The 64,574-nt window shown below is 35.2% G+C and overlaps 1 protein-coding gene across 3 annotated transcripts; it reads right to left on the reverse strand.

Annotated features, from left to right (window-relative positions):
• Positions 1 to 36,334: 36,334 nt before the first annotated feature.
• On the reverse strand, positions 36,335 to 59,310 carry LOC129270688 (hydroxymethylglutaryl-CoA synthase 1-like). 3 transcript variants are annotated; one of them, XR_010295067.1, is made up of 12 exons: positions 59,193 to 59,310; positions 54,347 to 54,640; positions 53,876 to 54,050; positions 50,771 to 50,896; positions 49,054 to 49,218; positions 47,979 to 48,150; positions 47,156 to 47,326; positions 46,530 to 46,762; positions 45,785 to 45,924; positions 39,177 to 41,563; positions 37,855 to 38,855; positions 36,335 to 37,569 (listed from the first exon to the last, which is right to left on the reverse strand). XR_010295067.1 is itself a non-coding variant. In XM_054908004.2 (10 exons), the coding sequence occupies exons 2-10, from the start codon at positions 54,620 to 54,622 to the stop codon at positions 41,498 to 41,500; spliced, it is 1,524 nt and encodes a 507-aa protein (XP_054763979.2). In that variant the 5' UTR covers positions 54,623 to 54,640; positions 59,193 to 59,310; the 3' UTR covers positions 36,335 to 41,497. The 3 variants fall into 3 exon arrangements, 2 of the variants coding, with proteins under 2 accessions (XP_054763979.2, XP_063962497.1); XM_054908004.2 differs by having other exon boundaries at positions 36,335 to 41,563; XM_064106427.1 differs by lacking the exon at positions 59,193 to 59,310 and adding an exon at positions 54,890 to 55,232 and having other exon boundaries at positions 36,335 to 41,563.
• Between the last annotated feature and the right edge of the window lie 5,264 nt (positions 59,311 to 64,574).

Raw genomic sequence — 64,574 nt, forward strand, 5'->3', positions numbered from 1 at the left:
TTGATTTATTACCACAATGAACATCCTTTCCCTCAAAGTATGCTCTAATTCAGAAGAAAATCACAAAGACTATTTAAAATCCAGCTTCTTATCTTCTATCCCCGATATCACTACCCCTCTACGATTTACTCGGCCCATTTTTGTTTTGCTTATACGCAGTATAAAATTCGATTCGTTATTCTTTTATAATGATGTATTTTATTCTGATCATTAAATGTTCAGAAAAAATAATGAAAGCAATGTCAAATCTCATAATTATTTACTAAAAGCCACTTGATTCTAAAATTGAGTGCATTATGTACATGAGGATGATAAGAATGAATTCTGTCAAAAATAATAAATATATTGTCTATCTTGTCATTTGTCTAACCTAGTTTACTTCCATTGCAATTCCACATTATTATACTAAAGATATAGACATCTAAGGGACTATTTTTTTGTGTGTTGCACTTACTATTTATATCAGACATTGAGGACGTTCGAATTTGTATCACACCAAATTATGCTCCTTTAAATTCAATGTTGTCGTAAAGGCCATTGCCAAGGCAACGCCAACAAAACCGATGGATGAAATTCATCTAAAGCATAGCAACCTGGTAAACCTGTTCTAAAGACCGGAAGTCGTTCCCACCTGTTCTTCAATTCTGGTTTTCTTTCTCAAATTCCCTCTCGTCTCAACAAAATCAGATAAAAATTAACGCCTCTGCTATTCTCGCCCTCTCTTATTCGGTGTCGAATGAACAGCCATTCGTGACTTGAAGACTTTATGTTTTCATACGATCTGAATATTAGCATTATTAGTGCAGTGTTATCCCTGAATGTCGTCGATACTGTCATGACTGCTGAAGGTTCAGAGATAATCAGAGTCTTCTTCTAATCCTTGATGATTTAGCAGGTGTTCCTATAGATCTTACACTAAGTATGCTAAGGGATTGAATAGAGCTATGATAACCACCGGAATAGTGTAGTGCTGGAAAAGCAATAAACCATAAAGACACCAACTGATTTAGTGTAATGAACAATGAATGCTACATTGGAATCAGTATCATTATAAATCCGCTGTTACCGGTTTCACAATTTCATTAACTGTTATTTAAAGTACATGTATATTAGCTCGAGCTGTTTAAAGTTGTCATGTTGCATAGCCTATGGGAATGTCAAGCAGTTCTATTTGAAGTAGTAAACAGATCCAGACCGTTGTTCTTCATTATACGTAGGTAAGTATTAAAGACATGTGTGTCTTTCTAATCAAATGCTCTGAACTGTTTTTCAGTGTGATCGTGCCATCTTACTCAAACAGCTTTCAATTATTGGAGACATTGGAAGACGCAAGGTTTTTTTCATTCAGGAATTTATATATTTTAAGAAATTTTAAGTTGCTGTTGGCATTGTTGAGACTCTCTTTGAATTGGATGTGACAGAATTAAGGTAAATGAATAGGCGAAAGGAAATCCATATCATTTCAGAAGAAAAGGTAGTTTAAGTAAAACGTCAATTTGGAATCAATGCTATGCACTTAGAAAAATTGAAACTACGGAAATATTCTATTAGCCTCTGAGCACATCATAAAGTAATTGGTCTTGATAGATTTAACAGTGAGGAAATTCCCATGACCTTATCCACGTGCAAATTTTCTCCAGGATATAATGAAGACTGGGATTTTTTTTTAGTTTTAACATTTTTAAATACTTATTTTAATCATTTTGTACATATTGTACGGTTATTTAATAAATGTTGGTGTGTTCAGGCTCTAATAAGTGTGTTGCCAAGGTGACAGAAAACACCAACTTTCTCTCATGAACGTACCAATATTTTTTTTGCGGGGGGGGGCAGGACGCGTAATTTTTTTGGGGGGGAAACTCGAAAGCGAGGGAGTAAAGCGACCGAACTTTCCATTTGGGAGCTTTTGAATTTCGTGAAGTGAAATTGAAGGATTTCGTATATACTTTTGGTGGATTTTGTGAAAATTTTCTGTAAAACAATGTGAGTTTTCAAAATGTCTCCCCCCCCCGCTGTGTTCGGCCATGATTTCTCTGAAAAAAACATAATTTCATTCCCATCGTGACGAAAAGCAAAAGTATTTACAATCAGAGCAGCGTCGGAGTATTTTCCTTTTTTCTCATAATGCACATGAATCACTTGATGAAGACGTCATTGCCCTCGCGTTCACTTTACTCTCATCGTCGCTGTCCAAGCTCTCATGCAGACTTGGAGCTGTCAATCTAGGCGAGCCGAAGCATCGTGTGGGCCGTCTTCGGTAAAACCGCATCATAAACATTTACGCTCTCACCTACTTCAAGTGATCATTGTGTATGCAGCCAAGACAAACTCGCGCTCAATCGAACATCAAGAGAAGATAAAAGAAAAGGAGGTTGGAATAGAAATCCAAAGAGGATGATTAAGATGTGAGAGATGGATGGACACGATGATGAGGTATCCACAAGTGGATGAAATGCCTTATTATCTTGACAATTTGATGAGGCTCTTTGCGGCATCTCGTCAAACACAAAACAAAATATCTGAAGCAACTTCGAAAAGACGTCAATACGCTTTGACAAACGCAGTGAGACGATGTAACGATTTTTATGTCACTTTCTATTCCATACTTGATTAACCTTTTCAACCCCACTGGCGTCCGTCGTAGAGGATGGTACTCAAACATTGTACTATTACAGAATTCTTCGCTGCTTACAGAATCGATCACAAGTGGAAAATGCAGAGTTTTTTTATCCAATACAAAGTGTCTAAAGCAGCCTTAGGTTTGCATATTATCATGTACTGTATAGATGATTCAGCACCTGATAAACCGCTTACCTACATAATGTAAAGGTTTAGTAACAAAAAAAAAAGAATACTAAATGTTTGGTAAAAGGAAATAGGTATATAATAAATTTTTAATTTGGTAATACACATGTTTCATGGAAAGGTTTTAACGTTTGGTGTCGTGCTCCCTCTTTCCACCGATCGGGTAAACTTTGATAATCCATCATTCGTCACATTCTTGCAGTTTACATAACAGAATAAAACTAGTAGTAGTCTACTCTATTTGATTATTACTGTAGATAACTAACAAATTTTGATAATTTTACTTCTGGTTTCCATTTTTGCTCATTCCAGATAAGTTGAGAATTAACAATAGAAGTGATTAAGTATTTCACATATCTTCCAATCACAGAGCATCAAACTGTTAACGTTCTTTTATCATTACTATTTTTATTGTTATTGTTATTATTATTATTTTAATTCTAACATCTGAAACCCTAGAAATTATTGCCTTTATAATATGGAAATCAATTTTGACTCGAAATGGTACTATAGCTTGGATGCAACTCTATTTTGAGTTAAAATGACTCGAATTCCAAGGGAATTTCACTCGGAACATGAATATGAAAAAGAAATCACTTAATTCCGAGTTAAGTAACTCGGATATGAATCATGTTAACTCGAAACAGATTTGAATCCCAGATGACGTAATTTGACTCCTTAGATATAATAATGATATGCATTTATCAGGGCAATGGTAATAATTTTTAATAGGGGGTGCTGGGTTTGAATAAAAAACAAATCAGACAAGCGAAAAAAAGTTTGTCACTCCAAAATGAAGGTGATTTCGTTCAGGAAATGAATGACAAGCCATAAAGGGGTTATTATCACTACAAACAAAGGTGATCTGTTTCAATTTTTAGTTTTTAGCATACCTACCTGATTTCCAGGGGGTGATGCCTATGGTGTATAACACACACATCACCCCCCCCCCCCTCTCTCTCTCTCTCTCTCTCTCCTGACAAATCTTTGGGGGTGCTTCAGCACACTCAGCTTTCAAGTGCCATGGCATTTGTATGAGAAATAAATGTGCATGGACTTACAGACTTTTACGCAACAATGTTTCACTTTCACTATTTAAGTATTAAAATGCTTTAACAGTAACTGTTGTTGGGAACACGATCGTATTTGTTGTTTATGTTTTTTTTTTCGTTTTTGGTTGATGTTATTTATCTAGATACTATAGGATAGATTCGTTCATTTGATTTTAAAGACCCTTCTTAGCAACTCAACATATTCATCAATTATGATGTTTGTCAGATATCCTCTGAAAAAAGGTTACTCATTTATGACGAAGCTTAACACATAAAAAATAAATTGTCTATACCCTTATCATTGATACCCAAATATTCATCCACTCTATATCAAATTTGATAATCAAAACAGATAATCAGGTGATCACAGCGCTATCGATGACTTCGGTATCGGTTTCTCTGTGATGGGATCGTTTGCATTCAAATAGGACAACAGTGTCCGGCCATTGACCAATTTGTTTTATCCTGAACTGGTCAGTAAGTGACAGATCGCCGTGTGTCATTATACTCTCTTCCCGCCTTGTAGAGTGGCGGGAATAGGGTTACGATCAGGTCCAATTTCATGCTCTTATCGCCTGAATTTGTTGTCTTTCTCTATCATGCAAAGGATATATTTTCCTTTGCATTTTCTCGAGTATTTCTGAGCCTTCATTTCTCTTTCTTTATCTCCCTCTCTCTCTCTCTCTCACTTTCTCTATGTATCTTTCTTTTTCTCCCATTCCCGTCTATCATTCTGAAATTGAGATGCTTGAAAAAAACTACTCGAGATATCGATAGCCGTTCCTTGCTAATATATCAACCCTTCAGTTGTAACGCTTATTCGCAATAATCATGGACTACGTTAACCTGAGAACTTTTGTTTCACAATAATATTTGAAGAAGCTAGGGCAATAGGTGTCGATCCCATGCAGCCGAGCCGTTATCCTAATAATTTAAGATTGATATGAATATTATTATTTAATATATATATATATATATATGTGTGTGTGTGTGTGAGAGGGTGGGTGTGTGTGTGAGAGAGAGGGTGTGTGTGTGTGTATGTATGTATGTATATATATATATTTTTTTTTAATTCTTGGCATATCTTTTACGGGAAAACACAAAGACACACCGTGAGTGATTGTAACCTGAGGGGGGGGTGGTTCTAGTAATTTTTTAGTGAAAGTTGGCCCCCCTCTATGTTCATTCCCAGATTCGTCCCTGAATTTACCCCCCCCCCGTATAACACACACTTACACACACCCTAACATGATGCATGATAACATACCCCTCTTACTCTCTCTCTCTCTCTCTCTCACACACACACACAGACATACAACGCCCCCCTCCTCTTTATCCCTACCTCTCACTCTTTTGCATGTATATCATTTTTTATCAAATTATATTTCTCGTAATATTATTATAACAACCATTGACCTAATACATCGGTTGAAATGTTTCACTAGATATTGTCAGAAAACCATTTATGATGAGTATGAATCCAACAGTAAAAGTTTGATGTAATATTTTGTCTTATCAAAGAATGAAATGCATAAAATACAATAGACTGACGGGCTTTACTGTATAAACCCCGTCAGTCTATTGTATGTCATTCATTTCAAAGCAATACAGTTGACACGGTTAGGCGCCCGACTACATTATGAAAGTCTACAATGTTCGATGATTTACCAAACCATAACAGCATTCAAGGGAAAATATTTAAATAATGATTATTTTTAAAGACACTATATTGATTGAAAACATATATTGAGTTTGACTAGCTATAATATGGTAAATGTTGCTGCACTTTTTTTTATTCTTGTTTATTAATCGTTTTAATTAGGTTTACAAGGAAGATTGATAGAAGATCTATAGATGTCATTCGCAAAGCTTCCAAAAGAACTAACAAGAATAAAGGTTTGTTGAACGGGAACACAAACTCGGACAGGCTAAGAGATGAAAATAATTGACTAAACGTGCTAAATGTAAACAAATAGGTCTGTCAAAAGGGGAATCCAGCCTTGGCCATAAAATGTTGTGTTGGGAAGGAGAAAAATAAATTAAACAGAATGGCGAAAGTTTGAAAGAAATCGCACAAGTAATAAGAAAGTTATAGCTGCTTTAAAATTGAGATCACTAATAGTATGTAGATTTCAAATTGGCAACTGGGTAAGTAAATTATGACAAGGGGCAAGGACAACTTTCCCATAGGCCATGTACTTTATAATCAGGGATTTGTGGTTTTCTCCTAAGTACCCCTTCCCCTGGGGCAGTAATCTAAATATAATCCAGGTAGTATATTGTTTTATGTCCTCATGAAAGAAAAATATAATTTGAAATAAAACTTTTGGGAAAAACGACATTTTAGCCATAATATGTATTGGAGTACATGGAAGAGTAGTCCTTGCCTTACATCACTATGACATCCCACATGCGGCCAATTTGAAGTCTCCATGGGTATAGTGATTACCAATATTTACAACTTTTTAAAATTCATAACTTTCTTGTTGTTTGTCCAATATTGTTCAAACTTTCACCTATCAACTTGTCTGATTTTTCTTTTTCTTATAAAGACAAGTTTTTATTTGGGTTGGATTCCCCTTTAAGAGGTCGCTATTGCACATCTAGAAGCACTGAAATAGATATATTCCCATGACAAAGCACATGCGATATAAAGATAGCGATTATTCATTGTCAAGCATCATTGGTTCGTCAGGTATTTATTTCACATTGCTGAATCGAATCACAACTTTCATTTGAAAATAGAAGCAATGACATGAATGTTGTGAGTCAGATGCATAAAAAGTAGCAATTGCTAGTTTTTACGCATCTGACCGATATGTATGATAAATGACATCAGAGATTATTATTTTCGTCTATTTGACCTGCATCATCCATATTCCTTCTTTTAGAAGATTAGAATGTTTCTCTGATCCTGCATTTGTATATTTATGATTATCAAAAAGCAACATACGAAATTACACTTTACTTGGAAAGTTGATATTTATTACTTTTATAACAAATAATACACATGAATATTGATCTCACTTCCAGAAATTTTTAATGAAGACATTGAACATGAATTGTTGACCCTTTTTCATACAAAATAAGGACAGTATTCTTTGAGTTATGGACACAACCCTTGTTCATAGAATCATGAATATCGCGTTACAGTTATTGTCGTGCCCATCTCTAAGAGCTGTGTTAATGTTTCCATATCAATATGAACATAGAATACATCCTAGAAGTGTCCTTACTGGTTACAATCACCATACTTTAGTCGCTTTTCAAATCTGTTGAGATTAAAAAGACCACCTACATGAAGCAAGAATATTTGAATATTCTGCTGTTATAATCTCAGATAGATCTTATTATTCGAGATCGCCGGGCCAGGGGGCAAAGAGAAGGCTTCGTGACATCTCGTTAAGGTAATCCTGCGGCTTAGAACAAAAACTGGGCTACACCCTCAACATAGCCAAGATAAAAAACCGGCTTAAAATATTATTCATTTCAGATCAACAAGATGTGTCGCGCTTGGAACCAAGACAAAAATGGAAAAACGGATTAGTGTCATTTGCATATCTGATAAAAAATAAAGGGTCGTTAGACTATTGAGAGTAAATCCTTGATAATCTTTGCCATACCAACTTATATCCCGTTCTTTGTCTAATATGCCGAAGGCAAAGAAAATCAAAATAAGTTTTATTCCAGAGCTAAATAGATTTAGATTTACTTGGATTTCCGCGATCAAGATCGAGATAGCTTTTGTACCTTTATCATCTGTATCGTGAAGCTAGGGAATTTTTAAAGGGGCGTAATGGTGAGGATATCGCCCCCACCTTCCATTTGCAATATAAAGGTTAATGTAGAATTATACGAATCAATTTTTTATAAATGTGTCCAAATTTCTTTCTCTTTCTTCTTTTTTTATCCTCTTTCGTTTTTACTACTTGAAATAATTACCGGGCGCTACCTCCTTTTATCTGTAATGCAGCAGCTTATATCAGAATGATGAGTATTGATTAAATGGAAATATACTTGTGTTATCCACGTAAAACTTATGTAATTCAATGTGTTTCGATTCTGTTAACCAGTCCCACATAGTAAACACGTGTTTGTTTTTATTATCATGATTATAATAATCTTATCTTTTATTAGATATTATAAGACAGGTTGTAACCAATTATAAGACAGGATGTAACCAATAGTGAATGTGCCGTGCTTTCGCAAAATGCTTAAAATGCAGGGAAGAATCAAACATTGAAAAAACTCGAATTATTTGAATAACCCGGGTAATTTTAATCGTAATTAGAAGTAGTACAAACGGCGGTAAATTCTATATACATTACACCAATGTATCGATTCGAGACAAAACATGACGAAGGTCACGTATGTGCTCGTGCTATGAAAGGTATTCATTCATAGGAATTTTGTGTTTTTCTTTTGATGGATCATAATACTATCTATGTTTAATAATACTTATTTATCCAGCATGAGCACGACTTTTTAAAGTGGATAAAGTTGGTCTTACCCAAATTCAACGACAAATTGTTACATTTAAACCAATTTGATAATTTGGGCAATTCTGAATTTGTTATATAAACAAGATTATTTAAGTTTGAATAGGAGTAAACAAAATATTTGTGTCATCTGCAAATAATATATATAAGTTGAGACATTAGAAATATCATTGACACATATCAAAAAAAGAAGCGGGACTAAAATGGAGCCCTGTGGCACACCGCAGGTAACTGATGAAATAGTTGATTTGGCATCATTAAAATTTGTATATTGACTTCTATACAAGAAATATAACTATGAAACCAGTCCATGGGAGTACCACAAATCCTTTAATGATAAAGCTTTTTAAAAGTATATAATGATCAAGGATATCAAAGCCTTACTTAAAGGAAAATGAAACCCTTCAAACAAGATAACTTGTACAAAAACAGAAAAATCAAAGAAACAGATAAACAAACGTTTGAGAAATATTGAATGAATAATAAGAAAGTTATGATCATTATATAATGTAGATCCTTCCATTGGCAATGCAACAAAGACGGGTGATGTCACATGTGAACAACTTTCCCATTACTATTCTATATATTTCACTTAAAATGCCTCTTTTATCACATCTATCAGAAGATCATGTATTCTTTCTTTAGGAGGGCATGTAATACAGACTTTTAAAGACTACATTCTGGATAAAGAGTTTGTATCACCATAAGAAAGAGCAAAAATATACATTTTCGGGGTATTTTATAGTCCATCAAAGGGAAAGCTGTTCACATGTGACATCACAAATATTTGTCACATTGCCAATTTGAGGATCTCCATAGCATTAGTGATCGCAATATTCAAATGGTCATAACTTTCTCATCATTTGTCCGATTTTTTCTCAAACTTGCTTTGATCTTATTCTTTGATTTTTCTGTTTTCACAAAAGCCAACTTGTTCCAAAGGTTTCATTCCCCTTTTCCATAAAAACTCCTATGACATGTTCATGATTGGCTAAGGCAGATGACATATATCTTTACAATAGCATATTCGATAGAATGAAATCCATATTGATCATCATTGAGTAAATTGTTGCTAGTCAAAAATTTGTATAACCTATCATAAACCAGTCGTTCTAATATTTTTGAAAAAAAGTGAGTATAAAAATTGGCCTATAATTGGTAAATACACTAGCATCATCTTTCTTATAAATAGGTGTAACTTTATAGATTTGTATCAATGAGGGAAAACTACCACAAGACAATTATAGGTTGTGAACATATAAACAAGGGGTTTGGATTACGCTTCCAATAATTATACGCTTTTAAAAATGTTTTTTTTTTTTTCATCATGTCCAGATGAATGACTGGAGTTAAGTGAAGTCACAATCCGTGTTACCTCAACAGGGTTTATGGAGTTAACAAATATACTATTCACAGAGGAATTGTGAAAGAAGCCGTGAACATTGTGGTTACATCCTTTGATTTTCGAGGCCTGTTCGACACCTATGTTTGAAAAATAGCTATTTAAACAAATTGCAATTTCATGTGGATCATTTAAAATTCTATCACCTTTTAAACTGACTTGAATGTGAAACATTACATCTTTTCAAAATATAATTAACAAGTTTCTTTCCATTTAAATGAAGAATTATTCACCTGTTCAAACCTTTAGTGTAGTACATTATATTTGATGTACGAATAATATGCGTTAGCTTATTTCTATATGCGTTAGTTTATTTCTGTATCGCCTATATTTCTGCTTCTTCACGTCGGTAGGATGATATGAGGCTCTTAATATGATATATTTCAATGTCATCCTGCTAATCCAAAGATGTTTGGGCACATTTTTAGATGTCTTGATTTTATTTTTTTGTATATTTATATTCAAATAATTTGTTACTATCTCGATGCAGTTATGATAAGCGAGATTCTCGTTATTGCCATTGAATACATTATTCCAAGTTTCTAACGCTACATCAGCTTTCAAATTGTCAATATTATCACTTGTGAATTTACGAACTTCAATAGCTTTCTTTTTATCAGTTTGAGATTTTAAAGCGTTTGGAAGAAGCAAAAAGAATTTCAGAAGTCCTGCTCCAATGATAAAATACGTTAAAAGATGTGAGTTGCTGCAACCCTGATTGACGTTCGACGATTAAAGGGATAGAGCCTCGTCGATCTGACACTGTACAGCGGCTGCCGGGCCCACGATCGATTGGACAAAGCAAATTTTCGGAGTATTTCATTTCATAATAATATAATACTACATGTATACGTTCATTTACCCTAAATGACATTTGAACTTCTCTATGTCCACATTTCATTAACTATATCCATAAAAATTTTAAAGGCCAAGTTCACACCAGAAAAATGTTGATTTCAATAAATAGAGAAATATTAAAATAGCATAATGCTGAAAATTTCATCAAAATTGGATATAAAATAAGAAAGTTATGACATTTTAAAGTTTCGCTTATTTTTTTTATAAAACAGTGATATGCACATCTCAGTGACATGCAAATGAGACAGTCGATGATGTCCATCACCCACTATTTCTTTTTTTTTTATTGTTTGAAATTCTACAATATTTCATGTTTTACAGATTTGACAATGGGAACCAACTTGACTGAATCATACAGTATATCAAACAATGCTAATTCCACATGTTTAAGGAGGAATTAATCGTTGTTTCACTTGACAATGAGGAGAAAATTAAAATATTCATATTTCATATATCAAGATACAAAAGTAATAGTGAGTGGATGATGTCATCAGTCTCCTCATTTGCATACTGACCAGGATGTGCATATAACTGTTTTGCGAAATTAAGCGAAACTTTAAAATGTCATAACATTCTCATTTTACATCCGATTTTGATGAAATTTTCAGTGTTATGCTTGTTGAATTTTTCTCTTTTTATTCAAATCAACTTTTGTTGGGGTGGACTTGTCCTTTAAGTTATGATGGCAATTCAACAATTACCCCCAACATGACTGCCAAAGTCTATTGACCTTAAATGACCTTTGAACTTGGTCGTGTGACCCGAAACTCGCACGGGATGTTCAGTAATACTTGGTTACTTATATGTCCATTTTTTATGAACTAGCTTCATAAACTTTCAAAGTTACGATGGTAATTCAACAAATACCCCCAATATGGCCAAAGTTCATTGACCCTAAATGAAATTTGACCTTAGTCCTGAAACTCGTACGGGATGTTCAGCGATACTTGATTACTCTTGTGTCCAGGTTTTATGAACTAGCTTCAACTTTCAAAGTTACGATGGTAATGCAACAAATACCCCCAATATGGCCAAAGTTCAAATGAACTTTGACCTTGGTCATGTGACCTTAAACTCGCACAGGTTGTCCAGTGGTACTTGATTAAACAAGGATAGAGCAAACGTGGATCACTTAGAAGTTACCAAATTGTTCTATATTCATATATGTGTATCTGATTGACAATATACATATTTAGGATTTTTTTTTCCAAGAGAGAGCGTAGCGAGCGGTTTGGCAAAATTTAAAAATCTGAATTTGTAAAACTCGCTTTTTGGTCAATTAGTCAAATCAGTCAAAAACGACTAGTTATCAGTGTCGGCTGAGTGCAACGGTTATTCTAGTCGTATTTAACTATTTTCTAGTCATATTTTACTAGAACAGATTTATTTCTGACTAGAATATGTTGTGTCATAAATGTGACTAGACATATCAGTTGCACCCAGCTGACTACTGGTCTAGTCAATTTGACGGATTGTTTTAAGAGTGTTACGAGATATTGCTAGCGTGAATTGCGAGCTTAAACTTTTGGACATTTCATGTAATAAGACATGAAAATTAAGCATTCCAATCAGTTTTTGTAACCATGAAAAAGATGTGTATCTAACTTAAGAATTAACGCGAGCGCGAAGCGCGAGCTGAAATTTTTAATATACTGACCAGAAAAGAAATACTTTTAAGGATTGCTTTTAGTGACTCATGAATATAATACATATCTCACTAATCGAATAATGCGAGTGCGAAGCGCGAGCTGAAAATTTGTGCCATTCCAACCTGAAAACTGGACATTCTGAGCATTTTTTAAACGTTAAGGAACAGAATAAACAATAATTGATGCGAGGGCGAAGCGCGAGCCAAATATATTTGATTTTCTAACCCTAAATTTTCCTATGTTTTACTTCCAAAAGGGTATTTTATTTTGAAAAAAAAAGGCACATTTCATTTGAAAAATAGGCATTTTTTCCTAAGGGGATTCTTTTTTTGGGGGGGGGGGGTGCCCCCTGCCCCGGGTTTCGGCGCCCTGTGACCTATTTATTTAATCTCAGAAAAGTTAACAAGGAATATGATTTTTAATAATCATGATTCGGGTAGAATTTGCCAATACTACTGTTTGGTACTGTGCAGTGAAGAAATATTTACCCCGCGGAAAATATATCTATTATATTGATTGTGATCTTTGATTTTTTTTTTTCGTTTCAGTGCCAAGATGTCACTTCACAAGGCAATCATACAGAAACATGCCAATCATTTCAAATATCTTCTCAAAACAACTGACCGAATTTCAATCAATGGAAAAGACCCGTCTGGATTCACACCCCTCATGGTATGCACTTTCATAGACGATGACGTTTTTGCCTCAAAGGCGGCCGAAATGCTTCTCCGACATCGGGCTAGAGTTGATATCGGCGATGACCAGGGAAGAACCGCGCTGATGCATGCATGTACGGGGAAAAAGACTTCATTGACCAAAGTTCTAATAGAAAAGGTTCCCGCTGGTCATCGATTCGACATCAACCACGGTGACGATGACGGAAATACCGCCTTGCATCATGCAGCTCAATCTGGATGTACTGAGGTCGTCCAGATCATCGTAAACTATTGCATGATTCATGCTTCAACATTAAACACAGAAAATAAAAAAGGAAAAACAGCGTTAGATTTATGTTTGGAAGAGAAGTTTTTAAACGCTGCAACACTTTTGCTTGATTGCGGCGCTAGTTGCGGGAAGAACTTTGAAAGCTTTAAAAAATTAGATGCTCTGACGTCTAAGATAATCAGTGATGAGCTAAGGGATAAGCTAGTTCTGTCGGGGAGTGAGTCACCTGATGCGAGGGTATGCGCAGAGATCGATCAGAGTTGTTTTAGAAAAGCAAACAAACACTTGAAGAGTAATCAATCTCTGTCGAGTTTACGTTTCACCTCGCCACCGTCGCCTAATCGAGTCACGGGGTCGTGGGGTTATCATCACCGACTCGACAACATATTTAAGGCGAAGTCGGCTCAGAGCACCAATTCATATCGACAACCCATGGTTGATGTCGCAGCTTCAGACCAGAGCCAACCGTCTGGATCCAAGCTCCAAGGAAGGAAATCAAGAAGCAGGAAGATATCGTCGCAGAACAGCCCTAGACGTCGATCCACAGTGGGGAATAATCAATCAGATAGTGCTAATAATTTGTTTAAAAAGTTTGGTCGTCGATCACCATCATCCAGACGATCAAGCGACGTCTCAGTCGTTCGTGTTTCCAAGAATGGTATGGATGATGGAATCGAAAGTCGGGGTTTAACGTCACCAACTTCAACTATGGGAGGATTAGACGGTTATGGAACTCCATATCGAACGTCTCTTGATGTGAGCATTGGTCTGGACGACAGTAAACTCACTGCAAATTATTTTGTCGAAAGCGATAGAGAATCCGAACTTGAATTCAACGAGATTTCTGTTAGAGTTCCTAGCCGAAAGCCGAAATACAGTGAGAGGAAGTATGGAGGTTATATTGAGACAATACCCGAAATCGAAAGCAGATCCGGATCAGTCGTAAATGGATATACACGAGTTAACAAATCCTATGAAAAGTTTGGCAAGAGTTCTAAAGTTCAGAGAACTAATTCGAGGAGTACTCTGAACGGGTTTAATTCTCGCTTTTTGAATCCTGGACGGAACGATATCCTTACAAGTGCTGGTAGTACGAGATCGGCGATGACGATGATGTCGACTGGGCGAGCAATGTCGGTCGCAAAGAAGTCACAAGCTAAGATGATATTTGGGAGGTGTTATGAAGGACCGAATCGCCGGATCGATATCGATAACCGTATCAAAGAACTGCAAGATGAGTTGGCGTGGATGGACAAACGTCGCAAAGATAGGTCAAATCATATCACTACTAACCATTCCAAGGGGAGAGTAGATCCATTACGTAATCAGTCATCTGATGAAACATGCGAAACAGGGGACAAAGAAAACGATAACAAATCACTGAATCATGATAAAAATTTGCAAAACCAAACTAAAACTACCGCTTCATTAGACAGAAATCCAAACAGAGTTCTTGGAAGAATTCCTTCAACCGACATGGAAGATAAGATTTGGAAAGCTGCGTATAGTGAAGTTTATGAGCAACCCCTTCCCCGTGGACATGCTTTGGCAGGTTTGCATAGGCGAACTTCCACGATGAATAGTGGGATTGGGATAATCAGACGATCAAAAAGCGCGTCACTTTCCCCATACGTTATAGATGTACATTCCGATCAGACACACCACGATCCAACAAACTGCGATCAGGGGAAGATGGATGAGACAATTTTACATCGCTTCTATGTCAACCCTTTAAACAATCTTGTCAAGAAAGAAGAAGTGATGACGGGGAAATATCCTCTGCAGTCATTTTCGTTTCATACAAGGACCTTGCCTGTTTACGGCTTTGGTTTGCCAAAAAGCCCAAATAAAAAAACATGAAGAAATACTGTAGAAAGTCGATTATCATTTCGCACGAATGTTACTACTATAAGATCCTTTTCATGTGAGATTCTTGTTGTCACTTTTCAAACTGACCTTGATAATAATGAATTTACATTTCTATTTGCAAAATACAAGCGTTGCTTTTAAAGAGGTTAAGCACTATGACATTTTGTCATGTGACAAAGTGTATATCTTGTATTAAAAAATAAGATAAATCTTTGTATCTGTGATAGCCAAAAATGAAAGGAATTATAAGTTTATAGTCATTATGATCGAATGAATTTTCAATTCTTTTTTTTGTAAGTATAGAACTTCTTTAAAACCTTGTAAATGGGTCGATTTCAAAATTATATTTATAAAACTTAATATATGCAGCAACATTTTCTTTGAAAAAAAAAACATTACAATCTCAAGAATTGAAGGTGAGCTTAAAAAAATTAGTTGATGTCGTTTATTTTAATTCTTTATCATCACTGAAAAATAGCAATAATGCTTATAATTTACCACAAAAACCTAGTGAAAATGTGGCATATTTCAATAACAATGCTTTGATATCGATTCCACTTAAGTTATCGTTTCTTCTATTTGAGGTATTTGATATTAACATGATAATGTTATTTATCTACTTAGAATTGAAAAACAAGAGTATAAAAGGTATATATAGGTTAACCATTAACAGATTAAAGGAGAGAGAGGGTGAACTGGGATACCACTAAAAAACTGAAATCCTAGGATAAATATTTAGTAGGGTATCAATGTTCACCAAAAAAATATCCCATGCTCTTTCTTGATATCATCACTTTAGTTCTATTTTAAACAATTTTAAACCATATTTTCGTTTAATCTTTTGATAAAAAGTGCTTCACATTAAGGAGAATGCGGGCTTTGGCATGATCGTATTCACGATGGACGGAACGGGAACGTATACCGTCGTACAACTATTTAATTTCGACTATACATCTATTTCCCTAATTCTTTGCAAGCTGATGTTGCAATTTTGTAATTTTGTAATTTGCAATTTTGCATATTGGTACAATTGATTCAGAAATATTTTTGTGATGATTCAATGATTCAGTACTAAATATACTAGCAGGTATTTATGCACACTAAAATCATTCAAGTTCTAACCAAAAGGCAACACTGGCAGCACCTATATTGGGTGGATTCTCAAATCCTATAACATGTATTTAAGGAATAGAATACCAAAATTCCCTCTTTTAATCATGTTTGCACCTAAACATACCCGTTTGTTCTCTTCCAGATTGAATTAAGCTGACCTACAGTAAAGGGTACATTATGCATCTAAAACCTATCAATATATTTTAACTAACTGCACCCTAAAACATGTTAAGGGTGAAAAGAGAATTCTCAAGACACAAGTAACATCTAAAAAAAGGGTATCTCAGTGTTGCATTTGAAGGATGCAAAATAAACCTTTTTTTCTTAAAGATTTGAATATAACGAGAATAATATACCGCACAAAATGGTTCACTTTCAAATTCCAGTGCAGAACAAGGGTATGTTGTAATATACATAAATAAAATACATCAAACTGAAGGTGATCATTCACTGAAGGCAACGAAATCACAATCAATTGTTAAATTTTCAGCGTTTCATCAAACATTTCAATTATCACTTATTTTGATAATTTAATTTTGTATAACCCTAATTCAAAAAGGTAAATGAAATAATATAAAAATTGTAGATTGTCATTTTAATGCACATGCACTGAAGAAAACAAAAACATAAATCTATTCTGAAGACACTGACCGCCCTTTCACACGGTAAAAAAATCGTAATTTGAATGATGATTCCAGTGCAAAATAAGGCTAATGACAATTTTTAGCACGTGTGAAATCAAAACTAGAATCACGAACGATAGTCACAATCACGAATTCATATTCTACTACGGAGGTGAATTCCCGTTCAGTTTCATTCAAATTACGGTACGAATTTTACGTGTGAAAGGCTTGACCTCCAAAACGTCTTTTTTTGTGGGGGGGGGGCGGAGCTTACGTGTCCTTTCCAAGCACTTCCATATATAATGCAATTGTCATGCACTCGTCGTATCAATGCAGTGCTTTAATTGACAAGTCACCAAGGACACATACCGCCTTCGCTCTGGAATTCGAATTCAAATCACAGTTTTCGAGTAAGCATGTGAAAGGTCCGATGATTCTAAAGACAAATTGCAATCATCAATACAATGATGATTCAAGATTCACGTGTGAAAAGGCCCTGATAGATACCTTTAAATCCTTCTTATGTCACAATTATATCGGCAATTCTGAATTTAAAAAAAGTGACTTGGAACCTATTAGTTCTAAATGAAAATACCAACAAATTCAAAATCGGTCAAAAGTCTTTCCAGAGGTAGGTTATATACTAATGTTTTGATTTCAAGAAGTATGATTTGTTGAATGGGATGGGAGTAAGGTAAGGAAGGAGAATAGGTTTGAGCTTATAAGATTTGATTTGTCTGAAAATGAATAGTTCTCACCTTAACCGTCAATGTCGTATGGGATGTGTCATTTTACTGTCCTATCATCTTGTTTTGAAAAAAAATATATATATGTTGAAGCTATGAATTTGAACTTTAGATATCCATAAAGGTAATTATGTTACCGGTTGTCACGCGTATAGTAGTGTTGGCTTATATATATATCAATAGATCAATGTTATAATTTACTGTGCGTTAGAGCGTGTGTGCGCTTGTGGCGTGTGGGGGGTTAAATATCTTTGCTTTTGTTATCATAGAACGCATAGGGACCCATTTGGCAGTGATATGCGCTACATGAGTATGTTGGTATTATTATTATTTGATTGATTGATTAATTTATTGAATTTATTCTTCTTCATTTCAAACAGATTGACAAAGAAAGTAGGCCTACAAAGCAAAATATGAATAACAAAAATGAAAAAGGGAACTCACTGAAAAGCAACGCTTGTTTATTTGAGTCCCCTGCAATAACTAAATTATCATTGTGATCAATGTTATAATCTATTGATATTATAATCATTGTCATTATTGTTATTCTCATTTCGAATATATTGGTCAAAAATCTTTAATCTTCGTCAATAAAGTGATAATTTTTATCATCATCAATATCATTATTATTATTGATATAAGTGCTATATACACTCTTAAAAATGTTGGGCAACATACGGTCCACACAACAATTGGTTAAAACTTTATCCAATTCTGGGTAGTTTTACACCAATACTGTGTAGTTTTCACCCAAAGCACACATTATTGGTGTAAAACTACAAAACTACCCAGAATTGGATAAAGTTTTAACCAATTGTTGTGTGGACCGTATGTTGCCCAACATTTTTAAGAGTGTATGTTATGTTATTGTCATTAAAATTTTTGTTAATGACTTTGTTTACAAATTACTCCTATTTGTTTAAGATCGGTATGCTCGATCTGTAATGAAAATCATGAGTCAGAAAAGCTGGAACCAGTGGGATTCGATCCTGCCATCTACTGCTTTCCGGTCAGCGACTTAACCACCAGGCTATTCTGGTTCACGGCTAAGCCACGATGAACTGGAATTCAAATACCCTCGATCCTCTTCTTTCTGACTCATTAGTATCCGAATGCCGTCCGCCGTGGACAATAGATAATAAATGAAGAGGCTTTAATAGAAGGAAATTATAATTTGTTTACAAATTTTCGGCATTACTCCTATTTGTTTAAGATCGGTATGCTCGATCTGTAATGAAAATCATCCCCTTATAAAATGAAGAAAAGTGGAAGGAATGGAAAAGGAAGAAAATGTTATAAGGAGTAACTTGAATAAAATGAGTGGAGTTGAATAATTGGAGAGTAAAAGAAACTGTCAGGTGATTATATAAAATGAAACATTGGTTTGAGTGAGAAAATATACTTAAGAAGATAACATGATGTTTAGAATATTCTGGTTTCAAGTCAATTTGCCTATATTCTGCAAGCGATTCTATATTACGTGCTGTATATCAAAAACTTTCAGCTCATGCTATTACTCTTCATGAATTCCCACAAACAATGCCTTGATTGTCCTTTTTCAGGTCGCTATAGGCTTGTAATATATCAAATCATTTCAGTGCCTTAATTCACATTAATCGTTTAGTTAGATAGGCATCCTGTTCATGATTACACAATGTGCTTAGAATGTCGCATTTTTAGGTCCAAATCACAAAAAGTTTCAGCTCGCGCTTCGCGCTCGCATTAATTGTTAATTGAGATCAATACCTCGTTCTTAATCAAAACCTACACAGAGACAAATGGATAATTAGTCCATCAGGGATCGCTAACATGTTACCACCCACCTCCCCCTGGAAAATCATGGCTCCAACAGTAATGATTCCATGACCAACTACTCGGTATAGATGCCGATAAACACACCTTCATCAAAGTTAAGAGTATTCATTTTTACATTTACAACAACAAATGGAATGCATCTGGCAGTATCGCCTGCATTTCGCGATTCAAATAGCAGCAGTGATGACTTTGAAAACAACTTAAGATGAATATTACTTCACAAAAACACCATTCATATGAAAATAAGCTACTATAGTTTCATTGACCCTAAGTTACAATAATAATAATAATAGTATAAGAATAGTAATGATACATTACATTTATAATGCGCTTACTACGAGTGTTTCTAAGCGCACTGCGTAAAAAAAAAATGTGTAAAGGGAAAATGACACAGTAAATGCAACTAATACTAATAATCAACACTAAGGGAATCGAAAGTTATAATGACATTTCAAAAATTTAAAAAACTATAATAATCAAAAGTTATGATTACATTTCAAAAAAATGTAACCTTGGTTAAGATTTCAATGTTGACGACGCCGCTGCCTTCTCCGCCCCTGTCAAAAAAGGGGCGCCTATAACATGTATAAATAATCTCGCTCATCTGTTATGCAGGCGAGGCAACAAGCCGAATCAACGTGCATAGCCGCCCATATATGTTCATATGATAAGACAAAAATATGAAAGTCAAAAAGGGGCCTAAGCTTTCGATCCTAGCAGAATCTTCGTCGGAGGCAAAATGACAAACATATAAAGTGGAACAACCATAATATAGACCACAAACAAGCTACAGCAACACTAGAAACAAGGAGACAAAAGGGGCATTAGTGAGTAGAGAAGACCAATCAGGTTAGTGCAGGGGATGAAAGAAAATGAGTAGGCAGACACAAAGGGAAGTTAGTGTAAGTAAGGCCAGTAAAAGACCTCAAGCCAAGAGGGATTAAGATAATGAGGCAGGCAACATCAAACAGGATCTGGAACAAAACAGTGATAATGGGATGAATAACAAGAGAATTAGTGAGAGGTGGGTCGGCATAATAAACTGGTGCGTAAGAGTGGGGGAAAAGGGAAAAGAATGGGGGACAACTGATAAGGTGCAAAAGACATATAAGTATATATGATAAAGCATTAAACAAACTAAGAGAAGAAGGTAAGTGTAAATATGTATCTATAAGTGATATGTATATAAATATATCCAAAAAGAAATGTATATGAACAAATATAAATACACATAAGGTGTCACTGATATTGTAATCCGCTAGGTGTGACGGGAAAAAAACATAAGACTATATAGTAGGAAAAAAAATAAAAATAAATAAATAAATAAACCTGTATATGTGAAAAATAGGAAGCAAATTGCCTAAAAAGGTAAAAGCAAATATAGAAGAGAGGGGTGTATTATGAAGAAACCATAGTATACATGTAAATAAGCAAATGTGGTAAATCTAAAAGAGGTGAGTGGAGAAAAAACAAATATATATATATATATAATAATTATTATATCGCCTGAATAAGGAAGGAAAAATTGGAGCTGAGCTTGTATGAGATATGGGAGGAAAGTAGAGGAAGAAACTATAATGTAACTATTCAAAAGAGCTGAGGGGAAAAATTATATGTATATATAAATTGAAAGTGGATAGGAAAGAATAATCAGTCGTTCCCCTCTTGGATGTTCAGGCCATGAGGTTGGGTGGTGCGAAGACAAAAATATAGCAGATACAAAGTAAGCATGTAAATAGCTGTTCCCTGAATGCGATTATTAATCAATGTATTAAATATAAAACTTACAGCCCCCTATTAAATTGGAAGATTAATTGTAACTACATTTCATATGTAAAAATGGTTATGAATATTGTCTGATCTTTTATTTCATCATGTTCATAAGCCTTCAGTAGATCTACACACATTAAATAAACCTATACAGTTTGTTGTATATTTTGTGCAATTTTGCGTTTTCCCGTTTTAGATAGATATAGATTTGGGATAAAGAAATTTCAAGTACTGTCAGCACATTTGGTGAAAAGTTTAATATAACATTCACATTATGTAATTCGTGTATCGGTGTTCAAATAGTGAATATTTTTAGTCTTTGACAAGTACTTATAGAAATTACGAAAGAATATAAATCATTCTTAAAAGTTTCGTATTGATAAGGCATTATTCATCATTACCAGGTACCCCAGAACTCAGAAGGGACTCTAAACCGTCGGTCCTCTAGTTGCTAGTTTACAAGCATTCAGGTAAAATTAAAATCATCTAAATTTGTCGTTTGTACTGTATATACTATATACAAGGTGTTTCTAAAAAAAGGTATCCGACGTTCAAAGGTCAGCTGTATCCAAAATACAAAATTAATTCTTGTGATTGTTATTTTATATTTAACTCATTAACTTTAATTTGACACCTTTCTTGCATCACAATTGTCACGGGGTACAGAGTTATAGTCCATCGAAGGCGAAGGGTACAAAACTAAAATGGCTGTAACTGGAATGTAGATTAATTTGATTATTAGGACAAATATATATATATACTGTATATATGCTCCCCCAACATCTCGGTAAGCGCAACTGTCACGCAAGTTATTGCACATTCACCCCCCCCCCCCCCACACACACACTTACACACACACACATACATGTATGGGCGGAAATCTCTCCTCAAATGTGGGACGACACAATTGATTTTACCGTTTTTCTTTATCATATATATATATACAGCAAAAAAAGTGAGTCCCCCCTAAATCAATTTGCTGTAACTTTTGAACGGAATAGTTGTGAGATATAATATTTCGTAGGTGGTTTTTTGCACTCATTACAAAACTTCTGGGGAAAAATGAGAGTGATCGGTTGACTCATGCAGGAGAAATCAAAGATTGAATTAAAAATGACCATTTTAGAAAGTCACAAGAGTCGTTTTTCAGATTGTGTAAATACAAAGTTGGACGAAGGTTGTTTTTTGGTGAATTTTATGGTGCTAATGCTGTTTTAATGTCCATCATTAAGCAACTCCACACATAATTTTGATAACGTATGTTCATGGTTGAGTGAGCACAATTTTTTGTGGCGTATCATCACAGGGGTTTATGGTATTATCCACTATAGTTTACAAATAACTTTTTAAAATTGGAAAGCGTTAGTGGCTCCCCTCATCCAAATTCTCGCCCCTCCCCATTTTCATATTCTAGATCCACCACTAATTTGTCCATGAACTCAATTGATCCTGAGAAATTTTCAGGAAAAGAATGCATTTATGCAATATAATAATAATATGAACATTTGTAATGCGCCGGTATCCATCATAAAAAGTTGCTCATGGCGCAAAAATAAATCGGTATTCATTCCTAGGATTTCAAGTGTGCTTGCTCAACCATGAGCCGTGTACAAAGTTCGGAAGTGTGTGGTGGTAAAAATGATGATGATAAAAACAACAGCAATTGAGTCACATTTGAAACTGATTTGCCCCCATTATTCACATTACAGCCCCTCAAAAATGAGCCCGTGACATTAAAAATTCCTTTTTTCTCCCTTCGATGCGTGCTCACTCATCCATAAATAAACAAATCGATTTCATTTTTGCACAGAATTTTGCCCATAGGATGATGAACATTACTGCCAAATGACATTGCTAAAAACACTTTTGAAAATAAGTTCCACCATATTAAATAAGGGGTTACTTATTCTTAGACACATGCACCCATTGTGTACACAATGAGAGAGGAAATCAAAATTTTAACAAAAGTGAAATGAGGGTTTGTTTCGTGGACCGTTTTTGTTGCTTCTGCCGACAGTTTTTTCATGAAACTTCCAACATGGCTTCAGAGTGACACTATGCAGAAGGCGTGCATACTTAAATAATCATTCGATACAGCATAGAGTGGGGCCAAGGCCTCGAACTTTCTTCTCATTTGCATAATTTTCTAATATTATGTGCTCACTGAACCATTAGACATCAGGATTTTCATAAAAATAAAATCAAATAAACTATGCAAGAAGGTTTGTGACAGATAACTACAGTTAGAAATTACATTTTTTCAAATAACGTAAAAAAGAGCTATTCACATTCCACATGTTCATTCAAGCGTGAATGTTTAATTAACGCCGTTGAATCATTGAAGCATGTTAAGTGGTCATGAACATAATGAAAAAAAGTTTATAGGAAAATTTCAGTTCCCAAAATGAAACAATACTTGCCTATGATATTTGAAAATCGTATTTTGTTGTTTTCATTTAATGTTCATTGAACCGTGAAATGATGAAGATTGTTGAAGATACTCTTCCTAAAAATAACCGTCATCACATCAGTTTTATCGATAGAAATGTGTACAAATCCAATAATAGCAAATTTTGACTTGTGTTTATTCAACCGTGAAATCTCGTAAAAAGGTTGTATTGTCTTTTAGAAGAACATTTTACAAGCCTTCTGACGATTTTTTTATGATGAGAATGGGGAATTAGTTCCAATAAAATTGAATCATAGTCATGATATTTGGCTGGTGACTTTTGAAAAAAAAAGACAGTTTTGCCTTCTGTCGGTGCTCACTGCAGCATGACTTAAAACACGTCTGTAACATTCACTCAGAGGATAGCTTATAAAAATACCCACACGCTCATGTAAAATGTATTTAAAAAACTCGCAGTGGTTTGGAAATTGTTGATACATTTAAGGGGGTACTTACTTTTTTGTTGTGTGTGTGTATATATATATTATATATGAGGGAGGGTGTGTGTATGTGTGTGTGTTTCTACCTTTCTTACTTTCTTTGTATTTTTATCATTTCTCATTCGCCTCCATTCCATTTTCTCCCTTGCTAACCCTCTCCATCTTTATCTTTCACTTCCTTTCGTCCTTTCATTCACCGTAATCCAAAAAGGCGGCAACGCACCATCTGATCACGGCGATCGGTTACACTCTGCTTGAATTAACCGATACAAGGTGTAACATGACGGCCGTGATGATGATGGGGTTGTGACAGGCGAGCGAGGGGAAAACAAACTCGTAGCAGTGTTTGATTCCCACTCACACGTCGAAGAGCGACACACGAGTCGGTTTTTTGTTGGGTTATTTGAAAATGTAACAGTTTGTCTAATTCTTCTGACAGTCGGTAAATGACTACGTATACACCTAGCTTCACACCGTTTTGAGTATCCCGTGGGTGCCATAACACCCAAGTGTCGTAGACTGTTTCTGGGAAAGAAAGAGGAGTTCTCACTTGCAAATGAGCATCTTTGATTATTGACAGCATCCGGTGCACAAGTTTGTATTATTTTAAGAAAGATGATACAAGAAGATGAATTATTATAGGATAGTTGAGTCATGAAAATTTATTTTGAAAATGATATATAAGACGGAGTTATTACTTATTTACGCGATGGCTTTAATAAATAGATTGTGACCTTTATTATGGAAAATATAAGAATGTGTTTTACTCAGAGTAAAGAGAGAAGGAGATAGGGAGACGTCAATACAGAGAGATAGACAGATACAAAACGAGAGCCAAAAAGGGAAGATAGATGAAGTATTTTTACTTGTTGTGTCAGTATCTATCAAAGATAGATCAAAATATTGATGGATGAATTGACGCCTAAAGAACAGAAAGAAGAAATGTTGTCACCCATGACGTCAATTGAGGTGGCAGGAGTGGGATAGCCTGTATGATTCTAATAATCAAGACTAAACAACATCACCACATACACATTTACCCACACACTTTAATACCCATCGACATAATTAATCTTCATACATCACACAAGGAGGATACGGAAACAGGAAGACACACACACACCCTTGTGCACATGTTTATTCATGCATATTTTTCACACACACACACACACACCCGCACATCCTGACTCGATTAAAAAACGGGAAACATTTCTCATCCACATCACGCGTGCACACACACCCATCCGCCTTCTCCCACGCATTCCCACACACTTCAAAAAATGTGCACACATAGTTACTAAGAATGCGAATAGCAATTTTTATTACTACTATTATTTCAATGTCGGATGAAAAAACATTGTTGATCGAACCCCATATTTTCTTGTGTCTAGAAAGGAGCCTTAGATCATTCGGCCAAGTCACCTTCACACACACACACACGCGCGCACCCACTCACACACACACACCCTCACACCACACGTACCTAATACCCACTCTAGTACAAAATGCGAAACTCTTGTCATAAAGATTGGGCCGGGGGATCCATCGAGCCATGACCGTGCTGTGTACGCGCGGGAGGCAAATGTTTACGCCTCTTCATTGTAACAAGAGCTTTCAAGAAGAGAAGGAAGAGGGGCGCGAAAGAGAGATAACTTGAAGCGGGCGTGAAGAAGGCCGGTTTGTTTACACCCCTTCTAGGTCGATTCAACCGGGATGTGAGATGGACGACTGAGTTACACCTTAGTCCGGGAAACTAATGCCAGTTCCTTCATTCCACAGGGAAGGTATTCTCTTTTTGTTTCTATAATGATGCTTCAGATGGTCAAATGTCTTCTCCCTACTCTGATACATTTTCTCTTTTCCATCTTGTTATCTTTCTTCTCTCACACACTCTACTTCCATTCATCTCTCTCTCTCTTCATCTCTCTTTCTTTCTCTCCTTACCCGTTTTGTTTCTATCTTTCTATAACTTGCCTCATTGTACATGCTGCTGCTCTTAATAATTATGTATGAAATGAATATAAGATCTTTATCATCTAGAAATATGAATAGGACTACCCATCGCATCGCCAAGCATTAAAGATTGCATTTTCATCCAATTACCATTGAAAATTTGGGCGCCTGTTAACCACTTTTTTTAGTTGAGCATTTCGACATTCTAAGCGGCATAAAGACATTTGAAATATAGCCGACATTTTCCTAAGATGTCAAGCTCTCTCGTACATCCAAGCTTACACCAGAAAACATGGCAAAATCAACAAGGCTTTTGCCCTTCTCATGTATACCATCGCAACCCCTAAAACAAGAAAACAACATTCTCCAAGATGAAAAAGGCCAGCGGCCGGCCGCGCTCTGTGACATGAAAACCCCTTTCGGGTTCGGTGTACAATGTAACCAAGTATACAGCTAAAAGCATGTAATAACACAAGGCGTTAGAGAACCGGTAAGTATTTACTGAAACCCCGTTGATCAAACATTTTTCACCTCGGGACAGGTACAAGTTTCGCTTTGGTTACAATCAAACGAGCAAAGCATGGCAATGAGAAAGAGGGGAGGAAGTTGACGGTAATGTTGAATTAATATTTGTACCACGGCTAGAATTAAACGCGGGGAAGAAATGCCCATAGAAATGCTGAAATGTAACTATATACAAAATGTGTCTTTGTCAAAATGATGTTTATTAGTGCTAATCAGCTAGGTTATTTTTCTAAAATTATGTATTGATTGCAAGGCTACATGATGTTTACAACTTGAAGTGATACTTCTTTTCAGAAATTAGTGTCAAATGAAATTAACATGGTAAGAGTGTAATCCAGATAATACTTTAAATAATCATGGGACAAAAAAACGCACGGTGTGAAATCCTTGCTTTTATTTATGAAAATTTTAAATAATCCTAACTCTTTCATAATAGATTTTCACAGAAATAACTCCAAGCGCTAGGAATGATGCGCTGCTTATCCTTCCTGATAATAATATGTTTATTTCCATGCTAAATATCTTCTTTAAATGTTTACGAAATGTGTCGAATTGTTAATGATTTCCTGTTAAACATGCCTATTTGTATCAAAAGTGTTTATAGATTAGAGTTATCAAACAGGGAAGCCTTTTACACACGTAACTTCTTGAAATTACTTTAATTTCGTTTTGAACAAGGTGTTTGTATTCTTAAAACGAAAATTATTTAGAGCGTGGCAATCACTTCATATCTAATGAAGATACAGCTTTCAATTGTCTAATTTTGACATTTTTCTTGCACCAAGTAACAAATCGGCGTTTTGTTGGAAAACTGCTCTGGTGCTCGAAGCGAGTCACCCTCATCACCAGCAAACCGTTGATTGATTGCAATGTGCCGTTGTATATCTTTAGCATTGGCTAGCGGCCATAACTGATCTTCCATGAATGGTGACACTCTTTCAGCTCAAAAAAGTGGGAGAAGACGGTAAATGAGTCTTTTTTTAAGCCGATATTTTCTCTCAAACTATGGAAGGGGACTCGACGAGGAATAATATATTGAGAGAACAGGGATAAAAATTGGAAGTAGTGCATTAGAAAGCTGTTGAGATGAGAGTAGAGATAGATACATGAAGGAGAAATGGTAGCGGGGGAGAGGGAATGGCTCATTAACAAAATTTAAAGAAATACATTGACAGTTAAATCAACAGGAAGTTTAGCAAACTGTTCTGGCGATTTGATTAATAATTTCGATTCCAACATATCTGTAATCCTACAGGAATCAAACCACTCTCCATATGAGATATTGGAATGCTATTATTCATGAGTATAAAAAAAAAATGTTATGTCCTTCCTTTGCATATCATAATAAACTTTAAAAATACATCTTTTGTCATTTTTCCAATAATTGTTATTATCGATCAGTTTTTTGAAGGCCTATAAATTTTTAACCATACAATAAATGTACGCAAGATTGCAATAAATCTAAGGATTTTACCGTATGAATTTTAAGTAACTTATGTTTTTATTTAAATCAATTTTACAATGTAAAAAAAACAAAATACCCATCTAGGCTATAACAAGTTTACAAAATATTGTTTAGAAATCCTGCTTGGTATAGTTTTATCACTGTTTGTGTCATCAGTGCTAGGGAATATGAATCAAACCTTCTTTCTGTTATTGCTAGGTTTCCTTTTCTCATAATTGATATTCAAGACTTTATTTTCTCTATACTACTTATCGTAAGTATTTTTTTCAAAGATTCATATTCTATTTCAACATTCAAATTCTACATGAGTTGACCGTTTTTCAACATTCAAATTCTACATGAGTTGACCGTTTGTATCATTCATTTTCTATGATTGAGTTGTGAAAATAAAAAATAGAATTTCAATTATTTAGCATCATCTCTTGGTATTAATATATTTTCATCTGTATATTTCTCGACACAAATAAGATGTAAACTAACTAAACAAAATCAATTTATCCGGGAACCATTTTTTTTTCATTTAGATATTTCAGTTGTAAATGTCACCGGTCAATAAGTTTAGATTGCCATTACGAAGATGTTAAATGTTTTATTTTGTCTGATAAGATGAAGGATAGGTTTCTCTCTGTCCCTCCCCTCCCCCCCCCCCCCCTCTCTCTCTCTCTTTCTCATTTCAACCTTTCCCTTCAGCACGGGTGTCTGCCCGCGAGATAAAACACAAATTGAACATTCTCAGGAAGAAAAGCATTCTTGTTTTTCATTCTCGGACAAAAATTGTTGCTGAGAGCACTAACATGTCATGTATGTTGACTAATATTCCTCGCCAAGTATTTTTTTAATCTAATTTAGCGTTTTTCATGACGTATCATATGCATTGCCCGCGCTTAGCAGTGATATTGGCGCTTAAAATGCGCCATTAAAATCCTTTCTTTCTTTTCAACTTTGTATCGTTTTCTAAAACTTCCTTTAAAATTTGTTTTTATTCCTCAGGTAAGGTTCTTAGATTTTATCGGTAAAATGTCAACTTGACAACTTGTAATTTCAATGATTCGAGAACGCTTATACTGCAAACCCTCAAACTGCAATGTAAGGGGAAAAACTGTTACAAGTATACAGGTAAACCATAATCAGATTATGGTTTTTAGACAATAAATTTCTCTTCAATCCTAGTTTGCCGTAGCTCATTAATGTAGATTCATAGGAATTTTACATCATATCACGCAACCAAAGTTTGTCTGCTTAAATGTAAAGCATAATGATTCAATAATTTTTATTTCATATTTGTAATTGATCCTTTAGGGTAAATTTTAAAAAGAATTTTGGGAAGTTTACATGAACGAATCAAAATGTGTAACATCCAACACATTTAATTTGGATGCATTCTGAGTGTAGTTGGAGTAAGAGGATCGTGCGTATGTTTACATTTATTGTCGACTCCTGCATAATTCTACAAGTACGATGATACACCAACCTGGTGGACTGTACTTTAACGGATGATGATGATGACATGATTGACATACGTACGATAGCCGGTGATCTTTCATTTCTATCACAGTATACAATGGACCAAGACAATAATTTATTCCAATTCTGCATTAAAATATGTAACTTGATAATCTATCCATGTTGGTTAATGATATATTATCGTGCTTATACTGGGTAAAATAGATATCCAGTTCAATGAAGTCAAGAATGGAGAGCTACGTGTGTTTCTTTCACTCATATCAATCCACAGATATATATGAGTGTGTTACATAATTAACTTTGCATGGGTTGATTCTATATTCTACAGACAATGCTTATCAATCATGCCAATAAGGAATTTAAAAGAAAGGGAAAAGTGAAGGACAATTTATGATATCATTTTCAAATACTATATGAAAATCTATCACAAAAGTTGATTTCCAGTTCAAAAAGTTCGAGACTTTCGTTCGCTCGAGTCGCTCGCATATTTGTTTGTTTGTTCGTTGTTGTTTATTATAAATTAATCGCAATCACCCGCGCCATAATTGCGATCCTTCAATTTAGGGGGGCACATTACGCCTCCCTTTTTTGTTATTTTAGAAAGAAAAAATATTCATTCAAAATTATTTGATAATTCAATCCACGTAGGGATTGAAGATACTGTGCTTTTCAATTTAAATCTCACCAAGTTTCGATTAATATCATTCATATCGTCAAAGAATTGATTCATGAGAGCAAGGTTTCACCCCCTTTCCGATGATTCACTATAAAAAAAATACAAAGAATTTCACTTTTGATCAAATCATCTCCCGAATACTCACATCGCCTTTAGTAGGCCTACGAATTTGCAAAATCTGCCACACGGAGTCTAAGCGCATTAAGATGACGACCACGGCTCTTGAATAGGAATATTTTAGGTCAATGTATTCCAAATTTAGAATGAATGGTCAAAAATTAAAGTTGATGATCAGGCCTAGGGCGACCATTATGGATGGTGATAAACATTTTTTTTCAAGGAAGAAAGATAATGAGAGTTATCGTCAGACAAAGGTAGGGTGAAGTAGTTTACGTTGCGGTGCATATCTTAACAAATTATTGAAATCAAATGGGGTCAAGCAATAATCGTATGACCTGTTTCTATAAGCATGTATATATATACTTTATCTATAGTAAGTGCTCTGTTTTTATCTTCTCTTTATTTCTCATTTTATTTATATATTCCTCCTCCACCCCCCCCCCCCCTCCCTCTCTCTTTCTAGATGGCTCTCTTTGTCTCTATTCCGCTCTAACTATTTATAGTAAATAGTGGTAGTAAAATACGAGCTGTGATTGGCTAAATTGGTGCCACGTGACCTCCCTTCAAAAAGTTATATTGTACATAATTATGTACAATATCACTTTCGATTTTTGGAGCGTAAAACCCGTGTTAAATGAATGGGGAGAACAATGGCAGCAAAATGCGCATTTAGCCAGTAAGCCATGCGCGTCAGCATTTACTAAACACGTACAATGCGTTGAATCTTAATTTTTATAGTGACGTCACCTTTTCCTGACCCCTGCAACGGTAGAAGTGTGCAAGGTACGAATGATTGACATCTTCCATCTTCGAGGAGATTTCAATATTTGATTATATCAATATATTCATATTACACGAAACTTCATAAATTCATGAAATGAAATTTGAAATGTCAAAATAACAGATTTTTTCAGATTAGGAACCTAGTTGAAAATCACTATCAACACATTCTGAAAGATGACAAGATATAAATTATATCATTTGAAATCATGCACATTGATTTAACGACAGCAATAACTTTGATTTGTTTCCGAAGGAAATTCTTCTTTATCATCTGAACTTAATTTTATGTACTCGTTTTGTTGATGTTATGTTTTTTATATAGCAAAGATATTGTTTGATTTTTCCTGTATAGGCCTATTCATTCTAATATTGGATTTTTTTTTCAAGATATTCATTTGGAACATCAAATGCGAGAGCATCTGCTTTGCACAGTAGAAAATGAAATAATTTTTTTTATAACCTGTATTAATAAAAAAATTGGGTTATTCTTTAAGTTTATAGATTTTCAAAAAAATCAGTCAACAAATGTTAACTTTCAAGCATTAACTACTAAGAAATTGAACATGCTACTAAAATCTTTAACAGTTTAATTAATATGTCAACAATGCCTGATCAGTTGATATTCAATTCCACTCAATATTTATTCCAGTAGCGTACGGATGGGGGGCTTAGGGGGCGATTGCCGCTATCCCCCCCCCCCCCCCCCCCCGAAAAAAATCACGACCAAGAAAAAAAAATCGAAAATGAAAGAGAGAAAGATGAAATAGGAAATTATTTTTTAGATGTTTTGTCAAAATCAATACAAAAAATGAAACTTTTGTATCGGAAATATATTTTTTTTTAATCAACAAGTTAGAATATAAAATAACAATTTTATTGTCATCAAATAGAAGAGTACAAGTTACAAAATAAAAAAAAGAAAAGCATACTACTGGAATTGGATAATGATAAAAGCCCATTATAGAAAACATAATGCGCTATTACTGTGTTTAACCGTGTCCTTGGGTTCATTGACATGGTGCATTAACGATACAAATATGAAAAGCAAAACAAAATGGGACCGTTATAACAAAGATTCCATTTACCATGTTTACATCAATCTAGGTAATGTTAGGTGAAACAATAACGCAATTAAACCAATTAACGCTCATGGCACTTCCTTTTAGCTCTTGTCACAAAGCGATCGCGGAGTGGAAAAGTTGCTTCGTACGGACAGGTTTCTTTAGCATGATGGAGTGTTTAATCTCGTGTATTAAGACTTGCCACAAAGCACACTGTTTCCTTTTATAAACCAAATAGCATGAAAGAGATGCGAAGTATTAATGGTCGATTGTCACTTTGCAGGATATACGAATAGTGAGTGACAAAAGAAAGAGAGAGGGAAAGCGTGACACTGAGGGATGCTATCTTGAGAAAAGAATCGAAGAAATGGATGGTGGAGGAGAGAAAATGATGCGATCCTCGCTGGGAGATATAGATTAATCTGGATTAAACAACGGTATTATGCTATGAGGGTGGAATTGGGAGAGCGGAGGAGAAGTAATCTGGTTGGTGTTGAGGTGATGAATGGGGAACATAGGGGGTAATTGGGGTAATGATGATAACATTGGATATTAGCGGTGTATCTTATTTGAAGATAATAAAGGATGAAGGTTCTATGGTGATGGAAGTTGTGATGTTGGTGGTGATGATAATGGGTTAACCCCATACAATCTTGTTTAATCAACATGTCATAGAAAATACAATTAATATGTTCATTGTTTTGCTTGTCAAATATTTTGTTACATAATTTGTTTGACTTTTCTTTGTTACATTGTTTATGAAAAAGCTGCAGAAATCAATAAATGAAGAAAAAAAATTACAATAATCATTAACATTATAATGTAAATGAATAGAAAACGATGAATAATCGGTTAAATCATGAAAATGGTATTAAAGATAATTATAGCTGTGTTGTGCCAGAGAGGTGATTATGTTCCTTTGTCATGCTGGTTGTAACCATACAGGTGAGGCTCAAGAATGAAGTTGATGAAATTCATTGAGATAGATGATGATGATGATGATGATGATGAATATGAAGATGATGATGGTGATGATAAGGATGATTATGTTGATGATGATGATGATAATGATGATGGTGATGATGACGACGACGATGATAACGATGATGATGATATTAATAGATAATAAGAATATTTTCATCAATAACATTTTCATAGTTTTGCCATTCATTTACTATGATTATTGATAATCTATGAAAATTATATCTAAATTAAGACAATGACATTTATAATATAAAATTGAAAATGTATGTTTTAGAGTATTATGATATTAACCTCTTAATTCAAGTTAACGGGCAAGGTTTTTTTTTTTTACTATTATCATCACTTTGATGTCATCGTCATACCTGACTTAACACAGCGATTATGCTACATCGTGACGGTACATGGAACATAATCTATGTTTTATTTATTGAAATACGAATCAAAGAATCCAATATAATTTGCTAACGGTTTACATTTCGGGAGCGCATTAAATACATTAATTCATTTCGTCCTGTTTTGAAATCTAATTTGGCCTGCTTTAAGATGAAGTAAAATAATTTAAGATTAAAAACAATGTGATCGTTTACCCTTATTGGTTCATCTTCTCTCCTCTCTGTCATAAAAATGACAGCAAGTTTAAGCGTACCTCGCGTCGGACGAGAAACACTCTTTTCATCGGTTGTTCATGCCTATTTTACAACTCATAGATCATTTACAATCTCGTCCTTAAAATAGGGCATGAAGAAAAAGATGCAGCATTTATAAGATCAACTTTCAATTTTGTTGCCATTCAAATTCGGTTAATGGATGCAAACCTTTTGTGCACCCCCCCCCCCTCCTCTCTCTCTTCATCTCCCCCTCTAAACCATTACTCACAGGCCTATCCAAATTTCTGTATTTAGCGTGAAATTTTCTCTCTTTGTAATTTCAGCTGAAATAACAATGATTATTTTATTGATAAATATTGAAAGATGAGCCTTCTTTAAGTCTTCAGATCAACAATTTGTTATCATATATCAGAATACAAGAAACCCCCCCCCCCTTCTCTCTCTCCCCTATCTCCCCCTCTCTTTCTCTCTCTCTTCCTCCCCCTCTCTCTCTTCCTCTCTCTCTCTCCCAATCGTCACGGAGGTAAGGATCCGTTCCCAAATCTAGGTTGACAGATTACCAGTTAGCGGGTCATGTACCGACTATTTATTACAGGTGATTATCGACATACAGCCCATGCACCGTCGGAAGCACACATCAGGCTGCCCCCCCCCCCTAGCAACAATGTCACGTGATACCAACACACTCACCAGATGCAAACTCTCAGTTCAACATGTTGATCTGGTTTGGGATGTTATCATTGTCATGATAAAACACGGAGTGTTTTTATTTTCTTTTAACACACCTCTCCATCTCATTTCATGTTCATTGATAGTCGTTTGATGATGGCGCTGTTCACTATCGTCGGGGTCCCTTTTTTGTGTGTCACACTGATTTGTTGATTTGATTTTATCAGTACGCAGTTATGCTTATGTCAGTAGTGTGTCATCGTTATTACGTAAAGCAGCAAACAAAGTCAACCTTACGCTACTTATGACTGAAACTTCGAATCCTCCTTCAATTTCTTTCTGTCTAGAGCAGCGCTTCTTAACTTTTTTTACTCGAGGACCACTTTGACTCTCAGATTTTATTCGAGGGCCACAAACCAAAATTTTAAGAAAACGTCAAATTTTATGAGCAAATGTTTCGAGAAATTTGAACATAAAGCTCTGAAGCACATTGGAAACAAACAGTTTGGGAACTAATCTGCATTCGCAAATGTCTAATAAATGGGCAAGAATTAACTACATACTATACATATACACATGAGGTTCACATCAAAGTTAGATCGAAACCATCATAGTGAACATGTGCATGCTTTGCAACATGCATGATACCTAAGTGTGCTTTAGTTCTGTTTGACCCACGTACACATAGACCAATCGGACATAATGATAGCGCATATAACATTATGAATAATGTCTCTATGCGCTTCCAAAGGACTTGGATATTATTAACATAACATGTTCGGACAGGTTTGTGAAATATAATACAGTTTTTCCCACATTTTTTATTCTCCCGCTAGAGCTTCTCGCGGCCCACCGATTGAGAAGCGCTGGTCTAGAGCATCCTACTAATTTAGACCAACCTTACTGATTTACTTCTTCCCATGTTACAGGTCTTCCCTTTCCTCTCGATCATGTCATTCATTTCCAGATCCCATGCTCCTTTTCTAGGTTCATCATCCCCTCCCCTCCCCCTTAACACATGTCCTATCCATCTCAAACCACTTCCACAACAGTTTTCAACCTTTCCACGAGTTCACTTGTGCCATTTATATAAGATATTTTAACGCCTCATTTTTCGTGTCATGACTCTCTGTTCTCCTCAAGATACCTTCTTCTACTAGCTGCCTTCACATTCCATTATGAGTCATATCACTGATCTTACACAATCCATACGAATATTGCCTTATATTGTTAACGTTCTACCAGCTAGGATCAAGCCAGCTCATTGAACTTCATCTATCCCAATGATTGCTACTGCAATCAATGATGATTATATCTCAAAGATAACAAAGCCTATATCCCCTTCTCGATATGTCCCTTACACTGAACATTCCTTCCTCTTCCTCGATCACTCTATAACTAATCATTCGTATCAGAAGCTATTATATCAAACCCTATTATTATAACCAGGGAAAGGAGCTAATTAAAAGAGAATGCTCCGTTGGGATCTCACGTTTCAGTAAAGAAAGTAAAGTTGTCTAATTGAAATGAACTAGTGAAGATAAACAATTTTGTCCTTTCTATATGGGCGAAACCAGACGAATGTAATCTGAACATCTACGTACAGAGGGAGCCCTTTCATTACACATGTCTTATCACATAAACCCTTCACCCCAGGATAATTACTTTTGTCCCGTTCCATTTGTACTGCACGGGCGGGGTGGGTCGTTAGACAATTGAAAGAAAATTGGATCAATGTTTATGACCTTCAAAAGTCAAGGAAATAAACGTGTATTTTAAAGTAAATATCCATGGTTATACCTACCATTAATGTTTTAATACTAAGAATCTGTAAAGTGCCTCTTAACGCAACCAAGCATCAGCAAAGATTATCAACATTTTTCTACAATTTCTTATCCAATATCCACTTTTGTCACTGTATCATGTTAACGCTTCTAGCTCTTACAAGAAAAAGACAAAATTTATGAAAGACAAGTCATAAGCATTCACAATTCTACTCATTATCATACTCCTTTTTATTTGGGAAGATATACACAATATAATCAGTATTACAATGAAATTCATAATTATTAAGGGGGAGAGACATGCTCCCCCTTGAAAACAGTTACTTGTATACTTTTTTATTTTTGACATAGAAAATGCAAACATACACCAAACTTGCAGTTAAAAAAAAATCAGTAATTTGTGGCGTTTCTGTATAGATGAGCCCAAAGCTGCAATTTGCACAAGAATACATCTTGAATATATTTTCAGTTGTGTTTGCAGTTTAGCAGCACACTCTACATGAGATAGCTGACAGATATATTGGCATGGCAATGGTGCACATATATTACGACATATCGATGAAGCTCATATACATTCAGATGCAGTATATAAACAATACAAATTTTATCCAAGACAAAACATATCTTGCAGCATTTCATTCACAAAAGAAAATATATTTAGTGCTTACATGAATATGCATATTATGCATGAATAATATAAAATTACTCCGCATGCAAGGCAGAGCATTCTACTTTATCTTTGTTCATGTATCAAACATTTTAACATACTTTAGAGATTTATGAAATCCAAATAATTTAGATCTTTTTATAACCATTCAAATTACATGTCTAAGGTGAAGAAATAATGTAAAACATTTTCATTGTAAAATTATGCCAAGGTGTATCGCCTTTTGTGACCACGATGTCAACCAAAAAAATCTTTGTTTTGTATTTTTCATATTACTAATGGTTTTTTTTACCCAGGGTAGCCACTTCAGATAAAAAAATGCTCTTCCAACAGGCCCTGTATATTCATGTTTGTTTATATCTTTGATTCATCCTATATTAAATATATTGCATAACATTGCATACAAACAAATTTTTTATTTCAATATATCTCCTTCTCAATGCACGCGAAGATCAAGCAAATTCAGTATAAAGATTACAGATTACAGAATATAAGGAGAATTCATTTATAAATCTAATGTAGGGGGTGAATTAAAAAAGGCAAATTATTTGAACTAAAAGACACTATGATATAGGCCCTGAATATTGAGCAAAACATTAACATGTACATGTATGTGAAACCTGTATATAAAGACTACTTTGTGAGAAACAAGATATTAGCAGGTGGCTGTTAAGTACAGGTTCCTTGTTACAACGGGAAATATATTCACAGGAAACCCTAATTGAACAGGTTCCTTTAATACATGTTACAACGGAAAATATATTCACAGGAAACCCTAATAGAACAGGTTCCTTTAAATACATGTTACAACGGGAAATATATTCACAGGAAACCCTAATTGAACAGGTTCCTTTAAATACATGTTACAACAGGAAATATATTCACAGGAAACCCTAATTGAACAGGTTCCTTTAAATACATGTTACAACGGGAAATATATTCACAGGAAACCCTAATTGAACAGGTTCCTTTAATACATGCTACAATGGGAAATATATTCACAGGAAACCCTAATTGAACAGGTTCCTTTAATACATGTTACAATGGGAAATATATTCACAGGAAACCCTAAATTGAACAGGTTCCTTTAAATACATATCACAATGGGAATAGACCAGTTCATGGTTACTTCATGGACAATTTTGGTCAAATGACCTTTCATTTCTTTCATTATGAAAGGCAGATTTTAAAGCAAGATGTTACATAAGCATGCCTTACATAGCAGGATGAAGAAATTGAATAGACCAGGTGACTAGAATAGCATATCAATGAACACTCTGTGAAGGTATTTGTTGCATTTCTAGATTTTCTACTTTGAATGCATATTATAGCATGTTGTACAATGTACTTGGCAAACTGAGAAATACCATTCGTTCGTGAGCGCATCGTTGTTTTTTGTGGATGTAAATGAAAAACACAATTCAAAAGAATATTTGAATAATCAAGACGTCAAAGTTAGTGCTTATCTCATTAAATTTTAACCACCATGTCACTTTCGTACCAATGACTTTCCTCTGATCATGCACAAAGTGGAACTAGAAACTGGCTTATCATATTCACAGGAAATAGATTCCTTTAATACATGTTACAATGGGAATTATATTCACAGACATTGTTGTCTTTATAGACAGGTTTATATCCTTCTACACTGGCAGTCATTGAAGCAAGTTTACATGTACTACATACATGAAGGTGAGTGAAAAAACATGCAGTACACTGCCAATACAGAAATTCGGTTTAAATCCTAAAAAAATCACCAAGTAGAGCGCCTCTGGCAGTCTCGCCTGCATTACGCGATTCAATATAGCAGGAGTGCTGATTTTGAAAACAGCTATTGAATAATTATTCACATAAGAAAACATTCATATGATAATAAAATGCTATGTCAATTGACCCAAAATGACCTTCGACCATGATCATGTTATCTAAGACATGTGCAAAACATTCATTATTCATAATTGATTACCCGTAAGTCTCTGTTTCGTGGTCTAGATCCATAAACTTCCAAAGTTATGATGCCAATTCAACAAATACCCTAAAAATTACCCAAGTTTGTTGACCCTAAATGACCTTTGATCTTGGTCATGTGACCTGAAATGCGCACAGGATATTCAGGGATACATGGTTGCCCTTATGTCTAAGCTTCATGAATTAGATCTATAAACTTTCAAAGTTATGATGAAGATTCCACAAATATCCCCAACATTACCAAAGTTCGTTGACTCTAAATGATCTTTAACCTTGGTCATGTGAACTAGAACTTGCACAGGATGTTTAGGGATACTTGATTGGTCTTATGTCGAAGTTTCATCAACTAGATCCAAAAAAAATTAAGTTATAACAATTCCACAAATACCCCCAACATGGCCAAAGTTTCTTGACCCTAAGTGACCTTTGACCTTGGTCATGTGACCTGAAACTCAGGAAGGATCTTAAGTGATACACCATCACCCTTATGTCTAAGTTTCATGAACTAGGTCCATATACATTCTTAGTCATGACGATATTTCAATAATTAACCTTGGCTATGATTTTGATGTTGATTCCCCCAATATGGTCTACGCTCATTGACCCTAAGTGACCTTTGACCTTGGTCATGTGACCTGAAACTCAGGTAGGAAGTTCAGTAATACTTGATTACCCTTTAATATGTCCAAGTTTCATGATCTAAGTCCATATATTTTCTAAGTTATGATGGCATTTCTTGCTCTGCTATGAAGGCAAGACAACTTTTTTTTTTTTTTAAGTATTTGGAACTAGAGTTATACTCTGATACATCAGAATTTGAGGTAGACTTAGTGAGAAAAAAAAAATCTTTTTTTTTTTGTGGGGGGGGGGGGATGAAGTAAAACGACAACTGGACAAGTTTTTCACATATTCTTACATATCAACTTGAAACAGATAGTTTATGTTGGTCCACTAATTATTCAGACCTTTTAACACAGGTGTGTTTGCTAGAGCGTCACAACCGGGAGGTCGGGGGTTCAAACCCCGGCCGCATCAGACCAAAAGACGTTAAAAGATGGGAGTTGCTGCTACCCTGTTTGGCATTCAACAATAAAAGGGATAGAGCCTCATCGATCTGGTGCTGCAGTGGCTGCGGGACCCACGATCAATTGGGCAAAGCAATTTTTCGGAGTATTTCATTTCATGTCTATTTCGAACAATAAATTATGGATTTTTTATCTTATAAGGTTCTGCCCCTAAATATCATGCAAACAGTGAACATGTCTAAACAACAAGCACCTAGAACATGTACATGTATAGTCATTACTGGAATCAAACAAAGAACATACAAGTTTGTCCATCAATAAATGGGAATGTCTTTCAGCTACCTACCATTCAGCAAATCAATGAATAAAAAGGGGTATATCCTCATTCGAATTCATCTGATAGAAAATCCATATATGATCATATACATCATTATTCTCACTACAATTATCATATTGTAGTTTCACTTGGTGGACTACACTGTTATAACACATCGGATATGTTCATATCATATATCTTGATATATCAACACATTTGATATCTCTTTTTTTTGGTCTGCACAAACCATATGATGATCAAATCTGTGGCTACCTAAGATAAACAAAATGCATTGCTATAATATAGCTGCCATAATTAATGTGTCGGCAGTTACAACTATAAGTAAAACATTATGAAACAAAATTTTCACAAATATCAGTTTAAAGGTTTTATAACCAAATCCACAAAAATATTCTATACTTTTGCAACCTCTAATGGAGTAACATTAGTGGTGGCAATAGGAATACATATATATTTTTAATATTGTTGGAAAAACATAAATCTGGATCTTCAAAGTTAATGCGACCCTGTAATGTTGGTTAACAAACGACAATAATTCTTCTCATGATTTATTTTCCTCTTTTTTAACATGTGATACAGCTTCTAATACAAGATCAATTCATCTACTAGTTTACTCTGCAACAATTCACATTTACAAATTTTACCATTCTAAAAACAGATTTGATATTTATCATCAAAGAAGACATAATTACAGCCTCATCTCAAAAGAATTTTAAATTGATGGAAGATCTTTTCTTCAGTCCTGTATCTTATGTTCTTGACCCTCATCTTATGCAGAATTTCTCAGTGATGATAACTCCAATTCAAACTTCCAACCAAGGGAGCAGAATGTGTACACTAATTATGTACTGACAAGTACTTTAATTACATGACACTGATTACAATAAAAAGCCTTTATATGTGTACATTAATCACAACCTGCGAAGAAGAACATTATTATTTACATCTCTATTGGCACTAATGTCATTACAAGCCTAAATAAGGATAGAAAGATCTTCCATGTAATGTGGCCTTACATAATACTGAAGTGGAACAATCTAAAATAATTTTGCCAAACAAATAAAATGGCAGTCCACAAAACATTTATACAGAAGTGATTGACATGTCCCTGTCAAAATCAAGGGATTTTTTTGTGCCTTGAGAATCAGTATTGCATAATTGAAGAGCCTGGAACCAGAAGGAACAACTATAAATAAAGGTGATGATTATACATTCCATCGCCATTGATACATTGCGACAAGGGTGCACAAAACATTTTTACTTGAGACAAATTTATATTGAGCTTTGGTTGGAGGAGCTGATCAGATATTGTACTTGAATACCGTCATGTGTCTCCTTGCAACAGGTTTTGCTCGTTTCCCAGGAGTTTTGACCTAGCTTACTGTGACCTGGTCAGCAGTCTCCATATCCTCCACTGATTTTGATTCCTTTAGTGTCTCCTGCAACATGTACACAAAAAGAATGGGGAAAAATGTTTGGATTTTGTAAAAAAAAAACTATTAAAGGGGAAATAACTGAGTTTGAGCTCCTGGTATTTCAAGAAAATTGTTCCATAAAGTTCTTTGTAATTAATGTAAGACTTTACACACAAGTTTGCTAAATGAGATACCCCATGTTACTGCAAGGATATTTTGGAGGCTGGAAAGACCAGAGAGAAGTCTAAAGAGCCCTCTCGATTGTAGATTGTGCAATTGTGACAAAAAGTAACATGCATGTCACCCATTATGTTATCTACAAAATTGTGTACATGTAAAGTGATTGTTTCAAAATTAGTCAAATTTATTTTTTTATTATGCTAATACACACATGAAATTAGAATTCAGCTAGAAATCTTAATATAAAGCTCCTAAACTGCTGATTTTTAGATAGACACTCTCTTAAGGATCCTTATTGAATATGCATTCAAAATCACAGTATCAAAAGATATTCTTTTGTATTTATTGTTTTCAAAATTTCTGATGTATTTCTTTGTATTTCAACTTTTTGTTTTTCATTGATTTATACTGTGTGAGTAAAAAATATTTGACACCTCACAAATCCCTAACTTAAGGAAAAGATATGCCAAATTGCCATGAACACACATAATTATTATATATGGCCTGAAAGATTATGCTCTGTCAAATAATATACCATATGTATGTAGTACATTATGATGATTGATGACCAGGAGGTATTCTTTGCAGCGACATAAATTTTGATTTGCACCAAATTCCGGCATGACTGCAATGAATGTCAATGATGTCATAATCCTATAAGGGCTGCATCAAAATTTATTTCAACACACCTTTTCAATAATTTACATGTTAATATGCACATATTAGTATCAATTCTCAAGTAGGTTTCATTGAAAATGGATTAGCAAATATGTTTGCTAACTCATGTAGGATTTTGACATCATTGGCATCTGGATTCATTCATTGCAGTATTGCCTTACTTTGGTGCAAGTCCAAATTGACATCACGACACTGCAATAAATACCTACTGATTATCCAAACGTGAAGACTTACAACATAAATACATGTATGGTATCAAATTATTTGGGAGAAGATACTCTTTCCAGACATACATGTATATAGCGATTATGCGTTCATGACATATTTTTCTTTAAAGTGGGGATTTGTGAGGTGTCAAGTTTTTTTGACTCACTCGGTATATTTCAATTATAAACATGAAATTAATTGATTTTAATCATTAAACTAAAAACAATAAAAATAGTTATGAATTTGGAAAGAATTTGTTCATCATGAAATCACGTTTTTGAGCAAATTTTGGTCCAACATGCATCTCACATAATGTTGTGTAATTTCCGAAACTCGTACTTGAACATCGCAAATTTGTTCTCAAAAGTAGACTCAAAAGAAAAAAAAAACATAAAATGACAAGGCATGAACCTTTCACAATGCTGAAGGGTTAGGGGCAATATAATGGGAGTGCTTCTTCTTCTTAACCCTTATCAATATTTTTTTATAAATTTTCAATTTTCCTTTCAGTTGCTTGTGGTGGGGGATTATTCTTGTTATTTGGCAACCAGTAAATTTAACTATTTTTGCCATCATAAATCAGGGGTGTGAGTGGTCACAAATAAAAAGATCTGAAAAAAGCTGATATTTGTAGAAAGTCTGAAATAGAAAGAGCTTCCATATTTTTTGTACAGAGGAAAGCCAAAAATAAGCTGAAATTAAGCAGAAAATAAAAACGAAAAAAATCTGAAATCAGATAAAAATCTGAACTCTCACACCCCTGATAAATGTAAATGATCCTTTCACAGGGATGTGATAAAATCCCTAGAGAATGACAGGGTTTCAAACCCAAGACCACCGCTAAAACCAACTAAGCTATTGCATCTCCTCAATTCAGCAGTCTAAAGGCTAAACTACTTCATATATTACCTCTTAATTTCTTCAAAACAAAAGGTCTTTGACTCCACCTTTACCCAGCAGTACAATTATTCATTAACATGTTAAACATGATAACTACAGTGGTTAATCTAGATGTCAACTGGATGCTATCAACTAAATTACCAGTGCTGATAATCTAGTTTACCTATGATAATACTAAAGTGTGTATCAATCAAATAGTGTGATATCATGGTCAAAGTATGAATCGCATTCAAGTAGAAATCATAAATGCTGCTAAAAATGCTTATTATCATCTCAAACATTAAGTGTTCCATATTAACATCGAAGATTAAACAAGCAAGTCCCAACAATGTATTTTCCATTTATCAACCTTGTGCAAATAAAAAAATTTCAATAATACACAGACAAATACAAGTGCTATGTTAGTTTTGAAAGCATTGGTTCTTGTAAACTTATCCACTTGATAACATTATCAGATAAACTTTAATCTATTGTTTGATCTTAAATGCACTGGTATATTAATAAACACATTCATGATTATAATATTTCATGGCAGTTTGTGTTCTACTGTACAAGTAATGAATCATATGAGCAAAGAAGGATGCATTTGGCCAAGACACGTGCTATATGAGGGCATTTTAAAGGGTAAGGTTGGTGATATTGGTACCAGGCATTGGCGATCAATGGATACATGATCAAGAATATTGGGATACAATCGCCAACTGAAAGCCATGGACATAAAGTATTCAAAGCTTGGTTTGTGAGGATTAATTTCATTGAAAATGAAAAGGATATGGTGAAGAAAGCCAATCTCTTCTTCATGTCAGATGATATATCATTCAAATGTGTTTGTCACCATTTTATTATAGGCATTATGGTCAATCACACCAAGTAGAGAAAGAGAGAATATATGAGGGGTGACTTTCATAATGCTTCTTTAGTATGTCTTTAAGAAACATGAGAGTTTAAGTATTGAACTTGACTCTTGTTTTATGGAAGAAAGTAATTTTGAATATTGATTAGAAAGAAAATCATCCGGGGAGGTGTACATATCCCTCATTCTCTTTTTTAAGCTCTTCTCGTGAAAGTGCTTATTAAAGATTCTACTAAACAAATAGGAAACAAGCAAAAAAAGGAGGTGGAAGAAAAGATTGCAGATTAAACACTGTTAACAAAGCAAGGTAGGACTAGAAGCATTTTTAAAGAGCTTGAAAGGAAGTCCAGGCAGGATGCATGACGGTTTCTGCGTGCCTCGCACACAGGGAAAGATCAACATACAAAATAGAGTAACTATAACCAGACACATCAAAAAGCCATGCAAAAAGCTCTTCACTCAGATTTGAAAATTTGTGTTGCTATCATAAAAATAATATAATAATTGAAAAAAATAAAAATAATGTTTTGAGCAGAATTCTTAAAAATTTAGGAAAACCTTTTTTCTTTAATTGTAATCAGGCGTGAGAGTGGCCCTTTTCAAAAATATCTGTTTTTTGTGAACGTAGGCAGCGAAGTGACCAGTGTTTCGCACCTAACGGCCGAGGGTCCAGGGGCAACGCCCCGGAGGGGGTCTAGGGGGCGAAGCCCCCCAAAGCTCATGGATTTGGGGGTTTTCAGAGGATCTAGAAGGCATCTCCTCAACACCATGAAGTACCAGGAATTTGCTGTATAAAAGGGAAAGAATTGTGTTTCTGAGGCACAAAGTGCTTAAATTCACCAGGAAATATACTTTCATTGGTAGTGCATGCAAAAATACCTCTCAGATTTTGAGTTCAATATTTCTGAATCAAATGCACAATACGTTCATTAAATAATTCTATAGTAAAACTTGTGAGCATCATACATGTGCATTTCTTAAAGTAGTGTTCTTGGACCAAAGTATTCAAGATACAAAATCATGAAAATCTGAGCATACATGAAAGTTCTGTACAACATATTACATGACTGAAATTTATTAGATGATCATAGCACTAGTAATTGCTTATCTGGCATACCTGCATGGCTAATTCTGAAGCCTTTGTATCAACCCTTCAACCTTGTGCTTGGGATTCATTGTTCTGTTTAATATTCCTTTCAATTCTTACCCTTGGCCTATGTTATCTTGTATGTCTGTAAAAAAGAACCTCTCCTGAACATTATTGCATTTTAGCTGGTATCTCTACTATTCTCGAGTTGGGTCAATCCATTTCAGAGAGTCTTTGACATAGTCTTTGACTTTCTTCAAAGAGAAGTCCAAGATAAATTTCTAAGCTCAAGTACCATGGTTTGATATCATCTTATCCTTGCTTGTGCCTATGGTATTACCTGGATGATCTGTTGATTATCTACAGCTTGCTGTGAGATTGGGCTACGGTTATACTGTCTCCTGTGCATCTCATCTACATATGTCAGGTACCATGTGCCTGGGAATAAATCCTCTATACTGCCCTGGGGATTGTATTTAGCTGAAAATGAACAGAATTGAAAACAAAATCAATTGGACTTCAAAACGAGCCCACACAAAAGAACAACTGGAATAGTGTCTGTTTGGTTTGGTGGAGAATATAAACTCAGGGTAAAGATACTCTGAGTGCATTCCACATTGGGTAAAATTTGAGATATCTTAAGTAAGAATGAAGACACTGATTGTTATAATGAAAATCAACTTTGTGGAGGTGCATGTATTCTATTGCTATTGAAGGCAATTAGAGAAGAACTGTCTATTGGTCCCTTAGACACTTTCCATTGATATTGCTCTGATCAATGGCTGCTGTATTGCCATGATGCATTGATGTTGACCTAAGAGCTGAAAGCTCCGACAATCATAACTTAGTCGTGGGGGTAATGATAAAAGCAGTAATAATAGTACATGCAACATTAGCGCTTAATACAACGTTACGTTTACTAAGTGCTGCATACTCTCAACCTCCCTTTAGCACATTCAAGGAATTTCTTCCTACTGGGTACCCATTTACTTCACCAGGATGGAGAGTGGCAAACGTAGATATGGCAAAGGATGAGAGTACTGCGGAGCCACAACACCATTAAATTGACTTTCACATCTCCCTACCTAAATGATGTGTATCTTCCCTGAGCTTCATGGTGTCTGCAAAGACTCCTGGTTCCACGCATCGTCTACTCTCTAACCTAGTCTCAAGGGTGTTCAGACTGTTCCTCATCTTGGCTAGGGCAGAGCCAGGGCTTGCATCGTTGCCTACACGTATGGAGTAGAGCGATGAGGCCATGCCGGAACCGTAGGAGAACAAGGCAATACGCTTGTTTGGAAGTTGGTCAAGAGGTACGCTGAAAGAATAAAGGAAACCTCACATTATCATCGTGTACATCAAGTGACTCTTGGCCAAGATAAAAATACACATAGTCTCAACTACTGTATGACTCATGGAATGCAAGATTGATCTCTGTAATCACACAGGAAGAAAACTGCTATGTTCAATCAAATGTAACATGCTTGTTTTGTCTCATACAACTTGTTGGTAAATCTGCTTATACATGGGGTGCGGAAACTTGGGGAGTAGTCATGAACGTGATGTCTCCATACTGCAATATAACCATTCATCATCATACATATGGGGGTTTCCACTCCGTATTGTGACATGTACACAATTTCACAAGATTGCCTTACAAAATAGGACTGTGACAAAAAAAATATTTATACGTGTGAGAAGTACTACTTACCTTGCCAAGTAGGAGACGAGACCACCATAGAGTGACGGGGTGTACATGTTACCTACTTGATTAGCTAGACGAAGGGATGGTTGGGTATTTTGATGAAACACCTCCTTGCTTGCTGTCATGAATGCCTTCTCAACATTCTTGTCAAAGAAGGTGTCTTCTAATTTCACATTCCTAGAAGTAAAAGAAACCGATAGGTGAGGAAGTAAAGCCAAGATTGCGAATCAATCTAACATTGTGTCTATGGTCATTATCATGAGACACTGTCCCCCACTCAAAATATTTACCAGGCTCAAGTATGGTTTGACATTACATGTACCATATATAGCCAAGAGTGGCAAAAATATTAAGCTGTGGATGATTGAATTATCAGCATTCTAAAAGCTCAAAACTATTAAATATCTTTCTAGGAATGATCAGTTCATGAGCTTTCTTCACCATTACTGCAAATGAAAAATGGTCAAGAAAAATAATGCCAGAATAATGTGTAGATTGAGTTTTCACAACTATGGATTTCATAAAGTTGTTTACAAGTTATCTTGACTGCAGTGTGTCAATAGCAGCACGTTTTTATGCTGAGCCCCCCCCCCCCAAAAAAAAAAATATATATATATATAATAATAATAATAATAACAATAGTAATAAATAAAAATAATGAATAAATAAACATATAAATAAATAATCATTTAGGTTTATCACAAAGTGGTCAAAACATCCAACAACCCTAATTATATTTGACTACTAAGTGCTTCTTGGTTGCCTCGTCGTATCTCCAAGCAATGAAGCATACACATGGATTCAAAGAAACAATCCTTCCAGTCATTACCTAAACTCTTCTACATTTGCATATCTGCTGCCCTCTGTGGTATCAGGTGAAGGATCCCTAAGGAAGTCATTGAGTACAAGCCTGGCTAGAGACTTCTGGACTAGTTTGCAGAATGGTGAATGGAAGCAAATTCCATCAAAGGAATCTATCGTTATCCTTCCTGCTTCACCAACTGTTGTTAAAAAAAAACAATTATGGTACATGACTACATGAAATATTGAGAAAAAAAACATGCATTGGTGATGAGAGGGTCAAATATAATATGCTTAAATCACATACATCAACAATATTTTTATGCACAGAGGGATTTAAAAAAAAATGGTACTTATGTTATCTTTCTTACTGTTCTTTCCGTCAAGCCACTGGAAATTACAGAGTCACACAAGTAAACACTAAACTACATCCCGGAACTTTTAGTTATTATTGATAAGTGAGAATTATTAGCAACAATATTCTAGAAAGGTGATATTGGTCCAAGAGTCAAATCATTGCAATTAACTTACCATACTGTAGGGCAGCATTTGCCATATAACAGTGATAACGTTAAGTCTAGAGCACCAAGATAAACTTGCCATTCAGTAGGGCAGCATTTGTAATGTAAAAATGATAGCATTTGTCTAGAGCACCAAGACACCCACAATTTATGTATTTCTCCACTCCCTGGGGAGCATTCATGCTATCCTGCAAAACTTTCCATTCTGTAGGGCAGCATTTGTAATGTAACAATGATAGCATTAAGTCTAGAGCACCAAGATAGCACGATGTATGTACTTTCCCCACTTCCTGGGGAGCATTCATGCTATCCTGCAAAACTTACCATTCAGTAGGGCAGCATTTGTAATGTAAAAATGATAGCATTTGTCTAGAGCACCAAGACACCCACAATATACATGTATGTATTTCTCCTCTTCCTGGGAGCATTCATGCCATCCTGCAAAACTTTCCATTCTGCAGGGCAGTATTTGCCATGTAACAATGATAGCATTAAGTCTAGAGCACCAAAATAGCACATTGTATGTACATTCTCCACTCCTTTGGGAGGAATCAATTATTAAAGGGATCCTGCAAAACTTACCCTTCTGGAGGGCAGCCTCTGCCTTTGCAATATAACGGTGATAGCACTTGTCTAGAGCACCGAGATAGCACTGGATAGACAGCTTGCCGTCCACACGAGGGTATTCAGAAGACATGTCAGGTTTGTAGAAATCATATACATGCTGCATGTGTGTGCTTCGAAGACCTGCATACAATTAATCAGTGAAAAACATGTCATTGTCATATGTGCATTTTTATTGATAAATTTTGAATCTAGCTATAGGTTGATGTTTACTATATTTTCATATAAAGGATATTAAAGGAATAGCATTAAAAAATTCCAAGCATCAACTTTTCGGGGCAAGAAATATATTTTTTAGAGGGTTCAAAAGCAAACTTCTGATTATTTCCACGTACAAAATATCATTTCCACGTACAAAATTTTAAAAACTTCTTAAGTGTTGAAATAATATTATTATCTTTTAATTTGTTTATTCTCTATTTAATAAAAATGAAATAAATGGCTCCATGTTCTTTCATCCATTGTTTTTTAGAATTTGTTTGTTTTCCCACTTTGCCTCTTTATCTATAAATATGGCCATGAATTGGTCATTTCATGACATGTCATTCAGAGAAAACAAGAAAACGATTTTCGGGCGGGTACCCAAAAATCATGTCGCATAAAATATGACTGGTGGAAAAACCCATAGGTGACGTCATCCAGCCACTGCACCGCAAGCAAACTTATGAATGAAAATATAGTAAGCATGCGCAGTGCAAGCCTCCCGTGCCCCATGCAGTATTCCATCAAAACAAGTCTGCAATACTCTGTCACCTCGTACCAAAATCAACCTAGAATTCCACTTTCCTATATTTCATATTAATTATGAAAGGTATTCTCAGAGGATCTGTTTTCTCACCGATACCACACAGGTATTAAAAGCAAATTTTGATTACTTCTTGCTTTCCATCAAAATCTTACGAAGTATCGTTGATATTACATCGTGTTCGTGAGTTTGTAGAATCTATCGCTACATGCACAAAGTCAATTGATTTCCGGGTAGTTTCGGAGCGCCGAATGCGCCAGCCAATCACGATCGTGTTACCATAAGGTATATCGCTAATCAGAACCGCAATGCATTATGGGATCGAAAAGTGGGGCTGTTAGCTAGCTCTGCGCATGTGCAGAGCTAGCTAACGGCCCCCTTTTCGATCCCATGATGCATTGCGCGATTCTGATTAGCGATAAACCTTATTTTCAGTTTATGATGAACTGAAAATGGTAACACGAACGTGGTTGGCTGGCGCTTCGTATGCTCAAACTGCAAAAGAAACATGGCGACGATCGAACGATCTCAGTCACATCATCACTTGAAAAACTCGTATATTTATGGATATTTCGAGGGTAATTGGTGAGATTCAAAATGAGACTTGTGTACTTTTGTGATGAGTTACAATCATGTCTTACACTACGCAATACAAATCAAATACATATACGTTCATATGGCGCCCGTATACTGGTAAGCAATTTTCGGGTATCGGGTATTGATTTTTCTACCCGGGTACCCGAGGCTTCCGGGTGGGACCCGGGTACCCGGGTTTTAGTCCCAGCCCTAAACACGAGGATATAGTTAATGTTCTTTACCTTATAGAAATTTCCTGCTTCAATAAGAGTGGTCTATTCCATATTATGCTGATCAAGATTGTAACAATGATGAAATATACAAGACAATCAATGCTCAACTTGCTAAACTAACCTCTTTCAATGACAAGCGGAGCATGAGGACCAACAAGCATGGCTACAGCTCCAGCACCCCCTGTAGGTCTAGCATTGCCAGTAGCATAAACAGCAATATCACCTGCCACCACAAGGGCATACCGTCCTATACAATAAAATCAGACAAGGAAAAGGAGGTGCATCAATTATGAACAACTAATAATTTTCATAAGATGCCAATAACCAATCAATATCATTGTGGCATATTTTTTTTTACCCCCACATTTGTGATTGATATTTATGATTTATGTTCCAGGAACCAGGGACCTGTAACACAAAGTTTAGCGATTAATCACTATTTTGGCCTTATCATGATCATCGTTGCATTCGCATTTTGCTCAGTAGACTGACTAATAACCAATCTGACTTGTTCTTTCACATTAGTGATTAACTGCTTACCTTTGTGTTACAGGACCCATGTGACCTACACCTACCTGTTTACTCTATATAAAGCTTTTAGTAGTAACAAGTGGAACACCTCTGGCAGTCCATTACGCGATTTAATATAGCAGAATTGCTGACTTTGAAACTTAGATGAATTCACAAAGAAGTCCATTCATATGAAAGTAAAATACTAGGTTCATTGACCCTAAATGACCTTTTACCTCATGTGACCTATGACTGGCGTAAGACAATAAGTGATAAATTATTACTGTTACGTCCATGTTTCAAGAACTAGAGCCATAAACCTTTGTTATGATGGCATCTCAACAAATACCCCAACATGGTCAAAGTTCATTGACCCTAAATGACCATTGACCTTAATCATGTGACCTAAAACTCCTGCAAGATGATAAGTGATACTTGATTACTCATATGTCCAAGGTTCATGAACTAGATCCATATACTTTCTGAGTTATAATGACTCGTGATGACATATATCAAAAACTTAACAGTGGTTAAGATTTCGATCTCTATTCCCCTAACATGGTCTTAATTAATTGACCCTAAATGACCTTTAACCCTGGTCATGTGACCTGAAACTCAAAAGGATGTTCAGTGATACTTGCTAACTCTTGGAAAGAAGCCTATAAACTTTCTACATTAAATTAACATTTATAACACTTAACCTTGGTTAATATTTAGATGTTGATGTTGCCGCTGCGGTTGCAAAAGCAGCGCCTATAGTCTTGCTCTGCTATGCATGCAAGAAAAAGTATGAATGCAAGAAAAATATTAAAATTCTAATAACTTTTTAAATCTTTGATGGATTTCCCTCAAACCTACACAAATATTTTAAATTATCATCTATATAGTGTTCTAGCGATGCATTAAAAACACGCAATTTGGTCTGCATCAATAGCCCGTGCAGTATCAGAGCGTATCCCTAAAAAGGTCCGAAATCCGACGAATATCCCATAGACTCCTTTACAAAATTTGCTATTGAATATGAGAGCATATTCAACAGTTTAATGCGCATGCACCAATGTGTGAAATATGCAACGCGTACAACAATGAAAGCAATGCGATGCGCAGCATAGAGTACAATTACGTTTGATAACGTCATAATGTGCTGCATGCAAGTCGCATGTCGACGACCAAAATTGATCCTATGAAGTGATGATGGCATTGATCTATGACTTGTTCAATCAAACTGCTCCCTCTTTTTTTTTGGGGGGGTGGGATGGATGATAATTATATTGGATGGCTTTATTTCATGAAATACCAGAATATTACACTCATCTGCGATTCGTGGAATATTTTCCCGAACTCTTGGAATATTTCTGGTATTCCATTCTGAGCCATCCAATATAATATAATTATTTTTTCTGCTTTTTTTACAATAAAGTTTTCGCCACGTTGAACTTCCCCTTAAAAAGAAGTGGCCCTACATTGTACATGTATATAATTGTACAAGTTCTATTTCAGGAACAGTGCATTTATTCAAGTTATCTACAGCACGATAAGAAAATATCAAGATTGAATAGAGCCATGCAAATATAAATGCTTTCTAAAATTAACTTTTAAAATCATGTTTATCATAATGAACTGACAGCTATCAGATAAATTTGTATTTGCTGATTACTTGAGCAAATATGATTGTTGGGATATTTTTACCAATCAACAATTTTCATTACGTTTCAGATTTCAATGTCTATTCCCCTATCATGGTCTAAGTTCATTGACCATAAATGACCTTTGACCCTGATCATTTGACCTGAAACTCAAAAGGATGTTCAGTGATACTTGTTTACTCTTGGAAATACATGTACATGTAGATGTATTAAACTTTCTAGCACTTAACCTTGGTTAATATTTAGATGTTGATGACGTTGCCGCAATGGTTGCAAAAGCAGTGCCTATAGTCTTGCTCTGCTATGCATGTATTAAAAGACAAAGATTACAATTCTAATAACTTTTTTAATCTTTGATGGATTTCCCTCAAACCTCCACAAATATTTTCAATTATTTTCACAATAAAGTTTTTGTCAGGTTGAACTTCCCCTTAAAAGGAAGTGACCCTACATTGTATATAACTGTACAAGTTCTATTTCAGGAACAATGCATTTATTCAAGTTATCTACAGCACGATAAGAAAATCTAAAGATACTAATTCTTTCTAAAAATAACTTTTAAAATCATTTTTATCATAATCAACTGACAGCTACATGTATCAGATAAATCTGTATTTGCTGATTACTTGAGCAAATATGATTGTTGGGATATTTTTATTAATTAAGAATTTTCATTACCATCATTGTTTCGTTCAGCAATTTCATGATATTCAAATTGATTCTGAACAAAGATTCCAATGAAATGAGCATAGTGAATGATTCAAATTTTCTAGGCCCATACTTTGATGATATACTATTTCCTAATGTTCATATTTAAGACAACTAAACACTTGATTTTCCTCAGTTGGCAGGTCCCTATTCAAGATAACATTTAGTGAACTTTGCACCCCCCCCCCCCCCCACCACCCCCTCCTCCCATGCCCTCAAACCAGTTGACTTGCCCCTGCACCAAAGTCTTTATATATTGTATTATAGAAATAAATAGATGGAAAATATTCATAAAGGAAACAGGAAGAATTGAACCTTGTACCTTATGGTTGACAATGTAGAGACATAACCACTATACTTACCATCCCAAGCACTAGATTCTACCCATGAAAGAGCATTAAAGAGAGCAGCAGTGCCTCCGTAGCAAGCATTGGTTGTATCAATTCCTTCAATGTCAGTATTACCAGAATCTTCAAATAACTGCATCAGTACTGTCTTCACGCTCTTTGACTTGTCAATAATCGTCTCAGTGCCAACCTGCCAGTATGTAATTGATGTGTGGAATAAATGATGATTAAATACTTACATGGATAAAATAGGATTTATTATTCTATTCTTTTTATGCAAAAGAGTTTTTACATACACGTATACATATATACCTTTGAAGATATCAGAATTGGTTTAATAGCATTTACATGTGTTTTTTTTAAGTTTACTTCTAATTCTATATATATCTATGGAACCTATGGTTTCAAAATATCCATTCTCAAATTATCAGAATAAATCCCAAATGTATGCAAACAGCATTACTTCTATGAAAGAAAAATACCCACCTCCAGTCTACCAATGGCATCAAAGGGAAGCTGATTATTTTCCATCAAGTTCTGGACAACTGTCAAACAGAGGGAGTTGATATCTTCCCGATCAGAGCAGAATCCCATCTTACCCTGGCCCAAGCCTATGGTGTACTTGCCGGCCGAGGCCCCATCAAACTTCTCCAGTTCTGTCTGGTCTACATACTGGGAGGGGAAGTAGATTTCTAAGGCAACAATGCCAACGTTTTCAGGCCATTGGCCAGCAGGGCTAGTCATTCTCTGGAATCCAGGCATGATGATCAAGGTTTAATGCTGTGGACAAAAAGAAAACTTTCAGGTCATTATACATGTAAAACTAAACCTTTGCTCGTGCTTAACGCTCGCATTGCCTGTTGAGTAAGATAATAGTCTGATCAAGAGGAATGCAAGGGCTTAAAATATCACATTTTAAAGCCAATATGCACACATTCTGCTCGCAATTCAAGTTTTCATTATTTTGTTTCAGCAAGATACACATCCTGATTATGATCACAAAAAGTGCTGAATATCAAATGTACTCACATCATTAGAGCGATATAATAAATATGCAGTTTGTCCCATCTTTGCCACTCGGAGTATCAGAGCGAGTTTTGGACCTTGATGTTCGGGTAGGTGGAGCATAGTGTAGCGGTAGTGAAGTGGAGTGAAGTCTACACGAACATCACTGAGGTAGATAGACTACGTTAGGCCTTGCCCTAACTAAACGTGGCATGCCGTGGCGTTGCCGGGGGCCTAGGCTAAATGCTTGATTTCTTTATATGGCAGTGAGTCCAAACTTCGCATGTGTCCATACTTCGCGGACGGTCATTATCTAAAAAACTAGCCAATATCCTTAAAATCTGACATCATCAATTTGAAAAGCGACCTAAAATTACCCATTGGTGGAAGTTTTTTTAGGATGAGTTCAATATTCATGAAAATATTGACGAAAGATCGGCAAATTTGTCACCGTTAGCGCCCGTTCCGAAGAAATCTGATATTCTCAACAAGCATCGCGATATCATCAAAAATGTGAGTTCAATGTGGTAGGCCTACTCAGGGCATAAATTAATCGACGGCCAGGCCGTCGATGCCCATGTAACTGGCCGTTATGCCCTTACAAAAAAAGATCAATTCACGGCCAAAAAGACTGTACCCTTTTTTCTAACTGGCCAACGTGCACTTTTTCAAAACTGGTCATGCCCTTTTTCAGTGTAAGATTAAAGTTGTTACAAAGTTCTCCCATATTTCACAAGCAAAAATACAGAAGAGAGAGAGAAAAAACAAAGTTTACAACTTCCCTCAATTCAAACTGCAAGCCATTTTCCGTGAATTTCTTTGATCTACACACAGACACATGCAAAGTCAGCGTACATGTACATGTACTAGCTGCTGCACGTGGCCCTGCCTGCCTGCCTGTGTGGTGTGTGGCAGGCTTGCATGATCGGAAGAGATATATGGAAACTCTGAATCAAAATGAACAATCTCACATGATTAACAGTTTTTCCAACAAAATAATCACAAAATCGGCAGGAATTTTACATGTATATGGATTCTCAGATTGATGATTTGGTAATGTAATCAGAGGAGCAAGTTATTGAGTTTTCATTACTAGATCAGTCTTACTTAGTTGTTTCAGCTATTTGTTTTGAGTCTTCGTGTTATCGGTGCGGACAATGGGAAGAGAGATGCTGCGCCTGTGTATGTGTGATGCCGCGATGTTCACCTAATTTTTAAGTTTGACAATGTTTCACTTTGAAATTTTATTCGTTTCTAAAACATTTTAGATTTTTAACAATTTTTTAGATGATTACATTTGTTTTTTTTTGCTTGAAGTTTGAACTTTTTTTCCTCTTTAATTCCTTCTTCATTTCTTTCTTTATTTCTTTCTTTCATTTGTCTTTCTTTTCTATCATTTTTTTCTTCATCCTTTCATCTATCCTTCCTGCTTGCCTGTGTTTTTGTTCTATCTTATTTCAAATCTTTCTTAGCTTTCTTTCCTGATCCTTTCTCTCTGTTCATTTTGTGTTCTTTCCTTCCTTCCCTTCTTACTTTTCTTTTCTTTCCTCTCTTCTTTCTTTTCTTTTTTTTTTTGCTCCCTTCCTCTCCTTTTTTCTTTTCATTCTTTGTCATTCCCTCTTTCTTCTTTCCTACTTTCATTCTTTTCTTGCTTTCACTCTCCTTTCGCTTCATTCTTTCCTTCCCTTCTTTCCTTTTCCTTTCCTTTCCCTTATTCTTTCTTACCTTCCTCCCTGATTTTTTTTTCCTCTTTTTTTCAATTCCTTCTTTCTTCATCCTATCTTTTCTGAATTCCCTTTTCCATTCCATCTATCTTTATTTCTTATTATTTCCTAGCTTTCCTTTCTTCCTTTCTGTGTTCATTTATTTTCTTCATTCTTTCCTTCTTTACATGTCCCTCATTGGTTTTTTTTTTCCTTTCTTTCTCTTACTTTCCTTCTTTTCTTTCTTTCTCTTAATACTTTCCTTCTTTTCTTTTTTCATTCTTTCTTTCCTTTAATTTATCTTTGCTCCCTTTTCCCTTCCTGTCCCTTTTCTTTTTGTTCTTTCTCTCCTTCCATTATTTTCTTTCTTTTTTCATTCTCTCCTACCTTTCTTTCATCCTTTATTTTATTCTTTATTTTCTTTTTTCCCTTTTTGCTATTCCCTTCCTTCCTGTTTTTCTTCTTTCTTTTTCTCAAGAATGAAGGAAACATTTTTCTTTCCTTCATTTATCCTCCGTTTTATTCTTACTCTGTTTTTTTCTTTCAAACATTCATCCATCATCCCTTCCTTTCTTTTTCTTTCCTTTTTCTTTATTTATTTCAAAGAATGAAGGAAACCTTTTTTCTTTCCTTTATTATTTCTTTCATCCTTTTATTCTAACTTTCTTCCTGTTCACTGTTTTTCTTTTTTTCCTTCATTTTCTTTACTTCATTTTTCCCCTTCATTTTTTCTTTCTTTCTTCTCTATTCATCTCTTTTCTTTCTCTCTTTCATTCTTTATTTCACCCATTTGTTCACCCTCCCTTCCTTTCCTTTTATTTCTTTTTTTTTCCTTTCTTTATATTTTTCTTTCTATCTTTATTTCTTTCTTTCTTCTTTTATAATTATTTTCAGTTATTCCCTTTTTTATTTTGTGCCACGGTCACAAAAGTACATGAAAATATATGGAAGAGGAAATCATACAAATGGCATATCAACACACTAATTTCGGTCATGGCCGGCAAGATAAAATCACTTTGAAAAAAAATACAATTTTACAAAATTGATACAAGGTACATGTACATCAGTTCATGTTTAAGAGAGGAAAGCGGCAATGGTACATTCAATTCAATTCAAATAAACATTTATTTTCTTCCATTTCAAAACATTTTTCATAAACATTAGTTCATACAAAAATCAAATTGTTATGAGGAATATAAATATGTACATGATTGGTATAAAGAAGAAGGCGTATACCCTAAAAGCCGAGGCTTGTGACGGGATACGCCTATAGACAGAAATACAATACAAAATACAATACAAAAGAAAGGGCAGAGAAAAGAAGAGAAGGAAAGGGAATGAGAGAGGGAGACGTGAGCGGGAGGCGGGCATGAATTACTGTATAAAATAGAATGCTCAACAAATGTCTTTTGTTTTTGTTTATTTGCTTATATTCCTTGCATTGTATATTTGTCTTGTATCATTTTGTACTTCTTGTTATGAACAAAATACTGGCAATTGCCAGTGAAGTTCTAATAAATTCAATTCAATTCAATTCAATTCATGTCCATAGAACAGCACTTCTTTCCTTTAAACGGTAAAATCTTGTTTTGATTTTTTTTTTTTTTTTGGGGGGGGGCAAGTGAAATATATATTCGGGCAAGTATTTTCCAACTATTTAGAAATAAAAAAAGTTATGTAGCACCCTGTAAAAGATCATTAAGTACATTTGACATCTAAAAAAAAAAGGATACTGAAAAAAAATGGCCTTTGATGCCCTTCTTGGAAATATTTTTGGGCCTTGGTGCCCTTTGTAGTGGCCTTGGCGCCCTAAAAAATATGAGGTATTTCAAGGCCAAACTGGCCTTGCCCTAAAAATTACGAAATTTAAGGCCTGCCTACTGACTAATTCTATAGCATTTTGTCATCAATCTAATATAAATATCTCACCTTTTGAGCTTGAGTTTTTGTTTAAATCTCCTCCAGCACAGCGCGCATTCGTCGATTGGAATAGAATTTTGAGATCGCGATACTGGCGAAACCCCTTGACCTACATGTACTTCACATTTTTGTCAATGATTTTAGTTTACGATCTTGCCATCGATGAGGTAACTTTTTCTTGAATTGATTTTTGCATAAATTGTGAATACTTTGTGAACAAATTTAAGCCTGATCTAGAATAATATTTTTGAAAAGTCTGCGAAGTTTGGAGTTGGACACCCCATCATAAATTAACAACCTTATTTGTACATTCCAGAATGAAATATCTATTCTTACAAAAGTATTCTTCAAAGTGTTGTCTTTCAAGTACAACTGAGCATGACAAAAATTAAAAATCTGAAATTGCACAAAATAACTTAGGCCTATGCCTGGCGCACTTTGCTTTGGTTTTGCGCCCCGGCCCACTGTGCGCCGCGCCGGAGCTGAGCCTACGGAGTACGACTACGAGGCTCTGATCCAACACGGGTCCGTTAGCTTCGGCCGAATCACAGGTCGGGTTCAGGGGTTCTCTCTTTCGAGTCTTCGATGTGTTTGACAAACCAAAAAAAGCTGGGCTCAAACTGACGTACATCAAGTGATTAAGGAGCTCAAATACACATGAATTTCATACACAAATATGCAAAGTTAATGATAATTTCACTTACAAACTAATGTGATGAAATGCGAAATTTTCTCAAACAGGCTGAGTCTTCTTGGATGGAATTACCAATTATGATGAATGCATGAATTGTATTTACCGTAATGAATATTCATAATAAGTGTAACCGGTATATGCTAAGAAATTTCATGTTAGTTTTATAACAAACAGAGTTTGCTATTTTTTAATGGAATATAAATAATTTTGTTTAGTAAAAAAAATATTTACTGACCATTTGTCGAAAGTATGCAATAATCTGAATCAAAATTGAAATTCATTTATTTAATAACTTAGCTTGGCAACAGTTCCTTATGAATATTAATTTATAATCCAACCAATAGGAAGGGTTATCGGATCGTGCGAGTAATCCGTGTGAACGATCGCACCATACATGCCGCATGCATGCCACCGTATCATCTGAATCACATCAAAGCCGGTGCTTTCATTTACCAAGGTCATTTAAAATCACATCGAACCAAACATGTGAAAATATATATTTCTTTGGTCATCCTCAATACCCATACTTTTCTCTCTAGCTCTTTCACTTTCTCTCTTCTCTCTTCGAAGTAATAATCTGTTGGGTCTGATCGATCAGCCGAGATGTCCCCGTCATCATTTTCTGGACCCTAGATGCCACGCCCCTTGCCAAAACCTTTTTTTTTAATCACAGATTCAACTTGATTCTTCAATTGTTGTTCAATGTACGCATGCAAAGATATTTGGTTTCCAATGGCTAAAACAATACGTATACACAAAGATGAAAAGTATACTGAAAATTGTACATACACAAGCAAAATAAATTATTAGAAACTCTCTGCAATTATGTTATGTTATATGTTATATCGAGGTTTTTTACCTAATACCAACCTGGTGGACTGTACTTTTACGGATGATGATGATACCCCTAAAAAATCGATGGATGATGATTAAAGGTCTGTATGCTGCTCAGTGGCGTAGCTATGGGGGGGGGGCCTGGGGGGCACGTGCCCCCCCCCCCCTGAGATTTGGTGTGCCCCCCCCCCCCCCCCTGAAAAAAATTGGCAGAGCAAAAAAAAAGAAAAAAGGGAGAAAGAGGAAAAGAAGAAGAAAGAGAGAAGAAAAAAAGAAGAGGAAAATAAGAGGAAGACGAGTGAACGAAATAATGTGAAGGGAAGACTTGCAAAAAAAAAATCGTTCATGTTGCTATATGAAACTTTTGCTTGCGCTTTGCGCAAGAATTGCCTGTTCGATGAGATTCATATCTTGCTCAATAGGCTGATATGGAGCAAGTTTTGAAGTCAATATACAAAATATATTTTAGCTCGGACATCGAGCTTTCATCAATTTTTTTTCATTAACAAATTTAAGTGCTCTAGCTGTAAAATGTCCCTTTTATAGTCTACATGTTCCTATTGTCTACGTGTATTCCATAATGTTCCATGAAACAAATGTATTCAGACTGCCCAGATTCTAGGTCTAAATCTAAAACATGCGCGTTAGCCTGCATGTTCTTTATATTAAATGTACTTAAATTATCCAGTTTCACATCAGAATATCAATAATTGTCTGCTCACGCTTCACGATCACATTATTAATGATACCCAATTAACTTTATCCTATTTATGATTTACAAAGTATGAATAGAGTGTCCCGCTTTTAGGTCTACTCTCACTGCATCTCGCGCTTCGCATCAATTGTTTAGTTACTTACCTATCCCATTTATTAATACAAAAAGTGCTTAGAATGACAATTTTTTAGGTCGGAATGTCAAAAAAATTTGCTCGCGCTTCGCGCTCGCATTATTGAAATATATACCGTCATCGTGGGTAACTGTAAGCAGTCCTTAACAGGTCCCTTTTCGATAATGCTAGAACAGTTAATAAAAATTTCTGCTCGCGCTTGGCGTTCGCAGTAACCATCTAGTTACTTACGAATCTTGTTCAGGATCACACATAACATTGCCCAGAATATTAAATTTTCAGACAAAATACATGAAAGTAACAACAAATAATCGCTCGCGCTTCGCGCTTTTTATAAGGCTTATGAGATTATTTCATGTTTATGTTGCTGATCGGGGGAAATATAGGTGAAGATAATTTCGGGCCCCGTCCCCTATTGGCGGAAGTCGGATCCGCCCTTGTGACACATACACACACAACAGAAAAAATGGTGCCCCCCTGAAAAAGCAAGGACCCCCCAGTGCCCCCCAGGAAAAAAATCCTAGCTACGCCACTGATGCTGCTATAACACCCCCATCCTAGTTTATGTGGATATATATATATTCATCATTTAATTTTAGACTCACGCACTTGTACAAGGCAATGGTGAAAGTATAATAATAACAGGAGAGGAAAACAGTGGAAGAGAAATAAGATGTAAAGGGAGGAAGAAGGAGAATGAGAAGGAGGAGAATGAGAACGAGGAGGAGGAGGAGGAGAAGAAGAAGAAGAAAACTGGTATTTAGTGTATGTAACTTTAAAAATTTATTGTAATAAGACTGTTTTCCCCTTTTTAAAAACAGACATGTTCTGTAAAATTGTAGAAAATCTTTCCTGTTATAACAATTTACAGAATGATTTGGTTATTTCTTTCTGTTTTTATTTTTCTTCTGTAAAATCTTCTGTTTTTTCTAACAGCGAGTGTATATATATATATATATATATATATATAGCCCATGTCAGCACCCCCTCTGAAACTCTGTTCCCAGGGCCCTGTCCGTGGACTTTGGTAGATAGGCATTCTTTATAAAGTACATGGACTGGGGACCCCTGGGGACCACACTTTGTGCGACTTGAGTACGATCTATTCTGCGTTCTTGATCATTTGACAAATTGCCAAAAATATATATCATGTTGAATATTGCTACACTTTTGATGATCGACTGATCAAACAGTTTCAAGATAGTTTTGTCGATATGAAAGCTTTTAGTTTTCGCAAGGAAAACATCATTTGATTTGTTTTCTTTTGAATTGACAGTCGACATAGTTCAGCTCCGAAAACTAAGTACAGAATATGATATGATTATGATATATTCCTAAATTTCAGTTCTACATTTATTCACCTATACACTGATTACCTTATCCTTAGACCCCTTTGAATATAACATTTAGTTGAAATCGGACATCTACATTTACATTTAGTGCAATTATTTTCAATTTGATAATCCCTATTCATTTTCTGATTCGATTATTTTCATGCAAATTTTACCAGTATTTCCAGTGCATCGGTTGGTTGGGCGGAGGGACCATTAGGTCACAGTGATTAAGTTTGCTCTCCTCTTCCCTGGCCACCAACTGATGCACTGGGCAAACTGCTATCAAATATTGCACGTACCTGTATAATTTTTATGTCATTTTATGTAATGTTTGATATTGCTTTGTAAATCTTAAATATGTTTGAAGTGCCGAATAAATAAAATAAATAAATAGAATTGCGTCCCTTTTATGTCACTTTATTCTTATCTCAACCTCCTGTTCTTCCGTTTTCTGTCATCCATCTTTAAATTCCTAAATCGATCTGTACACTATCTGATGGGCCTAATTCTCGATTTTGACGACCGCTCGAAAAATTAGAATATCACATATATATGCTACTACTAGTGATGATTTTAAAGATAATAATAATACAAGTAGTAAATATAGTAACAAGTGGAATGCCTCTGGCCGTCTCACCTGCATCACGCGATTCAATATAGCAGCAGTGCTGATTTTGAAAACTACTATAACTCGCACAAGATGTTCAGTGATACTTGGTTACTCTTATTTCCACGTTTTATGAACTAGACCAATACACTTATAGAGATATGATGGCAATTCAACAAATACCCCCAACGTGGCCAAAGTTCTTTGACCTTACATGACCTTTGACCTTGATCATGTGACCTGAAACTCGCACAGGATGTTCAGTGATACTTGATTACTATTATGTCCAAGTTTTATGAACTAGACCAACACACTTTCAAATTTATGGCTGTAATTCAACAAATACCCCAATTTGGCCAAAGTTCATTGACCCTAAATGACCTTTGACCTTGATCATGTGACCTGAAACTTGCACAGGATGTTCAGTAATACTTGATTACTATTATGTCCAAGTTTCATGAATCAGATCCATAAACTTTCAAAGTTATGATGGTAATTCAACAGATACCCCCAATTCGGCCAAAGTTCATTGACCCTAAATGACCTTTGACCTTGGTCATGTGATGTGAAACTCATGCAGGATGTTCAGTGATACTTGATTAACCTTATGTATAAGTTTCATGAACTAGGTCCATATATTTTCTAAGTTATGATGACATTTCAAAAACTTAACCTTAGGTTAAGATTTTGATGTTGATTCCCCCAACATGGTCTAAGTTCATTGACCCTAAATGACCTTTGACCTTGGTCATGTGACATGAAACTCAGGCAGGATGTTCAGTAATACTTGATTAACCTTATGGCCAAGTTTCATGAACTAGGTCCATATACTTTCTAAGTTATGCTGTCATTTCAAAAACTTAACCTCAGGTTAAGATTTGGTGTTGACGCCGCCGTCGCCGCCGCCGCCGCCGCCGCCGTCGGAAAAGCGGCGCCTATAGTCTCACTCTGCTATGCAGGTGAGACAAAAATAATGATATCAAATTTAGTCATAACATTGTGAATAATAACAATAATAATAATAACAGCAACAAGAATAATAATAATTGGTAAGATGACGACGACGACGATGATGATGATAATAATAGTGATGACAGATATCGAGGATAAGTAATTTTGATTTTGATTATGTTTAGGCCCATATAATTGTTACTGTAATTTCAATGTTTAGGACTAATATGTTGGTGGATGCAAGATAATGATACATTGTAAATAATGATGGTGTTGACTAATCGAGGTATGCTTAAAATATAATTGCTTTAAAAAATGGGACATTAGAGGAGTATTGTTTCTTATACAAATCTTTATTTAATGAAAGTTTTTAAAAAGGCAGTAGCTTTGGATACTCTCTGATTAGCTTAGATCACTGTATTTCAGCCACAAACTAATTTGAAACTGATTAACATCATTCATGAGCAGTGGCATAATGAGCCAAAAATAAATTGAGGAGGCCAGATGGAGCCAGAGTTCTTTATGCAAGCGAGCAAAGCAAACAAAAATGTTGACCCTCTTCATACAAACATCTAGTTTTTTTCATAGAGTTTGACATAACATCGGGAAAATATATATCACTTTTTCCCTTTCTATTTTTTTTTCTTGGTCGTGAAACGTTTGGGGGGCAATGGCGGGCCCCAAGCCTCTCATCTGTACGCCAGTGAACATGAGGAATTATAAAGAAATTTAACATACAATCATATTCATTATACTTATTCAGATCAATAAAAATGAATATAGTGAAAACTGTCTTTATATGCATGGCCAAATATTTT

Source organism: Lytechinus pictus, chromosome 11 (genome assembly GCF_037042905.1).
Source record: "Lytechinus pictus isolate F3 Inbred chromosome 11, Lp3.0, whole genome shotgun sequence".
Classification (NCBI taxonomy): Eukaryota; Metazoa; Echinodermata; class Echinoidea; order Temnopleuroida; family Toxopneustidae; genus Lytechinus; species Lytechinus pictus.

Bases quoted from the DNA above. Each gene is read 5' to 3' on its own strand.
- LOC129270688 (XM_054908004.2), bottom strand. From the start codon at position 54,622: ATGCCTGGATTCCAGAGAATGACTAGCCCTGCTGGCCAATGGCCTGAA. The intron at 47,327-47,978 runs GTAATGACTGGA...TTTTACTTCTAG, and splicing joins GCAAATGTAGAAGAGTTTAG to GAATGTGAAATTAGAAGACA. The intron at 46,763-47,155 runs GTAAGTAGTACT...TTATTCTTTCAG, and splicing joins CTCGTCTCCTACTTGGCAAG to CGTACCTCTTGACCAACTTC.